The sequence below is a fragment of the Mercenaria mercenaria genome, chromosome 14, assembly GCF_021730395.1.
Source record: "Mercenaria mercenaria strain notata chromosome 14, MADL_Memer_1, whole genome shotgun sequence".
Classification (NCBI taxonomy): Eukaryota; Metazoa; Mollusca; class Bivalvia; order Venerida; family Veneridae; genus Mercenaria; species Mercenaria mercenaria.
This window is the reverse complement of record NC_069374.1, coordinates 15,237,695-15,309,783: the sequence shown is the minus strand read 5'-3', so window position 1 is coordinate 15,309,783 and position 72,089 is coordinate 15,237,695. Positions and strand designations below refer to the sequence as shown.

The 72,089-nt window shown below is 33.6% G+C and overlaps 4 protein-coding genes and 2 long non-coding RNA genes across 7 annotated transcripts; 1 reads left to right on the top strand and 5 right to left on the bottom strand.

Annotated features, from left to right (window-relative positions):
- The first annotated feature begins 1,965 nt into the window (after nucleotides 1-1,965).
- Nucleotides 1,966-3,600, top strand: LOC128548257 (uncharacterized). Its single transcript, XR_008366903.1, has 2 exons — nucleotides 1,966-2,026; nucleotides 2,868-3,600. It is a non-coding gene; the product is annotated as an uncharacterized LOC128548257 (long non-coding RNA).
- Nucleotides 3,601-6,130: 2,530 nt separating this feature from the next.
- On the bottom strand, nucleotides 6,131-13,278 carry LOC128548375 (uncharacterized). 2 transcript variants are annotated; one of them, XR_008366983.1, is made up of 4 exons: nucleotides 12,819-13,278; nucleotides 12,074-12,181; nucleotides 10,677-10,902; nucleotides 6,131-9,331 (listed from the first exon to the last, which is right to left on the bottom strand). It is a non-coding gene; the product is annotated as an uncharacterized LOC128548375 (long non-coding RNA). The 2 variants fall into 2 exon arrangements; XR_008366982.1 differs by having other exon boundaries at nucleotides 10,677-12,181.
- A 17,745-nt stretch (nucleotides 13,279-31,023) lies between these two features.
- Nucleotides 31,024-44,770, bottom strand: LOC123528000 (neuroglobin-like). The gene is made up of 4 exons (XM_045307744.2): nucleotides 44,309-44,770; nucleotides 35,286-36,120; nucleotides 33,759-33,984; nucleotides 31,024-32,439 (listed from the first exon to the last, which is right to left on the bottom strand). The coding sequence occupies exons 2-4, from the start codon at nucleotides 35,456-35,458 to the stop codon at nucleotides 32,266-32,268; spliced, it is 573 nt and encodes a 190-aa protein (XP_045163679.2). The 5' UTR covers nucleotides 35,459-36,120; nucleotides 44,309-44,770; the 3' UTR covers nucleotides 31,024-32,265.
- Nucleotides 37,181-42,700, bottom strand: LOC123554942 (uncharacterized). Its single transcript, XM_053522976.1, has 6 exons — nucleotides 42,433-42,700; nucleotides 40,671-40,823; nucleotides 40,064-40,238; nucleotides 39,632-39,740; nucleotides 39,076-39,269; nucleotides 37,181-38,506 (listed from the first exon to the last, which is right to left on the bottom strand). The coding sequence occupies exons 2-6, from the start codon at nucleotides 40,792-40,794 to the stop codon at nucleotides 38,242-38,244; spliced, it is 867 nt and encodes a 288-aa protein (XP_053378951.1). The 5' UTR covers nucleotides 40,795-40,823; nucleotides 42,433-42,700; the 3' UTR covers nucleotides 37,181-38,241.
- On the bottom strand, nucleotides 40,838-42,251 carry LOC128548102 (uncharacterized). The gene has a single exon (XM_053522493.1). It carries the CDS (start codon nucleotides 42,249-42,251, stop codon nucleotides 41,118-41,120), a length of 1,134 nt encoding a protein of 377 aa, XP_053378468.1. The 3' UTR covers nucleotides 40,838-41,117.
- Nucleotides 44,771-70,108: 25,338 nt separating the features above from the next.
- Nucleotides 70,109-71,221, bottom strand: LOC128548101 (trichohyalin-like). Its single transcript, XM_053522492.1, has one exon. The coding sequence runs from the start codon at nucleotides 71,219-71,221 to the stop codon at nucleotides 70,109-70,111; it is 1,113 nt and encodes a 370-aa protein (XP_053378467.1).
- Nucleotides 71,222-72,089: the final 868 nt, after the last annotated feature.

Below are 72,089 nucleotides of genomic sequence, written 5' to 3'. Positions count from 1 at the left end.
CATGTAATGCCGAAATCAATGATGGCAGTGACGTCACTCATTATTAAAATCTGTTCATCTGGTGGCGGGAAAAATAATGCTTTGTGGGATCGGAATTTTTTAATTTTACCAACTTTTTCACTGGATTTTCAAAAATAGAACAGTTTTAAAATACTTAAGGTTTCATATTTTAGTATATGAAAACTTTTAGAAAAACAGTAGTTAAGCATTCATAATTAACCCATTTTATTTCGAAATAAAAGTCAAAATTAATGAACTGCTTTCCATTCATCAATTTATTTTATAAATTTGTGTTTTAAGAATTAAAGTTTAGGCCGATAGAATAACATCACTTTTTACAAAATAACATGGACGTTTGGCAATCAATGATGTGTAACCAGGCTATTAGATCAGCCAAATTCTCTCATAAAATTTTATGAAAGAATTTGGCAGATTTATCATTTACAAAATTAGAATATCAACGAGTTTGTATACAAACACGCTCTCATTCTTTAATATCGACTTCTAGTCGATGAAAATATTTTGGTTTATTTAAGAAATAATATATCTCATCCAGTGATTTGTTGTTGAATAAATCATTGTTTGGAGTAAAGTTGTGAAGGAATTATAGCACGAGGGTACAGCCCGAGTGATATAATAATACGCATCTAACGACAAACAATGATTTATTCAAGAGCAAATCACTAAATGAGATACATGTATATATTATTTCGATTTTAACACGTTACTAAGGATTTTTACGTACATCCTTGACGACATTCATTAAGTATTTGTCCATTTTCAATCGGTTTCTTTTCCAGCACGCTGCTATGCCGTTTGATGCCATGACGTAATAATTGTGACGTCAGAACAGTGATTTGTTGTATAATAATTCACTGTTTTCTGCCTTCTGTGTTTAATAGGAAAATAAATCGGATCGTGTTAGAATTTCACACAATATTTTGTTTACACTGATAAGTATTGATATCTTAAGAAAATAACAGTTGAAACTATATATATAAAATCATTACTTATTCAGGCTAGAAAATACCCTGAGGTCAGGATTTGCTAGTCGTCCGGTACCCGGCTAGCAGGCTAGAAGTCCGATTACCAGACGGCTAGACACTTACTTTAATGTTTGTAACAGTATACATTTTATAGCACAAAAACGTGACTGTGTCATAATCGCTTGTACAGTTTTTCGACAGGACATTATTAAGTAAACCATGTCATGTTAGAATATGGAAATGTCTAGCTGTCTTGTAACCAATGCCTAGCCAGATTGTTTGATTGCATTCAAGAACTGCCAGAGATAAAGCTATAAAAGAAACTAAACAACTTCTTCTCATGATCTGCTTAATTGATCTTCACATTGAATTGTGTGAGTTATGAATTTTGTTTCAAAGGGTATCATAAATTCTCTTTCTGAATAATCCGCAAGAACCGGTTGAAAACTTAAATATTGAACATTCCTTTAATTAACGTTATAGGTCATTTGATCATATAGCTCTTTTCATTTACAAGTTAATGAAGCTTACATTAAAAATGATTGTGTCACATGGAGGAGATATACTGTTTCTGCCTTTGCCGTCTGTCTTTCCGTCCGTCTATCCTGATTAAGCTTGGCCGGCTTTCTTAGGTCAAACTGCTGGCTGGATTTCGAAGAAACTTCACAGGAGTGAATCAGTGATCAAAACCAAGCCTAGTTTTGCATATGGCGAACACGTTCCGCCTCGCTGCATAAAACGGCTGACAGAGCTTAAGGTATACATAGGGGGGAGATATATGTTTTTGTGACAAAAGCACCTTATAGTTATTCTAACATATTTCAGCTGAAGGGAGCAAATTTATTTAATAACCTGTTACATAAAAAAGATGAAAAATTGAAAAGTTACTTAAATACCTTGAAATTTAAAAGCAGTTTACTGAGTTGGATATTCATTTCTCAGTAAAAAACATGCATATTAACTTTTTGTTTTCAGCAACCTGTATGCTGACGTTGAGCAAATAAAGATACTGCAGTCAGCGTTACAACCTTTATTAAACAGTAAGATTTTTATGACAATATTTTAAATTACTTTACATATATTTTTGTCAAGCACAAATGGCTGTGCTGTGTATATCTGTCTAGATTAGAATCTCTCGGCCATAACTTTGACATGCATGAAGTAATCATGTTTATATTTGGCATGAATGTTAATCTCGATAAGACAGAGCGCATTTGCAAACCCAAGGTTCCTATCTCAAAGGTCAAGGTCACAGAGGTCAAAGGGTGGGCCCGACATGTTTCCTGTGGGCCTCTAGTTAAGGGGGCTTATTGCACTTCAAATCTAAGTTATCCATGTAGAGTTCTGGTTTCCATTGCAGCCAAAAAGGAAAAAATACTTTAAAAATTTTCATCACAGAAACTGCCAGTCTGATTTTGAATTCTTTATCTTTACAGCTTTGATATAAGGGTTTGACTGTCTACCATAATTCTCCAGATTATTGCCTTAAGGCCAAAAAGGCCATACCTATGTTAAGGCATGAACAGAATATAATGAAAGCCGGGAACATGTTTTGACAGGTCAAATAAATTGTACAATATAGGCTAACATAGAAGAAGCCCAAATCTGTACTGGTACCATTACACAAACACACTTGAAGCCTTGAACACAGGTGAGCACTTTAGGGCCAATTACACTCTTGTTTTCTGGATATTATTTTTGCTACTACTGAATGATATATATACACTTCAATGGAACCAGTGTAAGGTGGTGCAGAGTAAAAAAATTATACTTACAACTTTTTCTTGTATATTTTTTTTCTTCTGCAATTAACTGTTTTAATTAAACAACTATTTAAATGATAATGTGCACTTCTGTTTATGTTTTCACTCTTTATTTCAGGAATGAATTGGTGTTACAGAAATGGATAACATATGGAGACAAACACTTTCAGGCTACAGAAACTACACATTGTTTGAGACTATGAGAATGGCTTATTTTCATGATGGAACTCGTACCACAAAGAAAGAACTTGCTTTATCTTATTTCTTATAACTAGTCCTCAAAGACATACCCAAGTAAACTACAACAGGAATGAAAGCAAACAAAGTTGATTCAGGATTTAGAATTGAATGTTTTTGTGTGTGAAAACTGCGGAAAATAGGATTTTAATTTCAAGGATTTGATTTAGTATGTCAAGGAGTGATTTGTTTTTAATTCATCACACAAGTTATTGACAATGCTCTAAAATATAAATAGGATGTGTAAATACAGACTTTCATACCTAACTAAAATAATGTTGAACTCAGCAGAATAAACAAACTACCATCTGTTGTATAATATATTAGTTGATTTATCAAACTTTGTCAGTTTTGTTACATTACTTATCATTGATAGAATCTATTATCTAATAACTCTTTACAGTGTGCCAAGTACTCATCATTATAAGCTATTTTGAAATAATTACAGGACTGATATTTTACTGGTATTAGTTAAATGTGTTGTTATTAGACCCCTTACATTTGAAAGTGAGTTTTCTTTATACATACAGGATTCTGCTATTCCGTCTGTCGGCTAGTCCAGTCTGTCAGATCTTTGTCCAGAAATTACATTTGAAATAAAATATAGCATCATTTTCAGTTATTCTTGCAAAGAAAACTTTTAACAAGGTGATGGACTGCTTGCACGATTTCAACTACTCTTTTTCCAAAAACATAGTGACATTTGAAGGTCCAAAGAGTGCAATTCGTTGAGGACTGTACATAATTTTTTCTTTCTGGATTGATACTCTGTTATCAGTATTATTCAGCCAACTTGTTGCATGCAAGATTTGATGCAGTGATTCAAAGGTCAATGTTACACGGAAACATTTAAGTTTGTTAGCTCAGATATACGAAGTATGGAGTGTTGTCCTACTTGTCCTTGGCGTCTTTCTGCGTCACCTTGGTTAAAGTTTTGATGAACTTTCTCTTTATCTCAGTCATTACTCGAAGACTTTGTTTCAAACTTAAAATAGTTATTCGTCATCTTTACCCACATCATATGACACAAAGATCATAACTCCATCACCAATATTTCATGAATTATCTCCCCTTTTACTTAGAATTTTAGTTTGAAGATTTGATGCACTTTCATTCTGTCTCACTTATTAATCCCCCGCCACAAGTGGTGGTGGGGGTGGGGGGGAGGGTGTTATAGGAATGGTCTCCGTCTGTCCTTTCGTAACACTTTTGTGTCCGCTCCATATCTCCTAAACCCCTTGAAGGATTTTCATGAAACTTGGGTCAAATGATCACCTCATCAAGACAATGTACCGAACTCACGAGTCTGCCTTATCAGCTCAAGGTCAAGGTCACATATCAAGGTCAAATGTTTGAGCCTTCCATTTTGTGTCCGCTCTATATCTCCTAAAGCGCTTGGGTCAAATAATCACCTCATCAAGACGATGTGCAGAACTTGTGAGTCAGCCATGCCGACTCAAGGTCAAGGTCACAACTGAGGGTCAAAGGTTTGAGCCTGTCCACTCTGTATCTCCTAAACCCCTTGAAGGATTTTCATCAAACTTGGGTCAAATGATCACCTCATCAAGACGTTGTGCAGAATTCATGAGTCAGCCATGTCAGTTCAAGGTCAACGTCACTGCTTAAGGTCAAAGGTTTACCCTTTCACTATCCATAGCAGTGGCGGGGGATTTAGCTGTCTTTCAGACTGCCTTGTTTCTAAATTGATTTGATTCAAACTTGAAAAAGTTGTTCCACATCATTACCCACATGATATGACTCAAGGTTCATAATTCTAGCATCAATATTTCATGAATTATGTTTCCCTTTTACTTAGAATTTAAGGTTCATTTCGATGCATTTTCACTATATCTCTGTTATTACAAAGAGGTTTTGATTCAAACTTAAAAAAGTTCTTCCATAACATCACTCACTTCATATGATACTAGGACCATAACTCCTGCACCAGGATGTCATGAATTATCTGCCTATTTTACTTAGACACTCGGGTTAATGTTTGGTGCATTTCACTCTATTGCACTTATTATTAAAGAGATTTGATTCAAACTTAAAGTAGTTGTTTCACATCATCACCCACATCATATGACACAAGGTACATCACTTTTGCACCAGTATTTCATGAATTTTGGCTCTTTCTGAGCTCATCTTAGCCAAAGGCTCTTGGTGAACTTTTGTGATCGCTCATTGTCTGTCATCCGTTTTCAGTGGTCCGTCCGTCAACGGTTTCAAGTATCAAGTCAAAAGCTTTAATAGTAATAGAGATATTTGACTTTATCAAAAACTTGAACCAAAACTTGTAAGTAAAAAAGGGGCATAATTCTGTCAAAATTCAAATCAGATCAGAGTAATGGGGATTGTTTCTCCTGGTTTAGACTTTAATTGTAATTAAGTATTTAAAGTTTCAACTCAAAAGCTTTGATAGTAACAGAGATATTTGTGTTAATCAAAAAAATTAACCAACGGTGACGCCGACGCCGGGAAGAGGGCAATAGCTCTACTTTTTCTTCGAAAAGTCGAGCTAAAAACCACCCCGTCAAGTTTTTAAAAAAAAATATATTGTCTCTATCATATGTTATCCTCTACACCATACCTGTCCATATTTATTTAGTGGAAACTTTTATAACCATCTTTTCAGAACAGACATGCCCTATTTCAAAACAATTTGACAAATATTTTCCTTTTATGGCCATCTACAAAAATTGTTCAAGCAAGCAGTGTAATTCAGGTGAGCAATCTGGGATCTTTATATTCCTCTTGTTTTTATTTTAACACCACAGATCTAGACTCCATATGACACCAACACTTTTGTTTTACTATAGTTAACCTATAAACTTTCTTTTTTTTTTAATATCTCAAACCAAACTCGAGTAATTGAGGAGAAATAATGGATGCCTTGTTAAAAATGCACATGAAATCAATCTGTAACCATGGTAACAAGTCATTAGATTTGTAACCATGACAATTTCTAAACTTACAAAATAAGATAAAATAGATATAAAACAATTAACATTTCATGATGTGTCTTTATGGTGGAAATTTGAAAAAAATATGCCTTTTAGTTAATTTGTACCTTAATTTCCCGTTGTTTTGAGTGAAGAAGAGTTATCTCCCTTTATATTTCTTTTCTTATCCAAGTATTATAATGGATATTAAATGTCAAAATAAATTTCACACTATATTAGCAATGAATGATCAAGTAAATTTCTAATTTAAGTTAAGTAACAACTTCAATATGACACTTTTTTTAAAGCATACCCCCTTATAAAGCAAATATTCACACATTTGGACGCATGTATATATAAATCAGTATTTTACCAAAAATAATGACTTTATTTAGATATTTGGCAACTAAATAAAGAAAAAAGACATATTTTATAGTCTAATGATGCATTTAAAAACAAAATTGAATTGGGGGCCCAAAACACCCCTTATCATACATGGTCCTTTCCACATTGTAGTTTGAAACCAAGAGTTTCTCAAAAGAATCTATGTGTTTAATTCTATCTGTAACCATTGAGAAGTATTAAATGAGCAAATACATACTTATAACTCTCGTTTGTATGACTATAACTTCACATTCTGAGAAGCATTATGTAACATAAAAGTAATTCTGACGATAAGGAGCCAATTTATATATTCTAATATGATAAGCATTTCGGGTCGTTTTACAATATTTGTTCATCAATTATTTGATAACTTCGTTAGGCCCGGGTATATCAAACAATGTAATTCATTTTGCATCATTCTCAAGGCATTTAATTTGTGTATATTTAATTCATAATTTAGACTACTTGAGAATACAGACTAAACTGTTTACAAGAAATTGCTAAATGGGTACTACTAATAAAACCTTTAATTCGTTTTATTTTTTTGTTTTTTTTTTTGGATCAAATTTGGACCTTTTGTAGACACTTCATGGAATTTTCGTTTAACATTATACACTTCAGCAGTCGAACGTTTTAATATACATATATATATACTATAAGCAAGAAAGCTTTATTAGCATTTTGTGTTAACTTAGTAACTTTATTTTAGACTTTAATTTACGCTGCCGATAGTATTTTGATTACTTTCCGCTATCTCATTAATTATTTCTGAAGCTATTACGTCTTTAACATTTCCATCTGTAAATTATCGAGCAAACGATAGCAAGAAAAGCATTATCTCCCTACTTGATAACGTTTATCTTCAACTTTCCCATTTTCATATATTCTTGCGATTTTAGGAATGTGTTAAGTTAACTATAGCAACGCAGTAAGGATCTGTTAATTAGAAAATCTATGAAAACAAGGATACAGATCGAAAAGGAATAGCAAAGTTATAAGAATCAATCCATCGTTAACAAAAACCCTAAACCAGTGTCCTTCTTTGTATAACGGACATGCACACAGACTTTATAAACACAATTTAAAATATATATACAACGAGAACAAAATAAATACATAAATGAAAATAAAGTCCTTGTAACAGTCAGTCTCAAACAAATAGAAACGGGACAGCGAAATTAATCCCATCAGGTATATTCCTAAATCATGCAGTAGTGTACTTTGAAAGAAGATAACGAATAATATAGGCACTAAATGGTTTTGCAAATGTAGTGTTACAAGAGAAGCACAGTCAAAAGTCCAACTAAACTAGATCTTTATATGGTAAATACTAAAGGAGATCAGTCTTAGAGAGCTGCAAATACTGACTATCAAAGAGGTCTAATTGACCTGACTGGAGGGAAGTTAAGTGTCCAACTGCATAAGGGCTGAACAGCAAGTATAAGGTATGTCCCAACATAGACGGGATCGTGACATATTAAAATAGAAGAAATCTATATCTATAAAGTAGTTATATTGCTTTGACGAAATTTCCCAGCTAAGACCTAACACACATAATTCAGATGATGTACAATGCTCTAGAAGTCGTAAAATATGCTTGGTTCAGATTAAGATAAAAGCAATTAATAAAGCGGCATAAGTATGTGTAACTATTAAATCGGCTTTTAATATATAACACATATCGTGCTGTTTATGAAAACACTGGCAAAAATGATAAAATCTCTTCCATTGAACGTACCTCAAGATTTGCATAGGTAGTTATTTTAGATTTAGATTGATATCAACGTAGGAGGTGGGGCGATTGTGCAAATCAAAGCTTTGTAGGAACACATCTTCCTTTCGATGACAGAAGATAAAGTAAGATTTTGGCGTTGCATTTGTATGTATGTTTATTGTATATTTAGTAGAATAGGAACTGCCAATCATTTGGTTTACATCTGTCCAACTTTGTCATTTGAAGTTTGTGGTATTGCATACCAATTGTATGAGTTTTTTTTTAATCTTCTCTCATTGTGCTCTTACTAAAGCTGGATATAGTTTATTCAAAGTTTGGCAAGGACTTTGTCATTAGATGAAGTATTTCTGTCGAAAGACGTCGTAAAGTTATGTAAATACATCTAAATAGAAAAATAGAGTCAACAAAGAACTAAACAAACAACGTCGTCTTTCATCAATCAAAACATATTTATAATGGACATTTTGGGTTATACAGAATTAGTTTGCCTGTTGTTCACTCATGATTTATTTCTGTTTATACAGCGTGTAAATGTACTAAAAATAAAAATAAGCAAATAGAAAGGTTAGTTCAAGAAGTCAATAAGTTGTATAGATATAACTGATTGTTGCCATGTACCTGAAACTGGTTCAAGGTGTCTGGAGTATTTAACGCTGAAATGATAACTCATATGACTTAGTTGTATGTTTAATTGAAACAGATTGATTAGTATCGTATTACTACCAAATACTGATAAAGAAAAGTGTGCATATTGAGTCCTTTATAATCACCGAGAATACATATACCATCAACCCTGTAATTCGTCATTTGACATGCCACAAAAATGACATAATACGCATACGCGATTTTCATTAATTATAAACTTTCACTTTACTCATTTTCTTTGTTTTTAAACAATACTGAATATGGGTTTTGACATTTGTACACAGAATGGCAAATGTTACCATTTGTATGATAAATAAAAATCAGTTAACATTTTCAAGTTCAATTTCACGAATTTAGTACCGTAATTTTGCATCTTTAATTAGTAAATACCTGTGTAAAACTATGTTTTTACAACTATGTATGAAACTGCACAATCAACTCATTTACATATTTCAATAAATCCATTTAAGATGAAGAACCAGCAATGAATTGTCTGTGGCCATGTTCAGGCTGAGTCATACTTTCACTCATATGGTATATTATAATTGCAAACATAGTTTTCCAGGCTGTCTCTAGATCGTCACACCAATGCTCCTCTATATGAGGTTTGATTGCATTGAGGAAATGAGGCAAAATTATCTGAAAACAAAAAACAATATAAGATCAATTTATAGGCGTCAAAATATATCATTTTAACCTTTTATCATGCAACAACTATGCAATGTGCCTGAGATCACTTGCCTGATATATTTTATGACATGATAGCAAAATTAAGCCCCTCCCATATTGACGTACTAGTTTTTACAAATTTCCTTCCAGATTGAATTTTATTACAGAGTCCAGTTTTAACTTAAATGTTGCACGACCTTTTTTATCAACTGATTCTGTTATCTCAACTTCAAATTTCCTTAACTATGCCTGTCTCTACTTTCTTCACGCAGACACTAGTTCTTGATGATCGATTCTTGGAAAGGTTTATAATACATTTGGCACTATTCCTATTCTTGATTTATGCCTAATTTAAGACATCTATTTTTTATTAAGCAGAAACAAAAGTGGTTGTGTCCATTATGATTCTTGGAACAGTGTGAATTTAGTGATAACACTTTATAGTCTCTCTTACTGAGTCTGGAACTGGAAGTGAATTTTTCAGCGGCGCTTGGGACATGTAGATCTAGCTGCCTGAGTCAAATGTTTGAACATGTGGAAATAAAGCATGTTCTAATTTATTCAAGAGAATACTTTTTTTTATTTTTACGCAGATAAGACTTTATTTTATTGCAAGTTTTTTATAGGAATATTAGAAAGTCAATAAACGTTGTCTTTAGAAGTTGAATTCAATATGGCTACCGTATTATCTCTTTCAGATGTTTCAGGGGCGGGTGAATTTTCAAATCCGTGAAATACGAGTTTTACGTCTTGCTTCGGAAGTCAATTTTTCACATTTAGAGATGAGAACATATATTGCTTTAGGCAGGTTATATGTGTTCCATGCTAAATAGAATAACAGACAACTGTCTCTTGATATCAGTATTATCAGACTCGGCAGACATGGGTTGAAGAGTTTCAGTAAACCTTACCCCTTCCAGACCATATCAACCTTCACCTGATAACTTTGATATCAAAAGACAGTAGCCTTTTATTCCCTATTTTTCTGACAACTAACGTTTATCGTCAGTTAAATACTAAAACGGTGACTTCATGGTAACCTTCATATAGGGACCAGGAAAGAGTGTTAAGATGTAAGATCTGTAATTTCAAACATAAGTCATAATCTGATAATATATATGAATAACAGTGTATAAATATCAAAAACAATCATCAGTTATATATTTCGTTCTTAAGTAACATCCACATTTCTACACATAACATGAAGGCAGGAACAGTAAACAAGACTAGATTTTGAATTGGAAGCAACAAAATAGAAGAATCATATGTATCGATCGACGCTTTCCCTCTTGTCTATTGTCTACAAATGGGATACCTGTATGTAATTCGGCGTTACTTTATAGAGCTTATGGTGTGCTCCAACTTCCCTGAGCACGACTATTAAACTGGAAGGCTCGTCAAGGCGGGTTATAACTTTGTCTATGGTGGCCATCACTCTTAATGCGTGTTTCCTGAGCAATCCGGCACGTCGAAGTTCATTTATATTTTGTCCCTTGAACTTTGAAAACAGTTCTAAAAGCTCTGGTCTGCTTTCAAACATGCTTGAAATAAATACATTCTATGATAGCACAGCTGATAATTTGTATAAAACTACGACAATACTGACTACATGAACTAATTTTCATATTATAAAATACTACGTCATTTATTTGTTCTGTCTTAAAAGGTCCATTACTAAGGGAAAGTGAGTTGGCAATTTTTTTCATAGCCAGTGCATAGACTTCTGCAAGACACTAAATAATGAAGATTGGCAGGTCAAAATTTACAGAAGGTCTTTGGAACTCAAAGAAATGTATGTGTATTATGTTGAAATTTCAATGAATCGACAGAATGACCCCCCAGGTCTTTTTAACTTTCTTCATACTTCAAAGAAAAATAATTGTACATATACTGCGATTTATTTCGAATTTCTACATACCAACTTTCATTTTCCAATAAAATGAAATAGTTTCTGTGCTTTTTAAAAGAAATTAAAATGTTCACTTTCCTTGGTATTGGACCTTCAAATAGTTTGAGTGCGATAGTTGTAAAATATATTATAAGCGAAAATTATTTCACTCAGATATTTGAATGAGATTGTGTCCGTCACTATTCTTTCTTTAAGTATGAGTATTGCATATCTGCTGACTCGGTGAAGATTCAATGCTGATCCAGATGTAAGAAACTGAATACGGCCGCCTAATTTCAAAAACGATTTAAAAGATAAAATTTATATGCGTGCTATGGGAAATATGCAGGTAATAAGATTTATGTAAATGTGTTTATTTATAAATTGTCTTATTGTTGAGATTTGCTGCAAACCTAAAGCCGGAGTTTTTTGGAAAAGTAACACTTTATAATAAGGCAAATTAAAAATACTCATAAATGAATGCGAAACAGGGATAAAATCAAAGGAGCGAGAAAGAAATTGAGTGACCGAGTACACAAACTCAGTATGAAAATCAGCTGTAGGAATAAATACTCAATACATCTGCTACAATAATATTGTTTGTTTTAAGCATATATTTCGTTTCGTTGCTAATATATATTTCTTAATCATACTGTAATGGTTAATATTTCAAGATATGACAACTACGCAACCATATCTTTCAAATTGAATAAATAGGTAATAATATACAACCCTGACATATGTTATAACTCCAATATTCGCAACGTGACATTTTAAAGTTTGCCAGTTATTTCTTATCACTGCTTTCTGCGCATCAGACATACTTGGCGGAATACCACTACTTTCAGATTTACGTCCAACTTTTGAATGTTTTCTTCTCCACACCTTTTCACATGTACAGCCCATTGTCAGACTTGATGAAGCAATATCGGCTGTGAAAGTAAATGAATTCACAAAACATAATGTTTCATAAATAAACAATTTGCTAAACATCAACGTTCCTGTGTTCAGTCATCATATATCATTCAGTGAAACTATGAATATCTTATTTTATCTAGATGATCTCTTAAGGTAAGGTCACTTTTTGAATTTCCGGTGAATAACAAAAAACCAAAGAATAATCAGTTCTTTCCAAAAACCGTTATATCATGATTCAACCAAATAGTTTCCTTTGTCTACCAGAAAGAAACAATTCTTATATCTTAATATTGAGATTTGATACTTTTATAACAGACAATAAACTAAAACAATAGACATTCATATGTGACGTCGGTGAGCTTAACAAAGCAATTTCAAGCACAAATATTAATGTGGAATATAAAGTAAGTTGCACATTACAATATCCGTCCAAGATACTTTCAAAAACAATGCATTTGCAGAATAGAGAGATAAAAATAAGTTGGACAGCTCGCGAAAACTAATGACAAATTTTGACAGGTATATGATGACTCATGACCTAATTAATTTTTTTCTGTTATTTCTAACTCCCAGTTTGATTTTCATAAAATGGGTATTCTTTATTGTAGCTTACAACTCATACAATTAAACAATAAAAGAATATACTGTTACCTCACTGTTGTTTTGTCTATCCATCTCTCGTACGAATTCCTATTGTTTCAGTCATTTGTCAGTAATTAGAGCAACTTACAGTGTTGCAATCATACAAAACACATCCCTTATTTTCACATAGATATTGAGGAATTATCTAATTAGCACATGTTTTGGAAACACAATTTCAATACCGACTGTGTATTGTAATAATGCTAAACTATCTCAGTCGTGACGTCTCCTTAACACTTGTCTTTATTTTTACTTTTAAAACTGAATACTGATCCCATACAATAAGGTAAACATATACATTGTCCAGCTTTTTGAAAGCTCAATATCGCCATTTAATAAAACACAATATCATATCGTTTCAGGTTGTTTCGTTTATTGCAATCTGACAATCATATATCTATTCAGTGTTTTTTATTAACTTTCTTATCAGTATTTCCTATGTTTCACCTTTGCAAAGAATTATCAAGTTTGCTAGATATTAAATGAGATATTGTGATATAACCGCAAAGAATGCTTCGCTGAATACATAATATCCAGGTTCAAATTTTATAACTTTGTTTTTGATATTTTTAAATAGCTTCAACATATATAAGCTTTTCTACAATTATAACCGTTAAACAGTTTTAAAACTGAACGTATATTTGCAGATATATGTCTATCAGAAATGAAAATATCTTATCACCTTGCGCGGATCAATGTAAAATGATTTTACAACTTTCAGCCGTCAGGATGTATTTTCCTTAGCAACTGGAGCAGACTCTGAGCTGTCATCAATTTTCCAAATGAAACATGCTTACATGTTTTTTAGCAATCGGCCTTTTATTCTCTTCCCGTCCAATTAATGCTCGGAAAAGTGCAGTATTGGAATGTTTCAACAAAACCGAGACGATACTTGATATGGTAATCGCTTTCTATTCATCAAATGGTTATTTAGAATGCTTGCCATTCGTACTGGTGTTCCTTTCAGGAAGTAGGAAGACTCTATAAGAAAATAAACGTTTTTTTTTTCATATCAAACCTCATAGAGTATTTAGTACGTGATTTTATAGCTTAGTGCTTTTTATCTTTTACTCGAGAATACATACTTGCCCACATCAGAGCATAGATTTTTGAAGGATACGGAAATTCGTATCGACAACTAACGAAGACATAAATTTTATTTCAAATTATTGATATCCTTGTTGTTACCACATTCATTTATAGCTTATTGCTTTCAAATAGATATTATGTGAAATGTCTTCTTCAGACATCCTCAAAACTCTATAGTTCTGATGTCGTTATGGAGTTAAAAAAATTTGTAAATTCCATCGTTGCTGTTTTATAGGGGTATACATGAATTGCTGTCATGTTTGAGAAAATATATATCTAATATTCTTAAATTTTTTTAATGATGATTGATCGTTTCGGATACAATCTGGTCCAGACTTCAACTTTAAGTTACCATTACCTAACTGATACCAGCAATGGTATGTAAGGGTAATACTCATAAAATTGAAACTTGCATTAAGAATGAATTTGTCTATACTTTTGGGTCCTTGATTTTAATGGTTTCAAAATAGGTTTTGCTTTGTTCTGGTAACTATTTGTGAACATACAAGATTTATCCATAGAATGAATATACTTGGTTACGTAAATGACAATCACAGATCAAGTTGATGTGGCCATAATACCTTTTTGAATGGAATAATTTCAATTAATACTAAATTTCAAGGATAACAAAATAGGTCCTTAAGTCAATTTGAAATCTGAAATATTGAACTGATATTTTTTTTATTTAATTCTGGACGGTAAATCGTATAAAGTTGCTTTTAGAAGCAACACATAATTTTATCACCCTTCCAACAAATATTTATTCAGTTTATAAATTAGGTTCCCGTTTCCTCATATATCGCTACATTAAATGTATGTTACCAACATTTATATCACTTTGAATGTTTTTGTTACGTTGTGCTGTTCATTGCGTATTAGGCTAAGTACTAAATAAAAGCTGAAAGTTGAAAAGTTTTGTTGCGTTTTACATCAAACCGACATACTCTTTACAAATGGCAATATTCAAGCTTCGGATACACAATTGTAACCACTTTGAACGTACACTATAATCTCTTATTGTGTCTTGTTGCTTAGCCGATATGTTGTACTTCCCAATACGTAAGTATTCTCTACAAACAGTCAACGACATTAAGTTTCATGAAGACGAGTATTGTCATTTGAATAACGACATTACCGTATTCTCAGTTATCTTCTATATTGTCTGTAATGATATTAGGAGTTTGGATGTACATTGCCAGCAGCGAAAAATATTCCGTTCTTTTTTCCATTATATTTTCAGTAATGCGATTTAAGCTGCTGAGTTTAACACAATGATTTATTCTGTACTGAATAATTTCGAACTTGGAAGCAAATGACTATATCGCTTGAATGTTTAAGAGCACTTGGGTCACTGTGAACTTATGTTCCCAAGTTTGTGACATGATAGGTACATAGATCTGTGAGTATTGTACAACATAATACGTTCATTTCTATTAAAAAAGAAATAAGGATATCGACAATAATATAAAACACTTATTTAAATATAAGTCTGGCGAACAGTTTTACTTTCTTATATAACGTTAATCTTTTCTAAAACTAAAACCTATATTGCTTTCACGGTCAATGGGATAGGTCACTGGACTGAATTATTGGCCGCTCATCTACATGTAAACTTCGCTTAATGTTTACAATTATTTCATGTTAGGAAGCCATCTGGATTGCTTACGGAATGCTGGTGTTTATATGCACGTACTTGAAATAATGGTCAGGTTAGGGTTTGTCCTCCACCACGAAAGCTGTCTTAAAATTCTATACATCTGTTTAAATTTTATTTCTATATTTGATTTTAACTTATGAAAATTTTGGTTTTGGTTTCAACTTCTCCTTTTACGAAATTAATTCTGCTTAGATGAATCATTTTAAGATTTGCACATTTTTCAGGAGTGCACGATATATAAGAAATATATACTTTGTTAAATACGAATGTTCATGTCCTCAAGCTTATAGAATTTATTTTAATAAAACTGCCGAAATGCAATAATTATATTAGATTCGAATTAACATATTATCGCCTGCCACTTCCTCAAGTTTTCTAAGTGAATACGGAACAAATGCAGTATTGTTAAACTTTACCATTTTAAATTTCTACTATGAAAGTGTTCATCTTTCACTTTGGACAGTACCATTAACTGTTTAAAGGGGTGCTTACAAAAAAGAAACTCAAATGGCGAACAGTGTAGATCATGATCAGACTGCACGGATGTACAGGCTGATCATGATCTACACTTGTCGCAAAGATAGAATCAAGCGTGTAAGGTAAATTTCAAAACATACCACGTGCCCGATTTCTATAATCCCGAACATCTGACTACAGTTTCAGTATTCTTTTCTCATGTTATTTTCTATCCTATGATAATTATTCTATTCAACAGGTTTGTAACGTTAAGAATTTTGATAATGCTGTTAGAGTATCCATTTTACAAATGCATTCTAGCATTTGTGTCGATGTTTAGGTCCTATTACTCCTTTTATTAATATCCAAATAAGGTAGATCCTTGTCCGTTTGATATTTGTATATTGCAAATATTCAACTGATAAAAAATTTCTTCCACAAGGTTCGGATCTATATCATAATATCTGGTATTCCCGCATTCAGATTTCAAGATATTTCCCTAAGTAAAAGACATGAATAGTGAGTTGTCATCAATTTTCCACGTATAACACTTTCACGGTTTCTTAGCAATCCGCGTGCGTTATATTTCGTTTAGCGTCTAATTGTTGTTTCGTGTTAATGGAAAGGAGCGATATTGGAATTTTTTCACCAATACATGGCAGATACTTCAGAAAGTGAGCGCTTTCATTTTTTATTCTGGCGAATCTTCTCAAGAGACTTCAGATTTTTATTGAAGACGTTGTGAAATTATGAGTTTTTATATTTCTCTTATTTAAGGATTATCCAAACTTTACTACAGCTTATTCCATAGTTGCTGATGATCCTTATGAAGTGATGGTATATGCCCGTATTGGAGAATGCTTCCTTGCATTGTTTTAAGAATACAAACTGTTCAATATTATTAAAACATGCGAATACACGTAATAGCGTTTTCCAAACCTCTAACCGAAGTTATCAATTTCTGATTCGTTTAACAATATGTTTCCTTTTTCAAACGAAGATCTTTGAATGGTGTAACTGTAAGAACTTTTCAGCTGTATACTTCGAGGTAGATTTAATTAGGGAGTTCAAATTAACTTCAAGTTTAACTAGTTGTGAAATGTATAGTTTGATAAAAATATCGCGGCTAGTAGATGCTTGATAACGGCGGAAGTAATTTAGGAAACAGGAACACGTTATTTACGTGATCAATCATCATCTTGTCGACATTATCACATCATTAAGGTTAAGACGGAGGCTTTTACATGACAATTAACTTCATCAGATTGTCAAAAAATATACAGGAGCATTTTTAACAAAAAGAATTTTAACGGCATGTTTAACAAGTATCTTTACGTATTTTTTTATTTCTTGTAAATCTCTTTGAATGTCATCAAAGTGCCAATTAGCAAGACATTAAATACCTCACAGTGTTCAATTAACTGGTAATTGCCCTCGTTTTATCATTTGCGTTGTAAGAGTAATGAAATTGTTTATAAAGATGATTATCATAGTGTTTGACAAGTTGACCATTTATTGATTTGTCCTTTGGAAATATGGGTAAATATCCAACAGAAAATAAAACATACAAAGAAGTTCCTTCAAAACCGAAAGGGCGCTTATTTAGACAAATGCGTGTTTTTCTTTCATTTACATGTGATATTGGGCTAAGATATTAACCTTATGAAATATTACTTGTAAAAAAATGTTTTAAATTAAAGATAAATAAAAAATCATTAGAACATTAAATTATGAAAAAATTTTGACTCCAGCCAAATATCTAGGATCAGATTCACTTACATAATGACAAAGGGTGTTATAAGAAAACCAAAAAGAGCTTGACTTTGCGTCTAGTTGGATGTTATCTTATAAACAATTTTTATGAGAAAAAAATGTACATCGATTTTTCTAAAAGTGTCAAATCCTGTACATCGCTTTTGCATGTACCTTTTTAATTATGCAAATGACAAAAACAAACTGACAGTAACTATCTAAAATTGATTCCGTTTAATTTAAGCACTCGTTGTGCTAAATTTCTCCAAGCATGGTCAAGTATGTAATGTGTTAAACCCGTAATATAGGCCCTTATTACAGAATACAATAAATATTTGAAGTGTATGACACTTTTTGCTGTAAAATGTATAATTATAATGTTAAACAACGAGTTTATAAAATGGTTGTAGGGCATAGAATAAACATGTGCAAAATTTTAATATATATTTTCATTATTCTAAATATGGAAAGAAAATAAAAATGATTGCTTCGAAGCGTACTGGATTCTCAACATTTTCGAAACTCTCATTGGCATTAACGGTATCAATTGTTGTATCACACAGAGATATGCCTATGTCTTTAATATATGGGGCAGCGAAATGGGTCCAATAGCTCAGGTGACTATGTCTCAGACTAGCTAACATAATTATCATATTGAACAGAACGTCTTTTTTTAAATCAAACATATATTTCTCATATATATATATATATAGTTTTATTTTGGCAACCTAACCTCAATGACACGTTCACTTATGATTTTCAAGAATAAACGAAGGGGCATCCATGGACGAGTTGCCGCCCCATCCCTTGTTGGTTCCGAAACCTTGCTTGAAATGTAGAATGTGAGGATGCCATTCATCTTGTTAACGGAATGTATGTGGTTTTATTCGGCTGCCCTAAGGTTTAACTAGGCTCTTCTGCCACAATTGAAAGCTGGAGAGTCGACATCGTTTTAACCAAAAATATTTACTTCATGAGTACAATACTTCCGGGGATCAATCATATTACTGAATGATTTTATCGAATAGTATACAAATGTACAACTAATGATTTTCAGCGCAACTTTCTCAATCAATCAAACCGAGTCTGCAATTTTCACTGTTTGCCTTGTTCTCGGTGCTTCCGAGGGATCTATTTTCCAGATTTTATTTGTATAGGCGACTATACCTGACTGGTATTTCCGTTGAGTTCCTGCTAGACGACGTTTTGTTACAAATATACGAGTCTTATCTCACGGATGTTCAGCATAATTTGTAACTAAAGTATTTATCCAGAGTTCATTTTGATACCATCTATAGCATTCATTAACCCCAATGTTTTGACAGTTTTTAACAGTAACAATGAACCTCATCACATAAACCCGAATTATGATTTTGTCTAACTAATTGACCAACGCTGTTGAACTTGATCTCACATCAAAGTATAAACTACGTGTTGAAACGTCTTATCTTTGTTTCATCTCCACTCAATGAACAGAACATTTAGTTTTGCTTTCGTCGTCTGAAGCTTTCGAATACAATAAAGTTGTCACTCTTTATAAGCTATATTAAGTTCACTTTTTCATCTGGTTTCTATGTACTGCATCTTTTCTTTCTTCTTTCAATGATGTTTGAATGTATTCTTCTGATAATCAATTTATCCGCCCTGAGGCATTCAGGCGTCGCAACAAGGCACTGGTGTAAAATCTTTATTTTTCGTCGAATTGGTCGAAAGTCATATAAAGTTTTCAGCAACGACCATCTGTTCTAATATTTCATTGCCATTGGATTTTTATTAGTAATATTTTATTAGCCTTGGCTCCAGTTACCAACATAATCAACCAAAGTTAGCCATAAGGTACCAAAATAGTATTATTTACTGCAGTTCTGATGTACCTGTAGCAGGTATAGAAATATAAGCAGGATTAATCACTAGCTGTGCTGATATATGTTTCAATATCTTTATTAACGTTTTAGGATTGTTGTTCCACGATAACACGTTTAGAATCAGACCATAACTATCATTCGTTATCGCCTTATCTTGTGCTGCAGACAAACCTCGGGTTTCAGTTATCGTTCTCTGTTCTTTTTCTTGCTAAACTGCAAAGAATTTTAAAGCTGTGCCAAGAAGACGGGTATGCATTATTCATTCTAATATTCAAGAAAATAGTCATGTAGACATTTGGCTGTTTTTTACGGTACCCCTAAAGTGACATGTTACACACTTTTTTTCCAATTAGGTAATGTGACACTTTTTTTTATTTCGTTTAAACGAAATCATTTCGTTTAAACGAAATAGTTATTTTTTCAACAGTTATCAAAATCTATTTTTAAATAACTATTTCGTTTAAACGAAATCATTTTGTTTAAACGAAATAACTTATTTCGTTTAAACGAAATCATTTCGTTTAAACGAATTAACTTATTTCGTTTAAACGAAATCATTTCGTTTCAACGAAATAATTTTTTTTCCAATCAGGTAATGTGACAATTTTTTTAACTTATTTCGTTTAAACGAAATGATTATTTCGTTTAAACGAAAGGATTTCGTTTAAACGAAATAACCTATTTCGTTTAAACGAAATGATCTTGTTTAAACGAAATGATTTCGTTTAAACGAAATAAAAAAAGTGTCACATTACCTAATTGGAAAAAAAGTGTGTAACATGTCACTTTAGGGGCACCGTAGTTTTTCTTACAAATTAACACGTTAATATTTTATACTTCTACAGGAATGGATACTTGAAGGATTTCTTTCAACACTTTTTGAAATAGTGTACAAAGTTTCAAAATTCAAAATACTTGAATTCAAAACGTCTCCAAATATGCTTGTAATTAAAGGTTATTAGCTTTGTGTCGGGAAATATGCATGAGTTCTTCAGCGGAAATATTGCGCGACTTTAGGAGTGCAATATTCTTCAGCGGAAGAACGAGTGCATATTTCCCGATGCAAAGATAATAACATTTTTATTACATACGCATGTACTCGTATAAATATTATATAAATATCATAAATATGTTCAACAGCCTTTATAGGATTGACAATACTGACCTAAATAGAAAAAAATAGTACACAACACACACTGAATTACGTCACGCACCCGATATGAAATTCAGGCGTCAGTGTATGGAAAAAATATTGACGTTTCCGGTACCAGTGTAACGTAACGGGAATAGAAACGAGTATGTAACAATACCTAAATCCGATGTTTGCAACAAATGTCTTCATCAGGCTGTTGTTTATAACCGTACTATTCTTTTCATGTCCGCTTTCAATGTTGTATTCCAAAATCATGCACCGAAATCCATATAGCCGTAAAATGGATTTGTATAAGCTAAATTTGATGGCTGAAACGAGAATTTTCACCAGGCTCTACTGATTTGTCAAAAGTTACCGAACATTGAATATGATAGTTCATACCATTTTTTTTTCACAGGAGAATAAAATAACTAAAGATATTTTCGTATTAGGAGAAAAATGCCATTAATGGGCTTATTGGACAATGAGCATAACAAATGGTATTCGTTCTAAATACATTGTATAACAGCCCGATTGACATTCTGCACAGTTTTGTTGCACATTTTTCGCACAATTTATAAGACGGCTAATGCACAGGTTATCCAGTGTCATCCTCAAATACGAGGACCGTAGATACTGTATTCCAGGCCGCTTTTCGTTAGAAAGTTTGAAATTGCAAGGTAACACCTTATAAATATAATGATACTGATATTCAGTGTGTGTAGAAATTATAAGACCACTTCATGTCGTAAGCATTATACCAATTTTTTACGTACAAATGTATGTGTCTTTAAATGATACGGGTATTATATGCGGCGTAACAGTTTAAACACATCAAAGAGGTATTCAAAACATTGATTCTTTGTAAATAAAGTAGATATCGTTGTTATTCTATCCTGTATCCAGTTGTCTCAGAAAACAATTATTTCCTTAATGCCTATATAATTGACGACGTGTGTAGTTAAAAATTCAGCCATTGAAAACTCATTTAATTTTCAGGAAATGAGAATTTTCAATTTAATATTTTATTAACATTCTGAAAAATCTTGTACTTAAGGCAGTATAATGTCTTGTATCAGTTTTGAGACCCAAAGGATTACAGTCCATTTCGAAATTTGATATATTTTGATACAAAACTAAAATATGTATTTTGGATCGTGTTGCGGTACTTGTATAAAGAATTATTTAAGGACTTGATTCGTCTCAGATATTAATTCATTAATTCATTTTACAAGGCGATGCATTTTTTTTTTGGTTGCATTTGCTTGTGTATCTAGGGAAAGACTCGATATCAAACTTGTGTATCATAATAATATAAAAACTAATGTGCGTGATGAAAATCTGTTTTGATATGAATATCAATAATTGCCTTTCGGAGAACAGCATTAAGATGTAATATTATATATAACTAGTTTTTTTCTAAATTAATTACAAAATTTAATTTACATTGTTAAAAGTTTCACAAGGATACAAGTAAAATTATTTGATATATAAAGTAGAGTACATTGTAATCATTAGTTTTGAATTCATCCAGGATTTTACACTTAGAAGTATTTAGTTATTTGACATTAACGAACTTCGTTCATGAAAAAGTATGTAATGCAAACATGTATTATAAATATCGTAAATCAAATAACATTTTCCTCAAATAAGATGGAATTAAATTGGCTTAATTTTGTATCAGTGGGTAACTGGTTAACATTTTACACGCCAGAAAAAATATTTGATAGAACAACAGTCTTCAAGTTCCATGCGACGGCTGTAAAAAGACTTAAGGTACTACAACTAAGTTATGTTGTATTTCCTGGTCTTTAGGATCATAGAGTACCTTATCTTTAGCAGTTTTCAGGGGCGAGATGGATGTTTCACTTTTTAATCCTTAACACGAATAGGTCAGGGCGAGTCTATTTTCTTGCTTTGTTTCATTCCATATTTCAAAATCAGCTTCTCAGATATTTTATTTTATTGTGCAACATTTCAAAGAGATATTCCATTTGCCCGTTTTCGTTTGGCAGAAAGTTTAAACCATTTTAGACTGGATGGAGTCTTGAACTAGCATTGCTACCAAAGAAAACAACGGTTTACATGTATAGTTTTGCTTTTTTATAGAAAGCACACATTTAATAGAAAAAAATCTTACTTTAGACATGATTGCTAACTGTCTTCTTCTCACTAAAACCTGAAAGCACTAAATACCTCAGTTTATGAGTCTAATTTGTAAGCTTGATCAAAATATCATGAGTAATAGATGTATGATAACGATGGAAGTAATTCAGGAAACGGTAACACGTTTTGTATGTAATCAATCTTCATGTTGTCAACATTATCATATCATTAAGTGATTGGATACCAGGTGATACTTCACACATGGATTGTCGCAACCATTCTGTAGCGCACAACTTGCTTTTGAAGTACTGAGCATGTGGCGAATATTTTATTACAAAATGACATAAACCTGAAGCAGGAAATGAAATCAGAACTGCTTGCATCTGAACTTAAAGGTTTGTCAATTTATTGTAAAAAAAAACAAGGATAAATATGAAACAGAGAATACCACGTTCCAAAAAACGCAGTCTTCTCAAAACGAAACTCACAGCTCGCAGATGTGCACATTACCAGCAGGCACGCACACATACACAAAGACAAAACGAACAAATAATGGAACACAGTGGGGCACCGCCTTGGAACGGTCAGTAAAGAAAAACACCTCTGGGGAGCTTAAACCGGTTTATGATGCTCACCCAACCTTCCTCTTACCCAATCATGTTCCAAAGTCACGAAACAGTAGAAATAAAAGTAATCCATGCCAGGTTAATCACTAACACACGCAATGAAAACAAGAGGCCTTGCATGTAAAGTACAAAAATGCTCCTGTATAATTGTATAAAAAGCAAACTTTAAGAACCAAAAACGTATGTACTCGATGCCTTTGCAGAAGATAGAGGAACAAGAGAAAGAACATTAAGGGCCCGAGGAAACGGGCCTGAAGACAGAAATCAAAACAAACCGTTAGCGGAAGGTGTCCATGGATTTATTTGCCCAACCCTCGTATTTATTAACTAAATCCGTTACACATTGAATATCAAGAATTTTTTATAGATCAGTAATGAAAATTATGTTTTCAAAACTAAATTTCGCCTTTTAATTTAGTTACAGGCTTGTATTATGCGATACATGACCAAGAGATAGTGTCTGACATTAAAAGTTACGATATGCATAAGAACATATAACTTCATGGACTTGGTCGAGTTTTCAGCAGAAAATGATAACAGTTACAGTCACATAGACGATCCCAGCTTCAATAATATTGAAAGCAGAAACGTTGCAATTTAGCTGCCGACTAATTTCGATCTTTCCAGGTTTAAGCACGCAAGTCATGCAAGTTCCTAAACTAACATCAACATATCTATTTCAGTCAAATTGATGTTTTGTGTCGATATATGACATTCATTGCTTCCAGCACGACATAATCAGAAGCCTTTCTAAACATGGCGTTACAAATGTCAAGGTTATTTCAAATTTGTCCAAATTCTATTGCAGCTAAATACATGTATTTTGAATGTTCACTTGAACAATGGAACATTACTTCAAATATAAGTACATTGTTACGAAAAGACATAAAAGTCATGTAACAAAAAGTGTTTTGTTTATTACAGTTTAACCGCTACAGAAAGGACAATCCAATTTTGCCAATGAGACACATACATACATTGAACAGCATTACATCCCGCTTCCTATTTTTACATGCCAGTAGGCATTCGTTAACCATTTTGAAACTAGCTTGCGGCTCACCATCCCACCTTGTGAAATAGCTCAAATCTTCGATCTCCCGATTTCAGGGCAGGTGCCTTATCCAGAAGGCCACATCAGCTCGTCTTATTTAAACATGGTCTCTGTGTAATACAATGTGATCTCATTTATCATGATGTGTTGCGTCAAGGCAATCACTGACACTCATCAAATACTTGTGCTAGATCCGGAAACCTGTTATTCTTCATCTCGTTCAAATGTCATTTGTCAAAAAATGCTATGTATTGATACAGAGATTCAATCTATTCGGGAACTTGTGACGTAAGATCATGAAGTGGAGGCATTTAATCTTTTGAATGCGATACATAACATGTGTTATACAGAAATGCTGTTGATACATCAATATAATATAGCATCGATTTCAAGATAAATACGTTCAAAAAGCTTTAAATTCAAGCAAGGCGCAGAATTTATCATCTCGCAGTAATGCTGAGAAAGACGATACCCCGGAAACAGAGAAAGAGAAAATGTAGAATGATACAGGCATGTCCAGGAGGCTAGCTTGCCCTGTTCTTTAATGTACCAGATGTTAGGAAGCCGTTAGGGGTTACAAGCAGTACAATATAAATAAGAAATATTATGACAAGCATTTCCAGGCCGTGAATTGACCCGTTATCCTCTAGATTAATATTCGCTATAATCTTCCAGTGGCTAAACCGCCGGCTTAGAAACAATCAAATAGACGAATAGTTTATATTTGTTCTAGAATTGCATAATGTGATCATAGATCATAATCTGTTCAGAACATTGAGAAAGCAAAAGGTACTTCGGCTTTTTTCGTTGATTAGAAGGTACATGTACATATGTAAGATCTCATCGTATGACTGAATAATTAAAATATCTAAATGAATTTTGCACACTGTTAATTGATCATAGTACAACAAACAACAATAATAACAATCATTATATTAAAGATCAGCTTCAGTACCAGTCCTCAACACAAGCAAAAACAGAACAAAGTATAAATTCAAAAGTCACAAAATGATCACTACAATACTATGGATTTCCGTCCTGTGGAGTACACCTGGAACGCGAGGAAGTGATGTAGTTAATGTCTAATATACACCTGGGGAATGGCATTCCATGTCCGAACCAACGCATTTTCCAGCTGCAGTATAGTTCGGGGTTGCTTACGAATCTTTCTTGGCGACCAATTCGTCCAAAATTGAATTCTTATTGGAACAAGGGGCCTCCGTGGCCGAGTGGTTAAGGTCGCCGACTTCAAACCACTTGCCCCTCATCGATGCGGGTTCGAGCCTCACTCGGGACGTTGAATTCTTCATGTGAGGAAGCCATCCAGCTGGCTTACGGAAGGTCGGTGGTTCTACCCAGGTGCCCGCTCGTGATGAAATAATGCACGGAGGGACACCTGGGGTCTTCCTCCACCATCAAAGCTGGAAAGTCGCCATATGACCTATAATTGAATCGGGGCGACGTAAAACCCAACAAAATAAATAAATAAATATTGTGACATTTAGAACACCATGAGAACAAGATGTTTCTGCCAAGGAAACGTATTGTGCTTGTTGCTGAGTGGCAGGGAGCGCATTTATGCCCCTGCTGAATGTAGCTAATGCAACCAGTGTGAGAGTGTCATTCTGCGTGTTCAACGTACCTTGAACAAAAAACCGCTTGGATTTTCGTATGAAGTGAAACTGCTGCCCACATCACAGCAGATCCTTTCTGAAAGTGATCTCGTTCAATCACATTTATTAATACATATTTCGCCGGTTTTGCGAGAGCATCTCTTTTGACTATCATTAACCTGGAGTAGTCATCACTTAAAGGAGTTAATCACAATATTTTGTGCGCATCTCAATTGCGCAGCAAGCGATAACCACTATAAAGTTCAGGATCCGCCGCCGAAAGTGCATAATTGTCGGATATGCAGCGCACTCGCGCAAAAATATCGTATGTACTAACAATATAGGTCGTGCATCCATATTTTACCTTTAAAAGTGATGGTGTTTTATTGGAGGAGTAGTCGGAAGAAGTGCTCGAATTGAATACATTGTGGACAGTCAATTTGAAAGTAAACTATTTCGTCCAGTAATTATGCAGCCGACTCCAAGTAAAATAAAATTCCAGAAAATCTTAACGTAGATCTATCTCAAATGTTCAAATGTGACTTCCTAAAAATGCTGTTATACTTTTTGTGCCCCATCCCGCATTTCACATAGTAAGACCAGAGTTATGGCGCTTGACAGGCAAATTGTACATAAAGGGTCTAACATTTGTGTCGCATGTACCTCAAAAGTATATGCGCCAAGAGTCATGAAACCATACAAGAATTAAATTCAGCATGCGAAATTGTGCACCAGTGCTTTTATTTGAGGTTTCACTCAGTAAAAACAGATTTATGTCCCTTGACGTGGTCTAATATTTACGTAAATGGCACGTGAAAGCTTGTGTAGCACGTATCTCAAAAAGTATTTGACATAGAGGCATCAACCGTAAAGGAGCATTATTTTGCATGTGAATAAGAAAATTGGTTAAAAACTGATAATAACATTGTGCAATTTGTTTTGTAAGAAAAAAATGTTCATAATTTTTAGGTGGGTGGGGTAATGAAATAATACTTTTGTTGGTGGAGTGAATATTCTTTATTTTTGCTTGAAAACAAGCACGGGTTGATATTATTTTTTTTTTATTTAGATTTGTTTGTCTTAGTTTTAGCTTACATTATATAAAATTTCGTAAAATTCTGTCCGCTAAATTTTTTATATCATTACGAAATACTTCGTGTTTTTCTCAGTTTCAGATACTGTCGACATCTGTCAAGAGTAATTTTTCCGAGTTAATATATCTATATGTTGACATTTTATGCATAGGTATAGTGGTTTCATTAATTGTGATGCAAAAACAGTAACATCAGAGTGAAACTTTGAATAAATAGTTGTTTGCAGTAGTTTTATTATGACATGTATGTATTGTTTCTTCAGACAAAAATACCGATTTGGTGTTCTTAATAAACTTTGAATATTGAAAAAAGAAGCACGGGTACCTATCATTTTTATTTTTTATTTTAACTTGTCATACATCAATCTTTAAATATGCAAAGTTACAAAAAATTCTGTCCGCTAGAAATAATTGTGAAAAACATCTTTAATAACACATTGACCGAGTCTGCTATATAGTAGCAAAGATGGCATTCATGTGAGACCCTATACGGCCGCCTACACCGTGACACTTGCTCCAGTATGCGTCGTCGCACAGTATGCGATTGTAAGGGACAGTTACGAACCTTATCTATTCTTTTTACAGTAGCAAATGCTTGACGGAATGTTAAGCTTTGTGGATACATTGAATAACACCCATCCTGGCTACTGGGTGTTATTCATCTACGAATGTGTCCCGGTAGGTCCGCAGAACTACCTGTTTACGCAAACTTGGCCTTGAGATTTGTAATAGTTTTGTCATCTCTTCAAAAAGAAAGGCAACCTGGAAAAGATATTTCGATAATACTGACCTGATGATGGACTTAAATACGACATGGACACCATTTCAGTGACAGTTTACTTATTTTAAATCGCATGATTTATAATAACTTACTTATCTGTCTGTTGGAAACTCCACTTTTGAGTAGTTTTTAAACAGTACGTCGTTTGTCATCAGATTTTAAGAAACTGTCAAAACGTATCAATTTTATATTTTTCCACATAAAACATTATCAAACAATACATTTGTAACAGTTTGGTAGGTATGCACATAATAATATTTGACAAAAGATATAAAAAAGCAAGCAACGAAATAGCATCTCGGAACAGATATAGAAACTGGTTTACCGTCAACTTCATAGATGGTACAAAATTTATCATCATGTACAGTGACAGCAGACAAAAAATTATAAAGTTAGTTCCTTGAATAAATATTTGCAACATAGAACTGAAAGTAATATTATTCCGTCATGTAAAAGACAACACAAACATTACGGCAAACAGCCTTTAAGATAATTCCTACGCAAACAAAATACAGGTTGGGGTATTTATTTTTTTCCTCATTTATCACACTTACTTGGTTTCTAGCGATCATAATCATTTGTATTGCATTTTCCATATGATTATTGCTTACAGACAGACTCCAACATTCTTTCTGCAAGACAGAGAGATATCGACATTCTCACAAACATGAGAAATGTAATATGTAAAGTGAGCACTGTCTTCCATCAAGGAAGGATTTTTTAATTATTGACCTAAGATCCTAATTAAGACTACCACGTCATCCATAGTTGTAACCAATGCGGTAGGTATTTCAATAACAACACCTATAGAAGATTTGTAACTACATGTAGTAATTTGATAAGGATGTTGACGTTTCAGATCAGCAAATCACAGCAAATATTTACCTCATGTCTGAATTGTCAATCTTATATATCATGTTTGTCACGTTTTCTTATTTTTATCGAATGTGGCTGAGGTATGAAAAATACATAAAGCAGTGTTTACGTCCGAGTTAAAACGATACATTTGGCTAAATTCTGTTTTAGAAAAGCAAACTATCAATTCTTATAAGTGTTCATAATAATATAGCTCTGAAATATAGGATACACAATCTTATTTATACATTGTAGTTGTCTTGGAAACCAACTGTTTCTCAAAAGAATATATATATTTAATTCTATCTGCAACCACTAAGAATTACTTAATGAGCAAATACAGATTTATTACCCTTGTTTGTGTGACTACAACTTCACATTCTGAAATGCAGTAACGTTAAAGTAATTATGACAATAAAAAGATGATTTATATATTCTAATATGATAAGCATTTCGGATCGTGTTACGACATTTGTGTATCAATTATTTGATTATTTCGTTAGGCCCAGGTATATCAAGCAAATGTTATTCAGTTTGTATTATTTTCAAGGCATTAAATTTGTTTATATTCAATTCAAAATAATACAGACTAAATTGTTTCTAAGTAATAGCTAATTGGGAACTACTAATGAAACTTTCATTTCGTTTTAAATTTTTAGATCAAACTTGAATTCTTTTGAGACACTTCGTGGTATTATTCGTTTAACATACACACTTCAGCAGCTAAACGTTTCAATATATATAACTTTATAGTCTTGAAAGCTGTATTCTCATTTTGTGTTAACTAAAAAACTTTTTTTAGACTTAAATGTACGCTCCCAATAGTATATTGTTTACTATCCGCTATCACATTAATTATTTCTGAAGCTATTACGTGTTTAGCATTTCCATTGGTATATTATTAAGCAAACGATAGCAAAAGAAGCATTTTCTCCCTATATGATAGCGTTTATCTTCGACTTTCCCACTTTCATGTATTCTTGCGATTTTAGGAATGTGTTAAGTAAACTATAGCAACGCAGTAAGGAACTCCCTATATGATAGCGTTTATCTTCGACTTTCCCACTTTCATGTATTCTTGCGATTTTAGGAATGTGTTAAGTAAACTACAGCAACGCAGTAAGGAACTGTTAATTAGAAAATCTATAAAGGGATGGACACACTGTCAGATCGAAACGGAATAGCAACGCTATAGGAATCAATTCATCGTTAATCAAAACCCTTCACCAGTGTCCGTCTGCATACGTTTATAACGGGCATGCACACAGAATGTATAAACAGCATTTAATATATAACATATATTATATTCATCGAGAACAAAATATTTACATAAATGAAAACAAAGTCAGTCACACAAACAAGTGCAAACGCCCATGATGTTCCATAGAAACGGGACAGCGACAGAAATCCCATTAGGTATATTCGTTAATCATGCAGTAGTATACACTGAAAGATGATAACGAATCGAATAATATAGGCACTTAATGGTTATGCAAACGTAGTGTTACAAGAGAAACACAGTCAAAAGTCCGACGAAACTAGATATTTATATGGTAAATACTAAACAGCTCAGTCTCGGACAGCTGCAAATACTGATTATCAAAGAAGTCTAATTGACCGGACTGGAGGAAAGTGGAGTGTCCAACTGCATAAGGGCTGATTAACAAGAATGAGGTATGTCCCAAGATAGTCGGGGTCGTGACATATTCCAATAGAACTAATATATATCTATAAAATGGTTCCATTACATCAACGAGATGCCTTACATACATTTAAAGAATGACGTACAATTCACAAGAAGTCGTAAAATATGCTTGGTTCAAATTAAGATAAAAGAATTTAATAAAGCGCGTAAATATGTGTAAATGTTGAATCGGCTTTAAACACATACAGCAAATTGTGTGGTTTATGTAAACACCTGCAAAAATAATGAAAATGTTTCAAGTTAAATACGAATTTTGCATTGATTTAGATTGAAATTACCGTGGGTGGGAGGTGTGCAAATCAAAGCATTGTAGGGATTATAAAAATCTTACATGCCTGCCTTTGTAAGACAGGTTTTCCCTACCCGAGGGACAGTGTGGAATGAAAAACCGAGCGTGATGACGAATAGATTTGGGTATTTCTTGGCATTATTTGTATAGTTTATGACGTCACAATAGTGCCAGTGCTATGTGACGTTACCGGAGTGCACGCTTTTTTAGACAAGGTTTTTCCCTAGGGAAAGACAGGAATATTTATCCCTGGCGCGTGCTCGGACAAATATATAATTTCCCCGCTAGGTAGGCAAGAAATATCTGTCTTTCGATGACAGAAGATAAAATACGTTCTTGGCGTTGTATTTGTATGTATATTTATTGTACACTTTGTAGAATAGGAACGGGCAATCGTTTGGTTTACATCTGTCCAACTTTGTCATTCGAAGTTTGTGTTCTGCATAACTGCATATCAATTTTATGATTTTTAAAGCTACTTTCATTGTGACCTTACAAAACCTGGAAATGGTTTATTCACAGATAGGCAAGGACTTCTTTTTCAATAGATGAAATATCTTATGTCGAAAAATATCATACAATTATGTAAAAACATCGAGATAGAAAAACAGAGTCAACAAAGGACTAAACAAACAACGTCATCTTCCATAAATCAAAACACATTTATAATAGACATTTTAGGCCATACAGAAGTATTTTGCCTGTTGTTGACTCATTTATTTCTGTTTGTATAGTGTGTAAGTGGTACTAAAATAAAAATGATCAAATATAAAGGAGAGTTTAAGAAGTCAATAAATTGTATAGATTGAATTGATTGTTGCTATGTACCAGGAATTGACTTAAGGCGTCTAGGGTACTTAATGCTGAAATGATGACCCGTATAAAAAAGTTGTATGTTTAATTGAAACAGATTGATTAATATCGTACAACCACCAAATACTGATACACATACTTATAATCACCGAGAATACATGTATCTTCAGCCTTATAATCCGTCATTTGACATGCCGCAAATTGATATAATACGTATACGCGATTTTCATTTATTACAAACTTTTTCTTTAAAAGTTTTTTTAAAGGAAATGATCTAACCGAAATATTGAAGAACCGTTTTGTCCAGCATGTCTTGAATGATATAGAGCAATACTATGAGGCTGTGTAAGACGTTTTGACATTTGTACACAGAGTTTCAAATGTGACCATTTGTATAACAAAAATCAGTTTTCAACTTACAGCAAGTTCAATTTCACTTAAACAGCACACAAAATCTCATGGCACCAAGGCCTATTCACGTAATGTATCACGTTTAATCAGTAAATACTGGTGTATGCTATTTATATTATAAAACTGCACATTCAACTCATTTACACATTTCAATAAATCCATTTAAGATGAAGGATCAGCAATGAATTGTCTGTGACCATGTTCCGGCTGAGTAATACCTTCACTCATATGGTATATTATAATTGCAAACATAGTTTTCCAGGCTGTCTCTAGATCGTCACACCAATGTTCCTCTATATGAGGTTTGATTGCACTGAGGAAATGAGGCAAAATTATCTGAAAACAAAAAAATATAAGATCAATTTATATGCGTCGAAATATGACATTTTAACCTTTTATCATGCAACGACTATGCAAAGTGCCTGATATCACTTGCCTGATATATTTGTTTTGATATCAGGTCATTGACCTGATATCAACATTAAGCTCCTCCCATATTGACGGACTAGTTTTTACCAATTTCCTTCCAGATTGAAATTTATTCAGTTTAAAATGTTGCACGACTTTTTTCTAAACACATTCTGTTATTAGTATCGCAACTAGTAATCTCCTTAACTATGCCTGTCTCCACTTTCATCTCACAGACAATAGGTCTTAATGATCGAATCTTGGAAAGGTTTATAATGCACATGTCACTAAAGTTATTCTTGATTTATGCCAAATTGAAGACATCTGTTTTTTATTAAATAGAAACAAAAATGGTTGTGTTAATCATGATTCTTGGAACAGTGTGAATTTACTGATTAAACTTTATAGTCTCTGGAAGTGAAATTTTCAGCGGCGTTTGGGATATGAAGATCTTGTTGAGTCAAATGTTTGAAAATGTGGAAATAAAGCATGTGATGATTTATTTAAGAGAAGGTAAGAGTATATTTTATTGTTAGATTTTTTATAAGAATGTCAGAAAGTCAATAAACATATTTGAAGTTGAATTCAATGTGGCTACAGTATTACTTCGTTCGTATGTTTCAGAAGCGGATAATTTTTCAAAAATGTAAAATATGAATTTTATGTTTTGCTTCGGAAGTCACTTGTACACATTTAGAAATGAAAAAATATGTTCCTCTAGGCACGTTATATGCGTTTCATGATAGATAGAAAAACATACAACTGTCTTTTGATATCAATGTTATCAGGCTCGGCAGGTATGGAGTGAAGGGGTTCGGAAAACCTTGCCCCTTTTAGCCCATATCAGCCTCGACCTGATAACTTTGATATCAAAAGACAGGAGCCTGATATTCCCTATTGATCTGACAACTCACTTTTATTGTCAGTTAAATACTAAAACTGTGACGTCATGGTAACCTTCATATAGGGACCAAGAAATAGTGTTATGATGTAAGACCTATAATTTCAGACATAAGACATAATCCGATAATATATCTGTAGAACAGTGTATAAATATCAAAAGTAATCTGCAGCTATATATTTTGTTCTTTAGTAACATCCACATTTCTTCACATATACACATAAATTGAAGGCAGGAACAATAACAAAGACTAGATTTTGAACTGGAAATAACAAATTTGAAGAATCATATGTATCGATCGATACTATTCGTCTGAAAGAAAATTTTATGTCTAAAAAGGGGATACCTGTATGTAATCCGGCGGCACTTTATAGAGCTTATGATGTGCTCCAACTTCCCTGAGCATGACTATCAAACTGGAAGGCTCGTCAAGGCGCGTAATTACTTTGTCTATGGTTGCCATCACTCTTAATGCGTGTTGCCTGAGTAATCCGGCGCGCCGAAGTTCATTTATATTTTGTCCCTTGAACTTTGAAAACAGTTCTAAAAGCTCTGGTCTGCTTTCAAACATGCTGGAAATAAATATATTTTATGCTAGCACAGCTGATTAGTAACATAAAATTACAGCAATTATACTGCCTACATGAAAAGGGACTGACAGAAACGTTTTATCAAACACGAAAACTGATTTTTAGATTACAAAAGACACGTCTGCTCATTTATTTGTTTTGTCTTTAAATAATTTGAGTACTAAAGTAGTAAAATATTCTATTAACGAAAATAATAATTATTTCACCCTGATATTTGAATGAGATTACAAACCTAAAGGCGAGTTGTTTTGAAAAAGTAACACTTTATAATACGGCAGTTTAGAATAAATAACTGACGGGATGAGGGGATATGGGTATAAGTCACATCCACATAATTTTGTCACATGGCGGCTTTTAAAGAAGATGACATGTGTCCTTGTCAGGTCTCGCTGTTTCTGTATTAGTAGGGAATGGATTATGCGTTCTGAGCGGCTGTCCTTGCATCTAAGGCATACTAACTTGTTTTATATACTTTCCGTTCGTTTGGGGTTCGTTTGGGGTCATGTAGTCTATTCAAAATCTGTACTACTAATAGAATTCTGCTTAAGCAGAAGAGAGGGTCAATGAAATCGAGACTATGTCATGTATTGTTCCTTTTGGTTGAATTCTACGCTTCCAAAGGATCTGCTGATAAAATTCGTTGTAATGAAAAAGAGCAACGAGAATCTGGTATAATATTATGTATATGTTTTATGCTTTTAAATATACAACTTCCATGTCTTCGAAATTTTGTTTATTGGAAAGACGTATGCAGCAAGGATTGAAGGGCAAGGTGTGTATCATTTGATACAAATAGATAATTTTATTATTATTAATACCTTTGGGAATGAAATGATCTAATATAATAATGATAACGTGTGAGTAATTTATTTATTTCAAACACACAAACTATGTTTGATAAACATTAAAATCATATAGTGTTTGTCCTGTATTCTTTAAAAGAGGCAATTTCCCTGTTAGAAAATCACGGCTATGACAGTACGTAAAGACGCGCCTTCATATTTACGCAATACTAATAAATGAATGCAAAACAGGAATAAAGTAAAAGGAGCGAGAAATACATTTAGTGACCGAGAACACAAACTCAAATAAAAATCAGCTGTAGAAAAAATACTTAATACATCTATTCCAATAATAATGTTTGTTTTAAGCATATAGTTTGTTTTGTTTCTATCTCTTATTCATACTGTAATGGTTAATTTACAAGAGGTGACAACTAGCAGATAAACAAACATACCTTACAAATTGAATAAATAGTAAAAGAAAATATTCAAACCACAAACCTGACATATGTTATAACTCCAATATTCGCAACGTGACATTTTAAAGTTTGCCAGTTGTTTCTAATCACTGCTTTCTGTGCATCAGACATACTTGGCGGAGTATCACTACTTTCAGATTTATGTCCAACTTTTGAATGTTTTCTTCTCCATACCTTTTCACATGTACAGCCCATTGTCAGACTTGATAATTTCAGGCTGTGAAAGTAATTGAATTCACAAAACACAATGTTTCGTAAATAAACAATTTGCTAAATACCCGTTCGTGTCTTCAGTCATACAATATCTTTCAGTGAAACTATGAATATATTATTTTATCCAGATGATCTCTTAACACTTGTGTAATTATTACTTTTAAAACTAAATACTGGTCTCATACAACAAGGAAAAGTTATACAATGTGCCGACTTTTGAAAGCTCAATATCGTCTTTAATTAAAACACAATTTTATATCTTTTGAGGTTGTTTCGTTTATCTCCATATCAACATTTCCTATGTTTCCACCTTTGCTAAACAACCAATGTTGCTAGATTTTAAAAGCGATAGTGTGATATAACCGCAAAGAATGCTTCGCTGAAAATATCCAGGTTCAAATTTTATAACTTCGAGCTGTCATCAATTTTCCACATGAAACACGCTTACATGGTTTTTAGCAATCGGCCTTTTATTCTTTTCCCGTCCAATTATTGTTTGCTGTTGTCCTCGGAAAAATGCAGTATTGGAATGTTTCAACAAAACCGAGACGATACTTGATATGGTAATCGCTTTCTATTCATCCAATGGTTATTTAGAATGCTTGTAATTCGTATTCGTTCTCCTTTCAGGAAGCAAGAAGACTCTATAAGAAAATAAACGTTTTTGATTTCATATCAAACCTTATAGAGCATTATAAGGTGATTTTGTAGCTTAGTGCTTTATATCTTCTTCTCGAGAATACATAATTGCCCACAATAGAGCATAGTTTTTCTTTAATTCGCTAAGGATACCGAAATTTGTATCGACAACTAACGAAGACATAAATTTTATTTCAAATTATGCATCTTTTTTTGTTACCACATTCATTTATTGCTTATTGCTTTCAAATTGATATTTTGTGAAATGTCTTCTTCAGACATCCTCAGACTCCCAAGTTTTGATGTCGTTATGGAGTTAAAGAAATTCGTAAATTCCATCGTTGCTGTTTTGTTTGAGAAAGTATGTATCTAATATTTCTAAAATGATTGATCGTTTAGGATACAATCAGGTCCAGACTTCAACTTTAAGATACCGTCACCTAACTGATATCAACAATGGTTTGAAAGGGTAATATTCATAAAATTGAAACTTGCATTAAATGAATTTGTCTATATGATTGGTTTCTTGTTGTGAATCGTTTCAAAATAGGTTTAGCTATATGTGTACTTTGCACATATTAGATTTATCCTTAGAATGAATATACTTGGTTACGTAAATTATAATCTCAGATCAAGTTGATGTGGCCATTATACGTTTTTTTTTCAATGGAATTATTTCAATTAATACTAATTTTCAAGAATAGCAAAATAAGTCCTTAAGTCTATATGAAATCTGAAATATTGAATTGATAATTTTTTATTTAATTCTGTACGATTATTAAATCGTATAAATTGTTTTTAGAAGCAACACATAATTTTATCACCATTCGAACAAATATTTGTGACAAGCCATGACAAAATGGTCCCAAATGACATTTTTATGGAAATTGAGTTTTTCACATTTTCTGAACTGTAGATGTGTCCTTAACACAAGTTCAAAATTTTAGACCTTAATGTTAAAAATTAACAAAGTTACAGCATTATTTTGATAGCAACTCTCAATCACAAACTTGCATTTTTTTGATTAAAAATAATAACAAAGAAAAAATCATGTACTTACATCCTTTATTTAAATTTCATATTTTTCCATCAGTATTAAATGTATTTAACACAATTACCACTGATGATAATGTTAACTTACTATGAATATTCTATTTCATATGGGAAAAAAGTCAAAATTCAAGTTTCCATAGCAACAAAATACATCAAAATTGCTAAAAAATCAAGTCAACAGAGATTTCAGCCTACATCTGATGCAAAAAAACAAGATAAATTAAAACATTCTACTGTTGTACCAGTATATTAGTTCCCTAGAATTAAAAGAACTTGTATATTTCTGATTTATGTTCATCCAAATAATATCTTAAGGCAATTCCATAAATATTAAATACTTAAATGCATCAATCTACTTCAAATGTATGACACATTGCTCAATGTCAATTAAAATGAAATGTATCAGTCTTGATTTTATAAAATTAAAGTGTTTACATATAATTCAAAGTTATTTTACTCTGATATGAAAGTACACATACTTAATGCTTAAGTTCTGTTTCCATGGCAACAAGACTTTTTTGTAAAATGACAAATTCATTTTTATAAAGGATTTTCTAATTTTACATAATTTTTCAAATAACATATCATTTCAAACATATTCATCCTGCTATTTTTTTCAACTTAGTTGCATTAAATATTTCCACATTGTATATATTCCCACTAAAATATTAAATACCTAGATGATCACTTCAAAGGTAGAACATTTCATAACATATCTTGACTTCACTTTTAATATATATAAATAAATTGTGTATGTGGAACTACATTCATAATTAACTGCCATGCATTAATAGTCCATTGTTTAATAATCTACCAGTGTTCTAGAGGAAGAATATACTTATACTGTGTTCATTCAGTGTGTACTATATTTAACCATAGCATAGTAACTGTTATGTTGGTACACATTGACTTGTAAATTCAACTGTGTAGTATTTGTTCATATTTTCAAATATTAAATTTAGGTCTTTAACCTTTAAAAAAGTACAAAACACTTTCAAATTAATTACTAAACGTTTCAGAAAACATATTGATCTGATATTTCTCTGTATATATTAAAATGTTATACACATTTTTCATTCACTTTTCGTTTTAAACGCCTGAGTTTTAACTTTTGACGGTTTTGGTACTGCTGGCTTTGGGCACACACTGCTGTTGTCGCAAAGTGGCGCTATCTCATTATATAAGTACCACTGCCTACAGGCATCCAGCTCGGGAATAGTAATACGATTCGGAAATTTTCCTGCGATATCAACGCCCTGCCTAAGAATATTAATCTCTGTCTCAATGCTGAAGTTGTAATCCTTCACAAATACAACACCGGGTCTTGCAGAAGACATTCTGTAATGATAAATGTATCAAATATTAAAGACAAGGCATTCTCATATTTGTTTTCAATGCTGAACAGCAGTTCATAAGACAAACCGCTTTACTATTACACTTATTTACATTTGGATTTTTAGTGCAATGGCAACATCTTTTCATGGAAAGATTTAGCAACATATTATACTCCGTAAACGGCAATCATTTTGGAATATTTCATTTCAACAAATAGTTTTTAAGCCTGGGTTTGAAAATGAACTGAATGACCATTATGTTATTTCTGTTGTCTGTTGTAGTGAGCAAGACAATGTCATCAATTTGACTGTTTGGTGAATGCATTTCAATGTGTCCAGTTATGTCTGGTCACTAGTAGTCAGTATTTTTACATGCATGAAGCAGTCTTTTTTCATTATTAAGACATAAATACAGGCAACAATTTCTACGAGTGTCATGCATTTATCTCAGTAACAGTCACATTTAAGGATTTAAGGTTACTTACAATGTGTCACTTAAAGTTTTATACTGAGTAATTGATTCAATGTGTAATACATCTAGTCTCTACAAATCATATCAAATACTTAACCTACCTAAAATGATAATACTTTTTCAAATGTGGTATTGGTCTGAAAAACTGCTTCAGGAACTTTGCCCAGTCATAAAATACCACTGGTTTGGTTGGATCCTCTACTAGCTGGGGAATGTTGTGTCCACCACGAGAAGAATCAGAGACGGTCTTAGAAATGTCTTCTAATGTTTCCGCTGTTGAGTGACGCCAACGTACCTAAAGGATTTGAAAATTCTTAGTCTATGTAGCACAAACTGTATTAAAAGACCTCCTAAGCTAAGGGATGAAAAATAATGGTCTCTAAACTTACATTATATATAAATGCAACATAACTGGTTCTTTAAGTAAGAGTGGTCTCGATGCAAGCTATCTCTTGACAGTAATGACTTTTGCAGCAAGGTTTATGATTACCTGGTGATGACACAAAAACACATTCTTGCTATTAAAAGAAGCTCAAGAATAATATATGAAAACATGTTCCTGCAAGCCTGCTTCATTTCTGATGTCTGCATTCTTTTAGTTTAGGAATGTAACAGTGGATGCATGAAATAAAATTTTAGTAGGATAACAACTAATACCTTCCACAGGCCAAAGTGCCAGTCAGGACTGAATTTTGTGTGCCCAGCTTCCATCAAGCTGTACTCTAAGGCATCATGTAAACCCACCATCACACGCCACATTCCATAACTAAATTAAAGGTGTATTGAAATAATTATTTCTCAGAAAATAAGATTTTATTTTAGTACCCTAGGGTCCTTATCATATAACAGAGCATCACTTTATTTAAATAATAAAATGCTACACAGTTGAATTTGTTACATCTTCAGCTAAATCTTTATACAGTATGTTGTGTACTACTAAGTAGGCAATAAAGAAACATACCAGTATATGAGCCGGAAACCTGTGACTTTTCAGAATGAAGTGTAAGAAGATTATATGATATTAAATTGTTTAAAATCAATCTGTGACAGTGTACTTGATAATGATATTCATTTATTAAATTTTTTTACCTTATTACCACATTGTTTTTATTTTGTCCAGTACAGTTGTCCATATGTAGTGACACATTCTTTTCACCATAGCCATGATGTTGAAAGTGGTGGTGTACCATGGAAACTACACTATTTGCACCCCTACCAACAGCAACACTGTACATCTCATCCACTAAGTAGAAAATTTGTGAGCCTTAAAAACAAGAACAGTGTCTATAAGAAATGCATTCAAGTTCTGATTAAACATAAACAATGACCAAAACTATAATTTCTCATTAATAATGCTTCACAACAGCTTGCAAATCAAACTGAATGGTTAGATAACATGACTTACTTTAGATAACTTCACTCATCACTAAATATCAATAAAATTATCACTGTAAATTCCAATATAAATTTTAAGAAATTTACTCTTAAGGCCTGAAGCTTTGATTCCTGGGGTCATGACCTGTTTGAAAAATGTGAACTCATTGTATTTTAGATTAGTGTTTTGGAATTTCATGTGAAACTGATACTGACAAAAAACATCTTAGGATTCTGATAGCAAATGTAAACACTAATTTTAAAATCCTATACCTGAAAGATGTTGATATTGAATGTAAACACTAACTTCAAAATTATATACCTGAAGATTCACAGCAAACTCCAAAGCAACCGCATTTTCGTGGTGTCTTGAAGTACAAAGGCCCTACTTGCTGCGCATAGTGAGGATATAGAACCTGTTGGGCATAGTCAAAACTGTAGTGCATCTGTAAATCCCTAACTGCTGGAGGTTGTCCTGAAAAAATACAAACAAACAGTTTTTATTGAGTACTTGCACAATTATAAATGAAAAAAAAAGAAATATGTATTTTTTAATTTGTCCACCAATAGTGAAAATGAAAAATAAAATGCATGCATTCTTTATCCTCCTTACACTTCACTGCTAAATATAAGCATTTTAAGAGGTCTATATTAGTTGGTATTACAACAAAAATTGACTGTGACACTTTAAAACATCACTTTTTTTCTTGTTTTACTGTACTATATATTTTTTTTTTAGCTGTCATATATGTGCATAATGGTTGTGCAACTATACACATCTATGACAGATAAAAAAAATTGTACAACATCTACCTCTGTTTTTTTCTTCAGCAGACAGATCTGCATATTGCTGCTTTGTACTTTCAACTTGAAGTCTGTAATGATCTCTCTGGCATTTTACTTTATCTATGTGATCTTGATAAACATGCAGTTTTTCTAACTTTTGTTCCTCTGTAAGATTTCCACTATTTCTGATACTTTGTACATACTTCTGGCACTTAAGACAGAGATCAGTTGATGGTTTCATAATGAGCAAATAGGGACATTGTTCCAGCCAGATTTTTTTAAATTCTGACAGGCAGACATTCCTGAATGCATTTTCCTCTGCCGCAGCACTGTAAAGTGCATGAATATCTGCCTCGTTTCTGTCTGATGGGAGTAGTATATATTTTTCATTTCTAAAATTAGACATTCTCCCTGGTAGTGGTAAGCCATTTTGTGCTCCATAGGAAACAAGAAACTGCTTTATGTTCTGTGTGTCAGCTAGAGTGAGCGCATGTTTAGGGGACTTGCCAACATTACCATGAACACGTGCACTCAAGCCGTCTGTGTCAATTGACCTTGCTATTCGATCGACAGTCTTATGGACGACACCGTGTGCAAAAGCAAAAGTTTCTCGACATATCTTTTGGCCATGAAAATAATAATTTTGTCTGTTTTTCTCTCTAATTTTGGACCTTTCTGTGTTTACTCCAGTATTCCTATTGTGATACAACTGAACCTTTATAATCATGTCAAGTTCATCTCTGGATTTTTCTAAGCAAGACTGGCGGTACTTTATCAGTTCTGACCACTCAACAACACAACTACAAGGTTTGCCATACAGGCGTACACAACCGCAGCCTTGCGCTTTAAAGTTATTCTGTTTTACAACTTCTTCATTATCAGTTGGTAAACAATCAGACTGATCAATATGAACAGGTGCAGAGTTTTCATTTAAATCATCAGACTCGTCCAAATCTTCATCACTAATACTACCTTCACTGTCCGAATTTAGTACATTTCCGAAAAAGAGTTGATCAACTTGTTCAAGTTCATTTGCAAAATCTGGCTCGAAAATTTCATATGGAATGGTACTTATAGAAGATGCCTGACTGGCTTGACTACACGTATATTCTGTCATATTTAAAACTTCTGGAGTACACAAAAGACGAAGAATTCTGACATTTAGGAATTTTGACAGCAGACAACTGTCAACACCGCCATTTTTCGCTTCCGGTTCTCAATTACCATTGATAAATCAAAAAACAATAAATTTGTGATCTAAATATTGAAGGAAAATGTAAAAAAAGATTAACACTTACCATTACAATCACAATTCCGCTCTGCACTTTAAATATCCGCGTATCTGAGAGCAATTACTGCATGTATTTCTTTCACCCAGTTTCATACATGTATACGCATCGTTAATGGCGTGTTGATTTCAAAGGGAAATAAATCGATAGTTACTCATTATTTGTAATACTTCAGTGCTAGTGCGATAACTTAATCCTGAAACGTTTAAACTTTAAACCTCTCGTTCGAATCCATTAATTTTAACACCAAAAGCTGTCGTTTCAAAAACAAATTAACGAGAAAAAGTATCCAATTAAGTGACATCAACTTCAACGTCATTTTACCGAAATCGAGGCTTGTGTCATTTGGGATAAAAATGTCATGGCTGGACACATTTATTCAGTTAATAAATTAGGCTGCCGTTTCCTCGTATATCGCTACATTAAATGTTACCAACATTTATATCACTTTGCATGTTTTCCTTTATCTGTTATTTGTTACGTTGTGCTGTTCATTGTGTATGAGGCAAAGAACTAAATAAAAGCCGAAAGTTGAAAAGTTTTGTTGCGTTTTACATCAAACCGACATATTCATATTTAAGCTTTGGATACTAATGTAACCACTTTGAACGTATAAAATAGTCTCTTCATGTGCCTTGTTGCTTAGCCGATATATTGTACTTCCCAATACAAAAGTATTCTCTACAAACAGTCAACGACAGTAAGTTTCAAGAAGACGAGTATTGTCATTTGAATAACGACATTTTCTTATTCTCCGTTATCTTCTATATTGTCTATAATGATATTGGGAGTTTGGATGTACATTGCCAGCAGCGAAAAATATACCGTTCTCTTTTCCATTTATTTTCAGTAATGCGATTTAAGCTGTTGAGTTTTACATTATTCTGTAAATAATTTAGAACATGGAAGCAAAAGAATATATCCCTTAAACGTTTAAGAGCACATGGGTCACTGCGAACGTATGTTCCCAAGTGTGTGACATTATAGGTACACTGATCTATAAGTATTGTACAACATAATACGTTCATTTTTATTAAAAAAGAAATAAGGATATCGACAATAATATAGAACACTCATTTAAATATAAGTCTGGCGAACAGTTTTACTTTCTTATATAACGTTAATCTTTTCTAAAAGTAAAACCTTTATTGCTTCCGCGGTCAAGGGGATAGGTCACTGAACTGAATTATTGGCCGCTCATCTACGTGCATATATAATTAAACTTCGTTTAATGTGTACAATTATTTCATGTTAGGAAGCCATCTGGATTGCTTACGGAATGCTGGTGTTTATATGCACGTACTTGAAATAATGGTCAGGTTAGGGTTTGTCCTCCACCACGAAAGCTGTCTTAAAATTCTAAAGATCTGTTTAAATTTTATTTCTATATTTGATTTTAACTTATGAAAATTTTGGTTTTGGTTTGAACTTCTCCTTTTACGAAATTAATTCTGCTTAGATGAATCATTTTAAGATTTGCACATTTTTCAGGAGTGCACGATATATAAGAAATATATACTTTGTTAAATACGAATGTTCATGTCCTCAAGCTTATAGAATTTATTTTAATAAAAATGCCGAAATGCAATAATTATATTAGATTCGAATTAACATATTATCGCCTGCCACTTCCTCAAGTTTTCTAAGTGAATACGGAACAAATGCAGTATTGTTAAACTTTACCATGTTAAATTTCTATTATGAAAGTGTTCATCTTTCACTTTGGACAGTACCATTAACTGTTTAAAGGGGTGCTTACAAAAAAGAAACTCAAATGGCGAACAGTGTAGATCATGATCAGACTGCACGGATGTACAGGCTGATCATGATATACACTTTTCGCAAAGATAGAATCATGCGTGTAAGGTAAAGTTCAAAAACATACCACGTGCCCAATTTCTATAATCCCGAACTTCTGACTACAGTTTCAGTATTCTTTTCTCATGTTATTTTCTATCCTATGATTATTATTCTTTTCAACAGGTTTGTAACGTTAACAATTTTGATAATGCTGTTAGAGTATCCATTTAACAAATGCCTTCTAGCATTTGTGTCGATGTTTAGGTCCTATTATTCCTTTTATTAATATCCAAATAAGGTAGATCCATGTCCGTATGATATTTGTATATTGCAAATATTTAACTTATAAAAAATTTCTTCCACAAGGTTCGGATCTATATCATAAAAGCTGATATTCCCGCATTCAGCTTTCAAGATATTTTCCTAAGTAAAAGAAATGAATAGTGAGTTGTCATCAATTTTCCACCTATAACACACTTTCATGGTTTCTTAGCAATCGGCGTTATATTTCGTTTAGCGTCTAATTGTTGTTTCATGTTAATGGAAAGGAGCGATATTGGAATTTCCCACCAATACATGGCAGATACTTCAGAAAGTGAGCGCTTTCATTTTTTATTCTGGCGAATCTTCTCAATAGATTTCATATGCTTACTTGAAGACGTTTTGAAATTATGAGTTTTTATATTTCTATTTTTAAGGATTATCCAAACTTTACTACAGCTTATTCTATAGTTGCTGATGATCCTTATTAAGTGCTGGTATATGCCCGTATTAGAGAATGCTTCCTTGCATTGTTTTAAGAATACGAACTGCTCAATATCGTAAAAACATGCGAATACACGTAATAGCGTTTTCCAAACCTCTAACCGAAGTTATCAATTTCTGATTCGTTTAACAATATGTTTCCTTTTTTAAACGAAGATCTTTGAATGGTGTAACTGTAAGAACTTTTCAGCTGTATACTTCGAGGTAGATTTAATTAGGGAGTTCAAATTAACTTCAAGTTTAACTAGTTGTGAAATGTATAGTTTGATAAAAATATCGCGGCTAGTAGATGCTTGATAACGGCGGAAGTAATTTAGGAAACAGGAACACGTTATTTACGTGATAAATCATCATCTTGTCGACATTATCACATCATTAAGGTTAAGAAGGAGGCTTTTATATGATAATTAACTTTATCAGATTGTCAAAAAATATACAGGAGCATTTTTTAACAAAAAGAATTTAAACGGCATGTTTAACAAGTATCTTTACGTATTTTTTATTTCTTGTAAATCTCTTTGTCATCAAAGTGCCAGGTAGCAAGACATTAAATACCTCACAGTGTTCAATTAACTGGTAATTGCCCTCGTTTTATCATTTGCGTTGTAAGAGTAATGAAATTGTTCATAAAGATGATTATCATAGTGTTTGCCAAGTTGACCATTTATTGATTTGTCCTTTGGAAATATGGGTAAATATCCAACAGAAAATAAAACATACAAAGAAGTTCCTTCAAAACCGAAAGGGCGCTTATTTAGACAAATTCGTGTTTTTCTTTCATTTACATGCGATATTGGGCTAAGATATTAACCTTATGAAATATTACTTTAGAAAAAATATGTTTTAAATTAAAGATAAATAAAAAAAGTCATTAGAACATTAAATTATGAAATATTTTGACTCTAGCCAAATATCTAGGTTCAGATTCACATACATAATGACAAAGGGTGTTGTAAGAAAACCAAAAAGAGCTTGACTTTACGTCTAGTTTGATGTTATCTTATCCCTTGTTGGTTCCGAAACCTTGCTTGAAATGTAGAATGTGAGGATGCCATTCATCTTGTTAACGGAATGTATGTGGTTTTATTCGGCTGCCCTAAGGTTTGACTAGGCTCTTCTGCCACAATTGAAAGCTGGAGAGTCGACATCGATTTAACCAAAAATATTTACTTCATGAGTACGTACAATACTTCCGGAGATCAATCATATTACTGAATGATTTTATCGAATAGTATACAAATGTACAACTAATGATTTTCAGCGCAACTTTCTCAATCAATCAAACCGAGTCTGCAATTTTCACTGTTTGCCTTGTTCTCGGTGCTTCCGAGGGATCTATTTTCCAGATTTTATTTGTGTAGGCGACTATACCTGACTGGTATTTCCGTTAAGTTCCTGCTAGGCGACGTTTTGTTACAAATATACGAGTCTTATCTCACAGCATAATTTGTAACTAAAGTATTTATCCAGAGTTCATTTTGATACCATCTATAGCATTCATTAACCCCAATGTTTTGACAGTTTTTAACAGTAACAATGAACCTCATCACATAAACCCGAATTATGATTTTGTCTAACTAATTGACCAACGCTGTTGAACTTGATCTCACATCAAAGTATAAACTACGTGTTGAAACGTCTTATCTTTGTTTCATCTCCACTCAATGAACAGAACATTTAGTTTTGCTTTCGTCGTCTGAAGCTTTCGAATACCATAAAGTTGTCACTCTTTATAAGCTATATTAAGTTCACTTTTTCATCTGGTTTCTATGTACTGCACCTTTTCTTTCTTCTTTCAATGATGTTTGAATGTATTCTTCTGATAATCAATTTATCCGCCCTGAGGCATTCAGGAGTCACAACAAGACACTGGTGTAAAATCTTTATTCTTCGTCAACTGCTGGATACAAAATGATCACATTGCCAGTTATAATGCTATTTATAACTTAACTGCTATTTGCTATTTAAAAAGGGGCCTTCGAATTGGTCGAAAGTCATATAAAGGGTTCAGCAACGACCATATTTCATTGCCATTGGATTTTTATTAGTAACATTTTATTAGCCTTGGCTCCAGTTATCGAAATAATCAACCAAAGTTAGCCATAAGGTACCAACATAGTATTATTTACTGCAATTCTGAAGTACCTGTAGCAGGTATAGAAATATAAGCAGGATTAATCACTAGCTGTGCTGATATATGTTTCAATATCTTTATTAACGTTTTAGGATCATTGTTGTTCCACGATAACACGTTTAGAATCAGACCATAACTATCATTCGTTATCGCATTATCTTGTGCTGCAGACAAACCTCGGGTTTCAGTTATCGTTCTCTGTTTTTTTTCTTGCTAAACTGCAAAGAATTTTAAAGCTGTGCCAAGAAGACGGGTATGCATTATTCATTCTAATATTCAAGAAAATAGTCATGTAGACATTTGGCTGTTTTTCTTACAAATGAACACGTTAATATTTTATACTTCTACAGGAATGGATACTTGAAGGATTTTTTTCCACACTTTTTGAAATAGTGTACAAAGTTTCAAAATTCAAAATACTTGAATTCCAAACGTCTCCAAATATGCTTGTAATTATAGGTTATTAGCTTTGTATCGGGAAATATGCATGAGTTCTTCAGCGGAAATATTGCGCGTCTTTAGGAGTGCAATATTCTTCCGCTGAAGAACGAGTGCAATATTTCCCGATGCAAAGATAATAACATTTTTATTACATACGCATCTACTCGTATAAATATTAAATAAATATCATAAATATGTTCAACAGCCTTTATAGGATTGACAATACTGAACTAAATAGAAAAAAATAGTGCACAACAAACACTGAATTACGTCACGCACCCGATATGAAATTCAGGCGTCAGTGTATGGAAAAAATATTGACGTTTCCGGTACCAGTGTAACGTAACGGGAATAAAAACGAGTATGTAACAATACCTAAATCCGATGTTTGAAACAAATATCTTCATCAGGCTGATGTTTATAACCGTACTATCCTTTTCATGTCCGCTTTCAATGTTGTATTTCAAACTCATGCACCGAAATCCATATAGCCGTAAAATGGATTTGTATAAGCTAAATTCGATGGCTGAAACGAGAATTTTCACCAGGCTCTACTGATTTGTCAAAAGTTACAGAACATTGAATATGATATTTCATACCATTTTTTTCACAGGAGAATACAATAACTAAAGATATTTTCGTATTAGGAGAAAAATGCCATTAATGGGCTTATTGGACAATGAGCATAATAAATGGTATTCGTTCTAAATACGTTGTATAACAGCCTGACTGACATTCTGCAGTTTTACTGCACATCTTTCGCACAATTTATAAGACGGCTAATGAGGATCGTAGATACTGTATTCCAGGCCGCTTTTCGTTAGAAAGTTTGAAATTGCAAGGTAACCCCTTATAAATATAATAATACTGACATTCAGTTTGTGTAGAAATTATAAGACCACTTCATGTCGTAAGCATTATACCAATATTTTACGTATGTGTCTTTAAATGATACGAGTATTATATGCGGCGTAACAGTTTTAGCACATCAAAGAGGTATTCAAAACATTGATTCTTTATAAATAAATAGATATCGTTGTTATTCATGTATGCAGTTATCTCAGAAAACAATTATTTCCCTAATGCCTATATAATTGACGACGTGTGTAGTTAAAAATTCAGCCATTGAAAACTCATTTAATTTTCAAGAAATGAGAATTTTCAATTTAAAATTATACTAACATACTGAAAAATCTTGTATTTAAGGCAGTATAATGTCTTCTATCAATTTTGAGACCCAAAGGATAACAGTCTATTTTGAACTTTGATATATTTTTTATACAAAACTGGAATATGTATTTTGGATCGTGTAGCGGTACTTTTATAGAGAATTATTTAAGGACTTGATTCTCAGATATTAATTCATAAATACATTTTTAAGGCAATGTATTTTCTGAATTTCGAGGTACGTATTTCGGACACAATTAAATATTTCGGATTTAATTGCAGGCAAAGTGGTTTCAGCAGACTCGTCGACAGACTCAGTCAGACTCGTTACCTTTGGTTGCATTTTCTTGTGTATCTGGGGAAAGACTCGATATCAAATTTGTGTCATAATAATATAAAACTATGTGCGTGATGAAAATCTGTTTCCATAGGAATATCAATAATTATCTTTCGGAGAACAGCATTATGAGGACATAAATAGTTTTTTTTTTCTAAATTCATTACAAATTTACATTGTTAAAACTTTCACAAGGCTACAAGTCAAATTAAATTAATGTTGAAATTCGATATATAAAGTAAAGAACATTGTAATCATTAATTTTGATTTCATCCAGGATTTTACAATAGAAGTATTTAGTTCTTTGACATTAACGGACTTCGTTCATGAAAAAGTATATTTCGGAAAGACTTTTAAGGGTATCAAGAAAAAACAAAATAGTCTAAAGGTACTACGACTAAGTTGTGTTGTATTTTCTGGTCCTTTAGGATCATAGAGTACCTCACCTGTAGCAGTTTCCAGGGGCGAGATGGGTGTTTCACTTTTTAATTCTAATCACTCAGGGCGAGTCTATTTTCTTGCCTTGTTTCATGCCATATTAAAATGAGCTTCTCATATATCTTAGTTTTATTGTGTGCCATTTCAAACTTATAACAGACATTCCATTTGCAGGTTTTCGTTAGGCAGTAGGTATAAACCATTTTAGACTGTGTGGAGTCTTGAGCTAGAATTGCTACCAAGAAAACAACGGTTTACATATATAGTTTTGCTTTTCATAGAAAGCACACATTTACTAGAAAATATCTTATTTCAGACATGATTGCTTATTGTCTTCTTCTCACTAAAATCACAAAGCAGATTGTTTTATTTGATTGTCCTTGCCTCTCTCTTTGCAATCAATGACAAAAGATTGAAAATATATTAGAAATACTGATTGCTGAATTTCGCAGGCCATTTCGATATGTTAAACCTGGCACTAGACAATGGCCATTTAGAGATTTTAAGTTGATAAGCAATAACTACTTGCATGCTTATTACATGCTTAATTACATGGACGCTATCATAAAATATCTGTAATGTGTCAAACAACACAAACCAAATAGCAGAGAATAAATGTACATTTTGATTAGAAACAGAAAATATTTTACAAACATATGCTAACTTTTAACATTGCGTTGTTATATTTTGAGATTTTAAGTTGATAAGCAATAACTACTTGCATGCTTATTACATGCTTAATTACATGGACGCTATCATAAAATATCTGTAATGTGTCAAACAACACAAACCAAATAGCAGAGAATAAATGTACATTTTGATTAGAAACAGAAAATATTTTACAAACATATGCTAACTTTTAACATTGCGTTGTTATATTTTGATTAATTCTGGCCTCATGCTTCTTTTTGACTCAGTTTGAACATTTATTTTATCATTTTACCCACACTTAACTTATCACAATATTTTCTGAACACTACAAAATGTATGTTTTGATGATTTATTATAGGGTAGACGATTCTGTATACATGTATCTTGTTAAACCACTGTTCCACCACTGCTTACAGATGTATCACTCGATAAATACCTCGGTTTTTGAGTCTAATTTGTAATCTTGATCAAAATATCATTAGTAATAGACGTTATGATAACGATGGAAGTAATTCAGGAAACGATAACACGTTTGTATGTGATCAATCTTCATGTTTTCAACATTATCACTTCATTAAGTGATTTGATACCAGATGATACTTCACACATTGATTGTCGTACCTATTCTGTAGCGCACAACTAGCTTTTGAAGTACTGAGCATGTGGCGAACAGTTTGTTACAAAACGACATAACTCTAAAGCAAGAAATGAAGCTTTAAATGAACCTTTATCCTTAAAGGTAAGGATAAATATGAAACAGAGAATGCCACGTTCCAAAAACGAAACTCACAGCACGCAGATGTGCACACTACCAAAACACATACAGACACACGCACGCACACTCACATACAAAGCAAACTCATGAGGACAAAACGAACAAATAAAGAAACACAGAGAATGGGAGAGAGGGTGCGCCTTGGAACGGTCAGTGGCAAAAACACCACTGGGGAGCTAAAACCGGTTTATGGTGCTCATCCAACCATACTCTAACCCCCATCAAGTTCCAAAGTCACGGGACAGTGTAAATAACAGAATTCCCAGCAAGGTGAATCACTAACACACGCAATGGAAACAAGAGACATGGCATGTAAAACACAAACATGCTCCTGTATAATTATATAAATAGCAAACCTTAAGAGCCAAAAACGTATGTACCCGATGCCTTTGCAGAAGACAGAGCAACAAGAGAAACACCCTTAGTTGCCCCAAGACAGAAATCAAAACAATCCATTAGTGTAAGGCGTCCACGACTTTATTTGTCCAACCCTCGTATTTAAAAACTAAATTGATTACGCATTAAATACAGAAGTAAAATAATATAGATCAGTAATGGAAATTACATTGTCAAAACTAAATTTCGCCTTATAATTTAGTTACAGGCTTGTAGCATGCGATACATGACCAAGAGATAGGATCTGAAATTAAGAGTTAAGATGTGCATTAGAACATATAACTTCATGGATGTCGTCGAGTTTTCAGTAGAAAATTATATCAGTCAAATAGACGATCCCAGCTTCATTAATTATATTGAAAGCAAAAACGTGGCTATTTAGCTGGGGACTAATTTCGATCATTCCAGGTTTAAACACGCAAGTCATGCATTCCTAAATTAACATCAACATATCTGTTTCAGTCAAATTGATGTTTTTTTTTGTCTTAATATGACGTCATTGCTTCCAGCACGACATAATGAAAAACCTCTCTAAAATGGCGATACAAACGTCAAATGAATGTTATTTCAAAATTGTCCAAATTTTGTTGCAGCCATATACATGTACCTTGAATGTTCACTTGAACAATTCAACATTTATATTATAATTTACTTAAAATATAAGTACATTGTTTCGAAACTTCATAAAAGTCAAGTAACATAGTGCTGTATTTATGACTGTTTATGGCTGTTTAACCGCCACAGAAAGGACACTCCAGTTTGGCTTATGAGACACATACATACATTGAACAGCATTACTTCCCGCTTCCTATTTTATATGCCAGTAGGACATTTGTTAACCATTATTTAACTAGCTGGTGGCTCACCAGCCCGCTCAAGTCTTCAACCTCTCGATTGATTTAAACATATTTTATTTCAAACATATGTGCATATTACATTTTACAATTTACAATATCGATATTATACATGTTGAAAAAGGATAAGATAAAGGTCTTCTCCTATATGGGATAAATTACAGTAAATATGGCGGTATTACATAATTTGTTTGAAATGTGTTATCGAACAAACATTTAGCTAATATGCGTTGAATAGAAAAAATGACATGAAACAAAATATTAGTATCAAGTTAGGAATTAGCAAATTTTGGAAAGAATCGAGATTAGAAATCGAAGTTTATAGTATATATAACAATAAAAAAAGAGAGAAATTTGTATTATTAAGAAGATTCAGTCTGTAAAGATGAACTGCATAGAAAGATAATATTAGTCAAATATAAAGCGTCCTGTAGAAATGAGAGGAAAAAGAAATAAATGTATGAGATTTGATTTGGTTTGGATTGATGAAGGTTTGGAGCAAACTGGAATGTTAGTTAATGTAGTTTTAAGCTCATGGAAAACGTTTACTTTCCCTGATGTAGTTTTGAACTGCTAGGAATATGCTGTTATTGATGTCGTCGCTAAGATTCTGGTCACCATACAGTAGTGTGTACAGAGTGACAGTGCAGAAGTTGGAGGTTGTTTGGAGGAGTCTTCTACGGATATCATTGTAATCTGGACATTCAAAAAAGAAATGATGATTGCTCTCAGTGCTTCCGCACTGACAAATGGGTGAAGGAGAAATGTTTTTTCATGTACAGATGTTGGTTCAGAGAGCTACACTCAGTACGCAGCGGGGCATGATAAATTTGCCATTTCCGTGCACCAATGTAGAAGTGTTTTGGACATGTGGAGGTGTTTCGCTTTAGCTGTGATTTAAAGGAAGTCGGGGTTGGTGAATTCTGTGTTTCTGACGGTAAACTATTCCATTCTCTTAGGGCAGATGGTAGAAAGGAGTTGTAGTAAAGAGAAGTTCGAGTGCGTATACCCTGTATATCATCAACTTTGCATAGGTTATATCGGGTTGCATCAACAACAGACGGAGGAACTAGAGCTGAAAGGTAGCCTGGAGAAAGGCCATTTTTTCATTTTGTAAAATAGTATGAGTTTATGGTTTCGTCTCCGGATTTCAAGAGATTCCCAAGGAACTTCTTCATGATGTTCACGAAAAGAAACTAGTTGTGTAGTTCCAGATACAATTCGTGATGCTTCATTCTGTATTTTGTCGAGTTCTTGTTTCTCATACTGAGTGCAGTTTGAAAAGATAACATCAGCGTATTCGAGAAGTGGTCTAATAAAAGAAAGATATATTATTTCCAGAGATTTTCTATCAAGTTGAAATTTTAATTTGCGCATAATATGGATGCGTTTCCATGCCTTTTCTGTAATATAAGTGATATGCGTGTACCAAAAACCAATCTTCAGACAAGTGAACGCCAATGTGTTTATGGGAAGTAACAGAGGTGATTGGTTGATAAGAAGGGGTGGATGGAAAGGTTTTGATGTTTTTCGTGAAATTATCATTGTTTCTGATTTAGATGGGTTGAATGTGACTAGCCATTTGTCAGTCAAATCTGAGATTTTGTTGATATCGGACTGAAGAATACCTGCAGCAGATACCGGGTGATCAACAATTATGTGAAGACTAGTATCATCGGCAGAGAGGTGAATATGAGAACCAATGTCTTCCACTTTGTCGTTGATATACACTAAAAACAGGAGAGGACCAAGGATAGAGCCTTGGGGAAGTCCTACCTTTATTGTAGACCAACCAGACATGGTACCTGGTAGAACAAAAGCCTGACGTCTATCAGAAAGGTAATCATGAAACCAATTAAGAAGAGGTCCCTGCACACCAGCTTTTTGGAGCTTGAGAATTAAGCCTTGGTGCCAAACTTTATCGAAAGCTTTGCTTATATAAAAAAAGACTGTGCGGACTTCAAGGCCATCATCTAATGCCTTACTAAAGCTATTATATAGATATGTGAGTTGGTTACCTGTTGAGTCTCCAGGTTTGAATCCAGACTGGACTGAAGAGATTAAGTTGTTTTCATAAAGAAAGTTAAAAAGATATTTGAATATGATACGCTCAAAAACCTTTTCAATACAGCAAAGAATTATTAGGCAGAGATGGGTCGCCTTTTTTGAAGATGGCACAAACATGAGCATCTTTCAAGATCTGAGGCACCTTAGCATATTGTAAAGAATAGTTGAACAAGGAACAGAGTGGAAATTTTATTTCTGAAGCTGTTTCCCGCAGGATACGGTTGCTTATTCATCAGGCACTGAGGCATTGTTAATTTTTAATGATTTGAGAGGCGACCTCGACGTCTTAGCGTGTAATGGAAATAGATAGAAGCTTATGTAAGGGTTCCTGGTAGTAGTTATTTAGCAAGTCTTTATCTGAGTTGTTAAGTGCCGACTGACTACTAAAAAAAATCATTTAAGAGTTCAGATTTTATTATCTTATCAAAAACGAGTTCTTGGGTGTTAGGTTGTTTTAGTGCAGGTATTGTTTGTTTATCATTAGAGGATAAAAACTGTTTAATTAGTTTCCACCAGTCCTTTTGTGAAGCAGACTCTGATTTAAGCTACTCTGCCATTTTGTGGAAGTGATCATGTTTTGCAGTGCAAATAAGTGTTATAACTTCATTTCGGATTTGTCTAAATTTTTGCCAGTGAGATGGATTTTGTGTTCGCTTTGCTCTGTGATATAATTTCTTACGTTTACGAATTAGTTTCTATATATGTGTTGTTATCCATGGATTGTCGTTTGGTTTCACAGTGATCGTTGTTGTGGGAATACATTCTTTTGAGATTTGAAGAAGTTTGTTAGTGAATGACATTGTGTAAATATTATTGTTATCATCCTTTAGAAGATCCCAATAAGTGTTTCTGATTTCACGTCTTAAAGAGTTGTAATCATCTCGATCGTATAACCATACATGCCGTCTGAAGGTATTGGCTGGAGGTTTGGAGAAAGCAAAAAAGGGCATAGATAGGGCAATGAAATCGTTGATTCTGGTCAAGTATTGGCTCTCCGACCCCAGAAGTTACAACACGGTGACTACACGAAACGAAAAAAAGATTAAGTAGAGAGGAAGAAAACTCTGTGAAGTGGGTTGGCTCAGTAATGAGTTGGTCGAGATTGAACTGTTGGCAGATAGAAAGAAGTTTGCGATACAAGTTCGGATTGGAGGGATTGAAATTAGAACGCCAGTTACAATGATGTCTGGTATATTTGTGTCGAGTGCCAATCTAAGAGATTCTTCAATCATGGTAGTGTAATGTATATCTGCATTTGGAGGACGATAGAAGACTCCGAAGAGAATTCGTTTGGAGTGGGAAGGCAATTACTTCTACCCAAATGCACTCTGGACCTCTGAGCTCGAGGTCAGGCCGTCGCTTGTGATACAGAGTATTTTTTAGATATACGATTACTCCCCCGTGACTGTCTCCGGTTCTGTCTTTTCTTTCTGGAAAGTGAAAGTTTGGAATCTTTATATTGTCATTGGAGGTGTTTGAGTTTAGCCATGTTTCAGATTATGCTAAGATGTCAAAAGAGTTAAATTCAATCCCCAAGATATCGATTTTGTTTAATAAACTTTGTACATTGTAAAGTAACACAGACAGACTGTTACCTCTTGTCATGAGGTCGGATAATGTATGAGACATGGACGATGTAGAAGAGCATGTAGAGCTGGTAGAATGTGATGAAGACGGACCGGGATTTGGATGGATATCTCCAGCCGTAGCAAGTAGTAAATTAAGCCATGTACAGCACACTATTACTGTCAAACATATAAGAATTGTTGATTTGGTTAGAAGAATATTTGAATACATTTGATCCCTGGAATAGCACGTTTGTGTGGATAGCTGATTCTATGTCTAACTTGAATCTGTACTTGAGTGTATAAGTAGTAAGTAAAGAAACTGTTTGAAACCGTAAAGATTAGTATTGAGGCATGTAAGAGTAATGTGAATTTCCACGAGCATATATAAGACTGCATGATCGATGTGGAAGAAGTGTTTTTCATTATGTTACTGATGTTAAGAACATCAAGAACCATGTAACCAAGATCATGCAATCACGTATAGTGTACATTGTCCAGTTCCTACCGTTCATACAAATCCAAACCAAAAATCGAAACAAATGGTAGAGGGAAATCGAGAAACTAGAGAATTCAGGAAGTACAAAACACAAAAAGAGATTGGAAGCGCATAGTGCAAGTTGAGTACAATAGTAGGAAAATGAAGAAGTGAAATATGAAGTGAACTAACGTGTGAAGCATTATTTAGCTAGAAACTATAAAGAGCATTCTTAATCAGACAAACCAAATACATGTTTATAATTCCCTATTGTTTTGAAGAATTTTCCAAGAATATATACAAATTATTAATTTTCGTAAAGGTTTTGCTACAGTAAATATCGTTGCTAAAAGACCTGAATCATGATAATAGTACCTCTTATTCAGATAAACGAAGTATATGACTCCGTATTGTTTTGAATAATATTTCCAAGAAGATGTACAAATTATTAATTTTCGTAAAGGTTTTGCTATAGTAAATATCGTTGCTAAAAACCCTGAAACATGATAATAGTACCTTAGTTACAGTCTGTTAAGCAAATCATAAACCACATAGTCAATGGTAATACAAATAGGTTTGAAAGGAATTGTGTACATGTGGGGTTTAACAACGAACAGTTTAACCAAGTGATGCATACAGCATGTTTAAATAAATCGATTGCTGTATTGTATGTTAGAGATCTGAAAATATGTTAACAAAATGCAAATCTACTTTTCAGTTACTACCTGGACCCATAATTACACGCACGCACGCACACGCACACACACATACGTACACATGCACGTTTACACATATGTACGCACGCACGCACGCACGCATATACATACGTACACACTCACATACATACATACATACATACATACGTATATATAGTACAGAGAATTTATACGAACTAAATCACCAACACAATATACCAGAACAATTACGGCAATGCGCCTAGCAGTACAAACGAACACGCACATGCCACAGCAAGTCCACTAACCCAATAAGATTAGTTTCGGTGCTGCTTTATATACGAGCCCGAATTGTACTACACATTCGTACTGGTTCAACATTTGCATATATATATACTCAAATCTCTGTTTGCGTGTCTCACACATCAGTAGTGACATTTTAGTCTTTTTAACTGATTGGGACCAGAGAAGCTGTATTTTCTGTCTCTGAGAGTTAACTGGATCTTGAGGATACATTGAATATATAGAGATAGTTTGCATTAAGGGATATAAATATATTCAGAACAGCTGACTTTACCATAAGTGAGATCCGCTAGGATACAAGTTCGCATTATAAATTTATCATACGTGAGATCCGCTAGGATACAAGTTCGCATTAAAAAGTATTATATAGTACAGAGAATTTATAGGAACTAAATCACCAACACAATATGCCAGACCAATTACGGTAAAGCGCCTAGCAGTACAAACGAACACGCACATGCCACAGCAAGTCCACTAACCCAGTAAGATTAGTTTCGGTGCTGCTTTATATACGAGCTCGAATCGTACTACACATTCGTACTGGTTCAACATTTGCATATCTATACTCAAATCTATGTTTTCATGTCTCACAAATCAGTAGTGACATTTTAGTCTTTTTAACTGATTGGGACCAGAGAAGCTGTTTTTTCTGTCTCTGAAAGTTAACTGGATCTTGAAGATACATTGAATATATAGGGATAGTTTGCATTAAGGGATATAAATATATTCAGAACAGCTGACTTTACCATACGTGAGATCCGCTAGGACACAAGTTCGGATTATAAATTATTATATAGTACAGAGAATTTACACGAACTAAATCACCAACACAATATGCCAGACCAATTACGGTAAAGCGCCTAGCAGTACAAACGAATACGCACATGCCACAGCAAGTCCACTAACCCAATAAGATTAGTTTCGGTGCTGCTTTATATACGAGCCCGAATTGTACTACACATTCGTACTGGTTCAACATTTGCATATATATATATACTCAAATCTCTGTTTTCATGTCTCACAAATCAGTAGTGACATTTTAGTATTTTTAACTATACATATACACATATATATACATATACGTACGTAAATAAACGTTGTTTTATAATTAAAACTGTAGGTTGAAAGACATGATAACTTATCAAAATCCTAAGTCACAGTTCAAAATGTTACAAAATTTAAACTGTATGCATATCTGACAATATATTTACCAATGTCAAAGATAAAACATGGACTTACACAGTCTTAACATGTGCGTCTTTAAGCTAACAACTAAAGACAAACAACTACTAGTAGCTGTTTAAAAACTTGAGAGAACATAAAGAACTCTGGAAAAAGTTTCAGATTAAAATTATGCAGGTGCGCAAGGGAATGCACATGATAAATGAATGCGAAACGTGGTTGTTTCCCTTGCGACTTCACAATCGGACTATACTGTGTTCATTCTAAAGTAACAACACGGTCATTTTATACCGATCAAACGTGTGTCGTCATGTCATAGCATGAAAATAATTCATGCTAATCAAGTTATAACCGTTCCAATGATAATTGATAAAAACTTGATCATTATATAGATTTCATTATCAGGCTAGACCAAGTACGCATATTTATGTTAAAATAATACACCAATGAATAAATTTCGCTCTATGTTTGTGTTTTAAATTAAACTAAGTGCATCAAAGTATAGGCAATGTCCACCTGTGTCTGGTTGTGTGCAGTAAATAACAGATATCATGTCACACAGGTAAAGTCATTGATCGTTCGTGCCATCATGCGTAAAGCTTAGTATATCTGTATACTGTTCAACAAAACAAACAGTGCTATAATTGGTAGTCAATATTTATTAATCAACCTCAACGAATAGGCGTTGGACTTCATTTATTCGGCCTCCGAATTTACTCTATGGATTTTGCGATTAGCGTCCTTTACAACGACCGCGCCGTCATAGGTCCATGCGCCTGCAAGAAAGCGATCTCTAAGCAGTTGCCTAGCCTTGTAGAAAAGGGTGGACCGTGCTTTCGTCAAGTCTTCATTGATAAAAACACCAGGGAATCCACAAGACCTAAGGTTAAACCTCAGTGTGTAGAATGCGTTTCTGGCTCTATACGAGACGAATTTGACTATTATGCCCCTAGGCGTCTTTTGACCAATTCGATGAGATCGATCTATATCTGACGTCTCAAAGTTTACTTCCATAACAGATGCAAATTGTCTGACTTTGCTATCAGTCGACTCATCTTTATTGGTGACAGTGACATCATCACCGTTCTCCGATGACAACTCATCGTTGGTAACCTCGGGTTTTCCTTGCATGGACTCTGTGATAATGGATAGTCCCTCTTCGGGAACACCTCTGATTCGCAGGCAGTTCCTACTGCTATATTGCTCGGCGTCATCAGCTTTCTGTTCAAGCTGATCAACACGTGCACGTAATGCCGCATTTTCGGTTTCGAGGTTTTAGATTTTAGCGTTCAGGCCAGCCAAACACCATTAACAATAGCCTGAACTTGGTTTTGCTGTTGTAATTTAAATTCTTCACGAAGAGTACCCTTCAGAGCGTTGCTTATTGCTATAATGTCCTCACTTGACAACACAATATGTTGCGGTTCACATGTTTTAAACTTTTTTGTTCAGCATCATCAAGAGGCCAAGATAATTCTCTTTTTTTATTTACCGATATTGGTGTTGCAGACGTGGAACTTTTCAAATTGTTCATGTTGTTTTTATTGCTCCTTCGTTATTGTTTGTTATGTACTGGTTTCAAACTTTTTATGCTCAGTATGGTTGTAAAATATTTCGTGCGGGGGAGGTCTGTATTCACAACTTTCACGATTTTCACGTGGCAAATTCAAACAGGTGAAAAAATATATCTTCAACATTGTCAGTACAGTAGATTAGTTTTGATGTCACAAGTCAATACTTCAAAGAAATATCACTTCATTTCACAGTTCTTACATTTATAGAGACCTCCAAAGCGCTAATTACTCCATATTTCGGGTTTTCTTTCTGTTTACATAAAATTGACTACCGCCATGACCTGAACCGGATAAAACCGCAAGTATTTGATGAGTATCAGTAATCGCCTTGACAAAATTGACATCGTGATAAATAAACCCATCCGATTACACAGAGATCATGTTTAAATATAATGAGATGCGGTGGCCAAAAAGATAAGGCATCTGCCCTGCAATCGGGAGATTTATCTTCTTAATGTTGGACATTTATAACTGGTCCATACAAAAAAAGCATTATTTAATTTACTTTAGGGATAGGACACAGAATTCTTTCTGCTAATTTATAAATCCTTTGACAATCCCAATAGTAAATTACCGAGGAAATGAAAGCAACTTCTTTCTGCTATTTTTTATTATTTATAAATCCTTTGACAATCTCATTAGTAAATTACCGAGGAAATGAAAGTAAAAAATGTCCAAGTACCAAGTTCGAAAGTTTCACGACAGTGAAAATACAACAAATCCCTGCCCGATATATATTACTCAAGTTATGATCACAAAATATTGTAAAACAATAAAAAAAACAAACTTAATGGCATGTAAATTGAAAAAATAATACTGTAACTATTTCAAAAGACGCTGTTTCAGACTCAGCATGCCGAGTATGAAATATCATAGGTAAACATAAACTCCATCACAATATAAATGATAACCGTTTACAAGATAATACATGTATATTATTATCAGAATGTTAGCAGAACAGCTGTAAAACGGATTCCAAGGCATCCAAATGCGGATTTTTTTCGTTGACAAAGTACACAATTTGTAAAACTGAACGTATATTTGCAACATGGAACTGAAAGTAATATTACTCCGTCATGCAAGGATTTAAATGACAACACATATATTACAGTAAACAGCCTTCAAGATATACATTCCTAAGCAAACAAAATACAGGTTAAGTTTTCATTTTTCCTCATGTATCATGCTTACTTGGTTTCCTAGCAAACCGCATGATTATTGCTTACAGACAGACTCCAGCGATATCTGCTAACAGTATTAAATATAAACAGGAAAGAAATTTGAAATATCGTAGGTTTGGATATCAATATTACAGAATTCTAGCCGATGTCTTAAATTTGAATGTAGTTTTACTTCTTGAAATTGGTTTATTAAATAGACAACTACAATATCTACAGATAAAGTTTGTAGATTTGTAATTTTAGGATTCTTAAAATACCATAATTTATGATCATGGTAAAAGTTAACAGAGCACACATATTATTCAGAATTAACAATTTCTTACAGGTAAAAACGATACTAGTATACTTATTTAAACTTGGATAGAGCATCCGCTTCGAGTGCGGGAGGTCGTTGGTTCGATCCCCGGTCACGTCATACCTAAGATTGAACCAGTAGCTCTCTTGCGTGGCGCTCAGCATTAAAAGGGAATCTAGCCTCTTCTCTCATTACCTCGTGGCGATGGATTCCATCAAGAATGACGTGCCGATAGTGATAGTTCGAAAATATACAATAAAATCTATAAAAAGATCCATTGGAAAAACACATAATTACGATTGAGGGTTATTATAATGTAAAATCCTATATAGTTTACACGCGTACTTTATCATGTTTATATCATAACAAAACATTGCAACAGTTGAATGTGAGTTTGATAGTAAACACCATTTGAAATATGGCTGTTTGCAACACGTTTCTGATCAAAAGCTCTAGCTTTAATATGATATTTATAACAAGAGTATCGACATTGTGTAAATGTGTTTGGTTTGTTCAGAAACAACCATTACTTTAACTAAAGTTTTGTCGAATATAGACAACCTATGGGTATTATTTCAGGCACGAGCGGGTCCTTGTTAGAAAGGTCTTCCTTCCGCAAGCAAATTGGATGTCTTTCTCTCATGAAATAACTCTACTAGTACTAAAGTGAAGGTTCGAACCCACGGCTTTTAACTACTAACGGATGTAACGTAATATGTGAAATTTAGATTTTATATACTAAAAAACAATTCTATACAATTAATGAAATGGAACCCTCTTACAATAATACATAAAACACCTTGCGTATTTTGTCTGGAAATCTTCTGAATAATAGTTTAAGAATTACAAAATGTGTAGTAACGGTAACTTTTGCAAACATTTGTACTATCAGATCGTGACTTTGAAAACAACCTTTTCGTGTAGAAGCAAACTTATGTGTATCCGGTGCCTTATTCCAGCTAATGAAATCGTGAAAAGAGCGTAGGAGGTAAATATCAAAGTTCCAATCTCTTATATTTAAAAAACAAAAACATTATGATACATAACTCAAAGAGGTCGTAAGCATTATAAGCATTAACGCTTCAGCTTGAATTAACCCAGGCCGCAGCTGGCATTATCTGTTTTATTTTTCCCCACATCCTTGCAAAATACTGGTGTGGTAATAAAGCCATACATCAACCATTCAAAAATATGTAAGTCGCTTAAAATGATGTACGAATAGTGGGAAATAGCTTATAAGTATGAAGTACATGTAACAGATTTCATATATCACTTAATATACTGTCTAGCAGGATGATAATGTAACTTTTGCAAAAAAAGTACATGTATGAATAACATAAATGCTTCAAACAGCTTCTCTGTAACATTTATCGCATTTAATGCCAAGTCCAAAGACGGTTCGATATTTCGTTGCTCATGCATCAAAATGATTAAATACCAAAAATAGAAAATGTATTATCATTTTATCTGCTGCAAAGGGAAACTAAATGCATATCGCTTCTGCAAAAAGAATTTATATACAATGTGGGTAATAGGCTTCCCCTTTTTGACTAATTAAAATCAATTAATATGACATTATTTTAAAAATACCTCAGAATGTTTTGCATTTCAAATTTCTTAGCTATCCTGATCTGATAAAACAATTGAATTCGACTTAATTAATCTCATTTTACAAAGAGAACCTAAACAGTACCTTTCGTTAAAGCAAAGTATACGTTTGCGATGAATTTACTATACTGAAATGCAATTGGAAATATTAACCGAAAACAGATGGGAATTTTGGGAAAGAATAATTACTAGACTTTATTGCGGTACCATGCCTTGAGTGAAAGAAATCCATCCCTTTTAACTTGATTAATGGCGTAAATCGATGTTCAATACATAACAGTATAACATAACTTTTCAAATCCTTTCTGAGTTCTTAAAACTAATATTCCTTGTACATGAAAAGAAAGTAGTCCAGTGTATCACGCTGATATATAATTAATACAATAATTGTACTTGAAATGCTCGTTCAATATACTAAAAAAAAACGTTAGAAAATGCAGAAACCATCATGATAAATAATTGAGATGCAATAACTGTGTTGGCTAGCATAACATGACAGGATTCTACAAATGAAAAAAAAAATGCCGTTTCATTGATCCAGCTTGTAATTTTAAGTAAATGTGTTATAGGTTCAAAGCAGGAATGTACGATCTAGATTCAAATTTGTTTAACACTAAACGATAAATCATTTTCAGAACTTAATTTCTGCAATAAATAAATTTAAATGCAATTGTTTCTGTCTAAATAATGCATGTTCAATTTGCACTTTATCATAGTTAAAGTCCCTCTGGTTTCTGTTGTAAACACCCTGGCACTATCAATTGATATTAAATCATAGATAAATAGCCAATACTGGACAAGTATGCGCTAATATATAAACACATGGTATATTTCTACAAACATAACTTCACAAAATAATAATCTTAGAAGCAGTGTAGACTTAGAGTCCATGTCTGAACTTTTTGAAGTTACTATTCCTATTTCTGCAGAATGATATAGTTTCGAAAGTAAGACATATAGGTCAGCAGAGATGGAATATTTACTGAATAGCATTTTTGATTGTGCATTCTACAATTTGACAGGCTTGATAAAATTTTCATAGCAAATATCTGGATGGAAAAAAGCGTAAACCTATGGAAGCGTCCTGGTGCCAGCAGAGAGATTTAAATTTGTCTTACGTACGACTTACTATCTCCTACGTAGGACTTAGTATCTCCTACGTAGGACTTAATATCTCCTACGCAGGACTTAGTATGTCCTACGTAGGACATAGTTTCTCCTACGTAGTACTTAATATCTCCTACGTAGGACATACTATCTCCTACGTAAGACTTAGTATCTCCTACGTAGGACATAGTATCTCCTACGTAGGACTTAGTATCTCCTGCGTAGTACTTAGTATCTCCTACGTAGGACATAGTATCTCCTACGTAGTACTTAATATCTCCTACGTATCTCCTACGTAGTACTTAGTATCTCCTACGTAGGACATAGTATCTCCTACGTAGGACTTAGTATCTCCTACGTAGGACATAGTATCTCCTACGTAGGACTTAGTAACTCATTCGTAAGGGTTCCTATTTTGGGGCGCTACACCGTTCTGTGGTCCTGCTCGCGTTTCCGGTACATGTGTTAATTGAACATTGCTGGTTGACTTTTTAATTGCGTGCTGATAAATAGCATTTATTTCAATATTTGATTTATTTTCTAAACTATTTACATTCTTGTATTTTATGTGTTGTCTCGAGAAGGGGCTTAAATAAATAACTTTTCATTGCAATCAGTGAAATTATCTCTTAACCACTGTTTCTAACCAATAACAAAGAATGAATTTATATAGACCTGATTGCATGTATCACCGCCCCTTTTTATTTCTATAGTTTGTAATTGATTTGATTGGATTTTATTTCCTCTGGTGATGTATTTCCGACTAGATATTTAGATGTTATATGGTATGGGTTCTTTTAAGGACGATGACAAAAATTTGGTTGCAGACTTCAATAATGTCATCACAATCGTGTATCAAAATAAGTATCATTGGCATCATAATGACATCAAAGTTTCATCATCCTAAAAATAAAGTTATGACAATTTATAATAATGATTTAACAATTACATTGTATATCAAATATTCAACGCGAATGACAGATGACAGCTGTCAAAATTGTAAACAAGTAATTTACCGAAGGTAAAAATCAATGATGCTTGACATCCAATAGATTACACAGGTAAATTAATAAATCGTTTACATAGCTTATCAAATTACACACATACATAAAGAATAATATAAGAAAGGGCATATTTACCTGGAAAATGTATAATTTCCAGTCCAAAATATATATATGCACAAGTATAATTGAGGTACCTATGTTAACAAAGCCATTTTGAATTTTTTGACCAAGAAGTAACCAGTGCTGTGATTGGGTGTTAAAGATCACGTGCAGATACTTATTAGATATAGAAAGTATAAAGTATGGAAGGCCGGGAATGTCAAAAGTTACTATTATAGGAAAATCAAAAACAAACGAAGTATTTTCATGATTGTACTATATCATTTATTTGTGCTCTACGACATTCTCCCCCTGCTTGTAAAATGTCGTCCTCGACATTTATAAAGGTACATACTGTAATTAATTTTTCAAATTAATTTACAAAGCGAAAAAATCTTTTTCATTTTTCGCAACATTAAACATGATATAAAAACAAACGAAGTATTATAAAACAAGTATTAAACAATTGGCAGTCGAAGTGAATGTTGTGAATATTGACATGTGTTTATGTGTCAAATGGCTATGATTATGTAGTGATTGATTTCAGTAGTGATATATAATCACGCGGGATATCCTACATGTATTCCATAAACATTTCACAAGAATTCGCAACAACTTTTCCATACATACATATTTCACACGAAAAGCATTCAGAACTATATTCCAATGATAAGTTCCAGGTTATCTTTCTATATATAATTCAGGTAAGTATTTCAAAAAGACAGTTAATATAGGTAAGTATATTGTAGTCCAAGTATTTCGCACACTATATTAATCATTGGAAATAATACAGGTAAGTATTTCACTTGGCTATTTGTCTCTGATATATGTGGTTCTACACGAATAGTCTCAGCACAACTGGTGAGTAAACTTAGGTAAGTATTAACTTAGAATAAGTTCAATGATCAGTTCATTTGGTTCCTCACGACTCCTAAGATGATTCTTCTGTTTCGCTCTGGTAAGTATCTAAACTCGGTTCATGTTCCATGCCGTCGTACCTTGATGATGTTCCACTCTCATACCCTTTATATTTCATTCCGAGTGGCAGAAGGTGATTCCTGTGTAAAACACGTGTTTTCTTAGCATTTCTGCAATCCTTTATGATTTCATATACAGGAAGGTCTTCGTTAGGCTGTGAGACCACAATATATGGAACGTCCTCCCATCTATCAGCTTATTTGTGTTTTCCTCGGAGTGTCACATTCCGAGCCAAAACAAGATCTCCAGGTATCAAATGACTAGCTTTTGCTTTTGTGTCATACAGTTGTTTGTTTTTGGCAGCTGTCGCTTTCGATGTTTCTTCTGCCTTTTATAAGCTGCTGTTAGTTTCTCTTTTAATTTTCTTGTGTAATCATGCTTATTTTCTGTGTCTTGTGTTGGTAGTCCTAAGAGAGCATCAATTGCTAGTTTCGGGTGTCGTCCAAACATTAAGTAGTATGGCGAGTAACCAGTACTTGGATGTATTGTAACATTGTATGCGTGAACTAATGGTGCTACGTGTGACTTCCAATCTGATTTCATGTTGTTCTCTAGAGTTCCGAGCATTTTCAAAAGTGTGGAATTAAAACGTTCGACTGGATTTCCCATAGGATGGTAAGGAGTTGTATGTGATTTATCGACACCAGCAAGTTGGCAAAGTTCTTTTATCAACGACGACTCAAATTTTGCACCTTGGTCGCTATGGATCCTCATCGGAAAACCATAATGGACCACAAACTGTTCAAACAAGACACGAGCTGTTGTCTTCGCAGTCTGATTTTTGGTCGGGTATGCCTGTGCGTATCTGGTAAAGTGGTCAGTGGCAACAAGCATGTGTTCATGACCTCCTTTAGATTTCTCTAAACTTAGGAAATCGATGCAGAGAATTTCCATAGGAGCTGACGATTTGAAGTTGACTAATGGCGAAGTAGATGGTAATGTCTTCCATTTAATGCAGCGATCGCACTGTCGGATTCGTGCTTCGATCCATGAATCCATCCCAGGCCAGTAGAACCTCTGTTTGAATAGTGAAGTAGTTTTATCTCTCCCCTGGTGTCCTAGATCATCATGGAGAGCCAAGAAAATTTCCTCTCGAAGATGCGAGGGTAGAACTAACTGTATATAATCTTGTTCGTTCACATGCCCTTTATGGTAGAGAACTCCGTCTATCAGTTCAAGACGATTCCATTCCCGTATATACTTTCTTACTGTTGGATCATCGGTGTTCACCTGCTGAGCTATTGGTTTTACACCATCCTTCAGGTAAGTAATTATACTTGAAATGGTGGCATCATCGGTTTGTGCCTTTCGCCACTGTTTTGTACTCAGTGACAGAGAGTCTACAATGGTATCTGGCAAAACATGTTCAGATGGTTCTACGGTTTTTAAGCTGTCTGGTGCCACTAGACTGTATGCAGCAGGAAATTGTGTGACATCAGTTGTCATAGACATTGCTAAAGCATTCATTACGTCGTGTGTAATTTTGGCATCTCCTTCACTTTCATTTTGTTCATGTATTCTGGACAGTCCATCAGCGTCTGCATTTTCTTTGCCGCTTCTGTACCTAATCTCGAAGTTGTAATTTGAAAGGGCTGCTATCCATCGATGCCTTGTTGCATCTAACTTGGCAGATGTTTTTACGAATGTCAAAGGATTATTATCAGTTAGGACTTCAAATTTGTTGCCATATAAGTAAGCATTGAATTTTTCAGTCACTGCCCATTTAAGTGCAAGGAATTCAAGTTTATGCGCTGGGTAGTTTCTTTCAGCTGCTTTAAGGCTACGACTAGCGTATGCAATGACTCTATCAATTCAACCTTGCCGTTGATAAAGTATGGCTCCCAGTCCAGTGGTTGATGCATCAGTGTGGAGCATGAAAGGTAATTGATAGTTGGCGTATGCAAGAACTGGTGGATGAGTTAGTTTGTCGATGATGTTATCAAATGCCTGTTGTTGATCTGGACCCCAAATGAATGGTGCTTTCTTCTTCGAGCTTTTCTGGCTTTTCTTGGTGGAATGACCAATTAGAAGATCATTCAAGGGTCTCACAATCGAAGCATACCCCTTGATAAAGCGCCTGTAGTAACCTGTGAAGCCCAAGAATTGTCTTACTTGTTGAGTAGTCTTTGGTGTTGGCCACAATTTAACAGCGAGTATTTTCTCAGGGTCAGCTTGGATGCCTTCTTCGGAAACGACATGACCAAGGTAAGTGATTTTTGACTGTAGAAATTCACATTTAGATGGTTTCAATTTCAGATTGTGTTCACTTAGTTTTGAAAAGACGGCATCTAGTCGCTGGAGATGTTCTTTAAACGTTGCTGAGAATATGATGATGTCGTCCAGGTAGATAAGACAATCTCGAAGGTTCAGGTCTCCCATGCATCTTTCCATTAACCTTTGGAACGTGGCTGGTGCGTTCGTTAGACCAAAAGGCATCTTATTGCACTCATAAAAACCTAACGGTCCTGCTTGGAAAGCTGTGAACTTCTTGTGTTCTTCTTTTACAGGGACTTGCCAGTATCCTGACTTCAGATCTAATTTAGAAAAGTATTTGGATCCAGACAAAAGATGAAGTGTGTTCTCGATTCTAGGTATTCCATAGGCATCTCTAACCGTGCGATTATTTAATTTTCTAAAGTCTATACAGAATCTTATAGATCCGTCTTTCTTTCTTACTATAACAACATTTGAAGAGAAGGGGCTGTTGGATTCCCTTATTGCACCACAGTCCATCATTTCTTTGAGATGCTCTTTAACTTCTTGAATAAGTCCAGGAGGAATATTTCTGTATGGTTCTTTGAATGGCGTATTGTCACTAAGGTATATTTCATGTTCAAGCAAATCTGTAGTTCCTAAATCAGTAGGTCCTTTAGAAAATATGTGCTCCCATTTAGTGAATATTTTGTTAACTTCATTCTTTTGATCTTCTGTTAGGTTTATGTTGTTTATTTTGAATGTTGTTTCTGGCGTTTGTTCTGTTCGTTCATTGTCGTCTACATTCTGCTTGTTAATTGTCGCGTTTTTGTGTATATGTTCTTCTTCCAATATTGGTGCTTGTCTTAACACTTTTACTTCTTGTAGTTGACATAAATGTGATTTTGGTGGTAAAGAAATCGCTTTTGCTGAAAGATTAAAAATTCTCACAGGAACTCTCGCCGAATTACCAGCCTTGTTAAGTGTAACAACCCTTGGACAGACATTAACTCGACTTGAACAATGCTGATCTTCACATGGTTCTGTAACTGCACTTTCAACTGAAGCAGATTTTCTAACAAAACCAGTTACTGTCCTTGTTTCAAAAGGTTTTAGGTTGATTCTCTACGTTGACTTTACAATACCAACTGAATCGCTTGTAAGACTTTGGAAAGCTAGATTCCATTCCTCCGGTATGTTTTCATCTGACGATTCTGAATGACACAAACGAATAAAGTTGGTTCCAATGATTACCGGTATATTAGCACTGGTGTCCATGTTTGGCAATACCAAAATAGGTAAGTCGAAAAACTTTTGTTTTAGGAATGGCACTGAAATTCTAGCTTCGATGTAACCAAGGTATGGAACCTTTTGGCCATTAGCAGCACTGATGTGTAAATCAAAATCATTCAAGGAATGTAAATGTGGTTTCGGTTGTAGGTTATTGTAAAAATCTAAGTTCACTGTTGTTACCATTGAACCAGTATCAATAATACATTTAGTTTTCTTGCCTTCTATTATAACGTCACCGGTATTGTTGCTTCCTACAATTCTGTTATAAAGGTTTTTAGGGCTTCCATTAAATACTTTGTCTCTCATCTGCCCCTTGACAGAGACATCTACCGGTTTAAATTCTTGGAGAAGTTTGCTTTGTTCGTCGTATCCGGTTTCTGTTGCTGTTGTTGTTTTAATGGTTGTTTGTTGTCTTGTTTTGGTGTACTGTTTCTGTCATTCTCCTCTTTTCTCATTTCTGTTCTATTCTCTGTCGTATCATTGTCTCTATCTTCTCTCTTCATATACCAATCTCGGTCTGTATCACGTTCTTCTCTGTCTTTAAATCTAGTATCTATTCGGTCACTGAATCTTCTTTCTCTGTCGAACCCATATCGTTCTTCTCTTCGATGATTTCCATCTGTGAAGTCTCTTTTTCCATATCGTTCACTTGTGTCTCTAAATCTATCACTTGTGTCGCTAACTTTCCTTTCTCTGCCATAAAACCTCCTTCCGTATCTATCAGTTCCTTCTCTGTTTCTATCATATCTGTCAAATCTATTTGAGTAGTCTTTTTCATGTCCTCGATTTCTATACTCATAATCCTTATATCTGTCTGTGTAATTTCTTCTATTCCGTCGATCATACCTGTCATATCTATCTCTTTCTCGACCTCTATCATCATATCTACTCATCCTAGGTTGTCTATCTAAATATCTATCTTCTTCTCTTTCAGGTCTATCTGTGCATTCTTTATCTTTTTCTTGAAGTCTAAGAAGTTGCTCTTCTAAACTTTTTATTCGTTCCAAAATCACCTTCATTACTGTAGATTGGTCATCTTCTTCTAAATGCTGATTAACTGTTACTTTATCTGTGGATTCTATTTCTGTTTCTCTTGCTGCTGACATTTCATTTTCCTCTATTCTGACTTTCCTTCTTAACTCTTCAAATGACTTTGCGGTTTCAAAGCACAATCTTGTCGCATTTTTCAAGTCATCGCTGTATAAATGCCTCCAGAATCTCACTTTCAACATTTCATCTTTCTGGTCTTCTTTAACATGACCCTTTACTATCGCTCTTTGTAAAATTCCTTCTAATCTTAATGCCCATTCTGAAATGGTTTCACTTCGTTTTTGTCGTGACATATAAAACTCTGACAAGACTGATTCTCCTGATCTGACGTTACCAAAAATACTATCTAGCTTATCTATGATTTCTCTTGTTGTAGCATCTGAACTCATTGTCAATAGTATTTTCCGTGTTTGTCCACAAAGTGAATTTCTAACTGCCTGTCTCAATATATGTTCTTCATATAACCCTGACTTTAGAATAATCTCTACTTCGATTTTCCATTCCTCGAAGGTTGTTTCTGTTAAGGATGGAATGTTAGGTTTGTGTAATTTTCCTTTCCAACTTTCTGATTTATAACTTTTAGCTGATTTTCTTTCTCTTACTTCGTCATCACTATTACTTTTTCATCACTTTCTTCATTTGATAATAAAGCCGATTCTTTCGCTTTAATTCTCCTCTTTAACTTTCTTTCTTCTTCCTTTAGTTTTCTTATTTGTTCTTCTTTCACTTGTTTTATTTCTTTTTGTCTTTTAATTTCTTTCTTACGTTGATTTCTTTTTTCTATTTCCTCAGCTTGTCTCTTTTTCAGTAATCTATTTTTTTCTATAACATCATTCACTTTCTTTTCTCTTATTTTTAACTGTTTAATTTTCTCTATTAGTTTACGTTCTTCGTCCCTACGTTCATTGTCATTTTCACATTTATCACTTTGTATTTTTTTTTCTTCCTCTTTTCTTCAGATCCATTTCTATTTGGTCTATTTCTCGTAGTATCACTGCTAATCCTTTCCTCACTCTGTATTTGTTTTATGTCTGTTTCCAACTGAATGTTTTCATTTTCATACTTTCGCCATTTTTCATCTAACCATTTCATTTCTTCCTCTAATTGTTTATCGTCATCAGCATTGTCTTCTATTTCCGTACTGCTATCTTCAGTATTTCTTATATAATCTGCATCGCCTGTTTGATCAACAGTTTTATAGTCATCGTCTGACTCTTCAGTATCAGCACTATCATCGTAATTATATACCTCTTTCAT

Excerpts from the sequence above, each read along its gene's own strand:
- LOC123528000 (XM_045307744.2), bottom strand. The coding sequence starts at position 35,458 with ATGGGCTGTACATGTGAAAAGGTATGGAGAAGAAAACATTCAAAAGTT. Across the intron at positions 33,985-35,285 it reads GGAGTTATAACATATGTCAG|CATGTTTGAAAGCAGACCAG; the intron begins GTTTGTGGTTTG and ends ATTTATTTCCAG. Across the intron at positions 32,440-33,758 it reads TGCCGCCGGATTACATACAG|ATAATTTTGCCTCATTTCCT; the intron begins GTATCCCCTTTT and ends TTTTGTTTTCAG.
- LOC123554942 (XM_053522976.1), bottom strand. The coding sequence starts at position 40,794 with ATGCACTACAGTTTTGACTATGCCCAACAGGTTCTATATCCTCACTAT. Across the intron at positions 39,741-40,063 it reads AAAAACAATGTGGTAATAAG|TTATGGAATGTGGCGTGTGA; the intron begins GTAAAAAAATTT and ends CCTTTAATTTAG. Across the intron at positions 39,270-39,631 it reads GGCACTTTGGCCTGTGGAAG|GTACGTTGGCGTCACTCAAC; the intron begins GTATTAGTTGTT and ends CAAATCCTTTAG.
- LOC128548102 (XM_053522493.1), bottom strand. The coding sequence starts at position 42,251 with ATGACAGAATATACGTGTAGTCAAGCCAGTCAGGCATCTTCTATAAGT.
- LOC128548101 (XM_053522492.1), bottom strand. The coding sequence starts at position 71,221 with ATGAGTTCAGATGCTACAACAAGAGAAATCATAGATAAGCTAGATAGT.